Here is a 72,089-nt window from a genome sequence, read left to right on the forward strand (position 1 = left end):
ATAAAACCAAAGGCAGTAGCCTTTGGCCGATCCTCAGAAAAATGACAGAGAGAGAATCCAATTTCGGGTATGCCCAACTGTTACCCATGGAATAAGGTTTCCAAAGACTCCTGTACTGGTCAATTATCACGAGTAACGAAAAAGTTATAGTCTTTTTAAAAGTGTAAATAAATCCAAAGGCAGCTGCCTTTGGCCATTTCTCAGAAAAACGACAGAGAGAGAATCCAATTTTGAGAATGCCCAACTGTTACCCATGGAATAAGGTTTCCAAAGACTCCTGTAGTGGTCAATTATCACGAGTAACGAGAAAGTTATGGTCTTTTTAATATTCTAAATAAATCCAAAGGCAGTAGCCTTTGGCCGATCCTCAGAAATATGACAGAGAGAGAATCCAATTTCGAGAATGCCCAACTGTTACCCATGGAATAAGGTTTCTAAAGACTACTGTAGTGGTCAATTATCACGAGTAACGAGAAAGTTATGGGCTTTTTAATATTCTAAATAAATCCAAAAGTAGTAGCCTTTGGCCGATCCTCAGAAAAATGACAGAGATAGAATCCAATTTCGGGTATGCCCAACTGTTACCCATGGAATAAGGTTTCCAAAGAATCCTATAGTGGTCAATTATCACGAGTAACGAGAAAGTTATGGCCTTTTTAATATTCTAAATAAATCCAAAGGTAGTAGCCTTTGGCCGATCCTCAGAAAAATGATAGAGAAAGAATCCAATTTCGAGTATGCCCAACTGTTACCCATGGAATAAGGTTTCCAAAGACTTCTATAGTGGTTAATTATCACGAGTAACGAGAACGTTATGGCCTTTTTAATATTCTAAATAAATCCAATGGTAGTAGCCTTTGGCCGATCCTCAGAAAAATGACAGAGAGAGAATCCAATTTCGAGAATGCCCATATGTTACCCATGGACTAAGGTTTCCAAAGACTCTTGTACTGGTCAATTATCACGAGTAACGAAAAAGTTATAGTCTTTTTAAAAGTTTAAATAAATCCAAAGGCAGCTGCCTTTGGCCATTTCTCAGAAAAACGACAGAGAGAGAATCCAATTTTGAGAATGCCCAACTGTTACCCATGGAATAAGGTTTCCAAAGATTCCTGTAGTGGTCAATTATCACGAGTAACGAGAAAGTTATGGTCTTTTTAATATTCTAAATAAATCCAAAGGCAGTAGCCTTTGGCCGATCCTCAGAAATATGACAGAGAGGGAATCCAATTTCGAGAATGCCCAACTGTTACCCATGGAATAAGGTTTCTAAAGACTCCTGTAGTGGTCAATTATCACGAGTAACGAGAAAGTTATGGTCTTTTTAATATTCTAAATAAATCCAAAGGTAGTAGCCTTTGGCCGATCCTCAGAAAAATGACAGAGAGAGAATCCAATTTCGGGTATGCCCAACTGTTACCCATGGAATAAGGTTTCCAAAGACTCCTATAGTGGTCAATTATCACGAGTAACGAGAAAGTTATGGCCTTTTTAATATTCTAAATAAATCCAAAGGCAGTAGCCTTTGGCCGATCCTCAGAAAAATGACAGAGAGAGAATCCAATTTCGAGTATGCCCAACTGTTACCCATGGAATAAGGTTTCCAAAGACTCCTATAGTGGTTAATTATCACGAGTAACGAGAAAGTTATGGGCTTTTTAATATTCTAAATAAATCCAAAGGCAGTAGCCTTTGGCCGATTCTCAGAAATATGACAGAGAGAGAATCCAATTTCGAGAATGCCCAACTGTTACCCATGGAATAAGGTTTCTAAAGACTCCTGTAGTGGTCAATTATCACGAGTAACGAGAAAGTTATGGGCTTTTTAATATTCTAAATAAATCCAAAGGTAGTAGCCTTTGGCCGATCCTCAGAAAAATGACAGAGAGAGAATCCAATTTCGGGTATGCCCAACTGTTACCCATGGAATAAGGTTTCCAAAGAATCCTATAGTGGTCAATTATCACGAGTAACGAGAAATTTATGGCCTTTTTAATATTCTAAATAAATCCAAAGGTAGTAGCCTTTGGCCGATCCTCAGAAAAATGACAGAGAGAGAATCCAATTTCGGGTATGCCCAACTGTTACCCATGGAATAAGGTTTCCAAAGACTCCTATAGTGGTCAATTATCACGAGTAACGAGAAAGTTATGGCCTTTTTAATATTCTAAATAAATCCAAAGGTAGTAGCCTTTGGCCGATCCTCAGAAAAATGACAGAGAGAGAATCCAATTTCGAGTATGCGCAACTGTTACCCATGGAATAAGGTTTCCAAAGACTCCTATAGTGGTCAATTATCACTAGTAACGAGAAAGTTATGGACTTTTTAATATTCTAAATAAATCCAAAGGTAGTAGCCTTTGGCCGATCCTCAGAAAAATGACAGAGAGAGAATCCAATTTCGAGTATGCCCAACTGTTACCCATGGAATAAGGTTTCCAAAGACTCCTATAGTGGTCAATTATCACTAGTAACGAGAAAGTTATGGACTTTTTAATATTCTAAATAAATCCAAAGGTAGTAGCCTTTGGCCGATCCTCAGAAAAATGACAGAGAGAGAATCCAATTTCGAGTATGCCCAACTGTTACCCATGGAATAAGGTTTCCAAAGACTCCTATAGTGGTTAATTATCACGAGTAACGAGAAAGTTATGGCCTTTTTAATATTCTAAATAAATCCAAAGGTAGTAGCCTTTGGCCGATCCTCAGAAAAATGACAGAGAGAGAATCCAATTTCGAGTATGCCCAACTGTTACCCATGGAATAAGGTTTCCAAAGACTCCTATAGTGGTTAATTATCACGAGTAACGAGAAAGTTATGGCCTTTTTAATATTCTAAATAAATCCAAAGGTAGTAGCCTTTGGCCGATCCTCAGAAAAATGACAGAGAGAGAATCCAATTTCGAGAATGCCCATATGTTACCCATGGAATAAGGTTTCCAAAGACTCCTGTACTGGTCAATTATCACGAGTAACGAAAAAGTTATGGTCTTTTTAAAAGTTTAAATAAATCCAAAAGCAGCTGCCTTTGGCCATTTCTCAGAAAAACGACAGAGAGAGAATCCAATTTTGAGAATGCCCAACTGTTACCCATGGAATAAGGTTTCCAAAGACTCCTATAGTGGTCAATTATCACGAGTAACGAGAAAGTTATGGCCTTTTTAATATTCTAAATAAATCCAAAGGTAGTAGCCTTTGGCCGATCCTCAGAAAAATGACAGAGAGAGAATCCAATTTCGAGAATGCCCAACTGTTACCCATGGAATAAGGTTTCCAAAGACTCCTATAGTGGTCAATTATCACGAGTAACGAGAAAGTTATACCCTTTTTAATATTCTAAATAAAAAGCTTCTTTTTCAGAAATTCCATTATATCTATATGCTATTTTGGCCATACCCATTTCTTGCAGAGTATTAAGAATTTCATATTCAGATTTTCCGTCAATATTCCATTCTGTTATTGAATTTCCATCATAGCTAGATTTATGGAATTGAACTCTTTCTTCATACTGCAAATCTGCAGGTGAAGGTCTATTATAATAGCTTTTATTATTATTAAATTTTTTTCCTTTAAATATTTTATTAATTTTATAGGGATAATTTTGTTCTTCATCTTTGAAAACTTCGTCAAGTTGGTTTAAAACATTGTCTTCTTCAGAAGAGGAGCAACTGTTTTGGCTACTAATTGATTCTCTGATAACATTTGCATTAGAGGAGCTTGGTCCTCCAAGCTTATCAGATATTTTTGATAAAAGCTTTTCTGTTTTTGGGTTAAAGGTAACACTATTGTTTTTCAAGATATCATTGCTTTTGAAGAAAGGTTTCGAGGTGTCATTCAAAATACTTTGTTTGATGGTAGTGGAATTTTTACTAGAAATAGTGTCAAGTTGATTTGCAATAGTATTCAAAATCTGATTTGAGTAATTGTTTTGTTGGATAATCCTTTGCAAATCTTTATTTTCAGTGGTATCTTTATCCGTAGATTCTTTAGTCCTTTTGAAAGGGTCTGCTATGATTTCGCCTTTGTAGGATTGGATTTTTAAAGATTGAAGAGGGGGGTGGATAGCAGTGATAACTATATCATTACTAGATAAGCACCATTTTTTGCTTAAGTTTGTATTAACTTCAATAGTGGGTTTTCTAAAACAATCATACCATCCTTCAGAAGAGAGGAAGATGGCCACAAAATCATAGAAAAGAAAGTTTGATTTTATTTTCTTCATTTCTTTCATCCATTCATCTTTAATTTTGGTTCTAATTCTATTGTCTAATTTATTAAACCATTTTTCTTTTTCTTTGTAAAAAGGAGAACTTAATTCTTCATTCAAATAATCCATATCTGGTTCAAAATCTTCACCCGAAACTATAACCATGGTACTTCTAGTAGGGGAATATGAGTCTCCAATACCATCTTCAGTTGTTTGAGTCGGCTGCGGTATTGGCATTTTAAAAGTATATCTATTTTCGGAAGTACTTGGAATGTCTGAGCAAGAGGCTCTACGTTCATAGTATTGGCATCCCCTGTTATTTCGGAAATTCATGAAGGAATTTGTCCTATCAAATTTAATAGTGATTGTTCCATCTGGTTCTTCAACTATTTGTGAAGGTTCTCTTCTTTCAATATTTCTAGAAATCTGAGGTTCTTTAATTATGAATTGGTCCGGAATAGTCATCTCATTCCATTTAAGTCTTTTAGGGGTATAAGTAGTCGACTGCTCAGCATCTACTTGTAGAAGGATAGTTTCTCCTTTTGAGAAAGGGTTTTTACTAAATTTTGGGTTTAAATGTGAAGACATGAGTCTAAGATATATTCTGAACATGACAGCAAAATTTTTGCAGACGTGGAACTCGTCTCCCTGGATTTGAACATCTAAAACTAAAGATTCTAGAATCATGGGGTCAGTAAGGTCAACTGAAAAGTTTGGAGAACAATTGAAATAAATTGGTCCGTTGCATATATTGGTTTGAACCATGGCTAGAAGAGAAGTTTCATACCTTTTCAATCTTTTATCTCTTAAAGCTAAATATATAGGTGTATCAACTCCTATATGAACTAAAGGTTTCTAAAGACTCCTGTAATGGTCAATTATCACGAGTAACGAGAAAGTTATGGGCTTTTTAATATTCTAAATAAATCCAAAGGTAGTAGCCTTTGGCCGATCCTCAGAAAAATGACAGAGAGAGAATCCAATTTCGGGTATGCCCAACTGTTACCCATGGAATAAGGTTTCCAAAGACTCCTATAGTGGTCAATTATCACGAGTAACGAGAAAGTTATGGCCTTTTTAATATTCTAAATAAATCCAAAGGTAGTAGCCTTTGGCCGATCCTCAGAAAAATGATAGAGAGAGAATCCAATTTCGAGTATGCCCAACTGTTACCCATGGAATAAGGTTTCCAAAGACTCCTATAGTGGTTAATTATCACGAGTAACGAGAACGTTATGGCCTTTTTAATATTCTAAATTAATCCAAAGGTAGTAGCCTTTGGCCGATCCTCAGAAAAATGACAGAGAGAGAATCCAATTTCGAGAATGCCCAACTGTTACCCATGGAATAAGGTTTCTAAAGACTCCTGTAGTGGTCAATTATCACGAGTAACGAGAAAGTTATGGGCTTTTTAATATTCTAAATAAATCCAAAGGTAGTAGCCTTTGGCCGATCCTCAGAAAAATGACAGAGAGAGAATCCAATTTCGGGTATGCCCAACTGTTACCCATGGAATAAGGTTTCCAAAGACTCCTATAGTGGTCAATTATCACGAGTAACGAGAAAGTTATGGCCTTTTTAATATTCTAAATAAATCCAAAGGTAGTAGCCTTTGGCCGATTCTCAGAAATATGACAGAGAGAGAATCCAATTTCGAGAATGCCCAACTGTTACCCATGGAATAAGGTTTCTAAAGACTCCTGTAGTGGTCAATTATCACGAGTAACGAGAAAGTTATGGGCTTTTTAATATTCTAAATAAATCCAAAGGTAGTAGCCTTTGGCCGATCCTCAGAAAAATGACAGAGAGAGAATCCAATTTCGGGTATGCCCAACTGTTACCCATGGAATAAGGTTTCCAAAGACTCCTATAGTGGTCAATTATCACGAGTAACGAGAAAGTTATGGCCTTTTTAATATTCTAAATAAATCCAAAGGTAGTAGCCTTTGGCCGATCCTCAGAAAAATGATAGAGAGAGAATCCAATTTCGAGTATGCCCAACTGTTACCCATGGAATAAGGTTTCCAAAGACTCCTGTAGTGGTCAATTATCACGAGTAACGAGAAAAGTTATGGCCTTTTTAATATTCTAAATAAATCCAAAGGTAGTAGCCTTTGGCCGATCCTCAGAAATATGACAGAGAGAGAATCCAATTTCGAGTATGCCCAACTGTTACCCATGGAATAAGGTTTCTAAAGACTCCTGTAGTGGTCAATTATCACGAGTAACGAGAAAGTTATGGTCTTTTTAATATTCTAAATAAATCCAAAGGTAGTAGCCTTTGGCCGATCCTTAGAAAAATGACAGAGAGAGAATCCAATTTCGGGTATGCCCAATTGTTACCCATGGAATAAGGTTTCCAAAGACTCCTATAGTGGTCAATTATCACGAGTAACGAGAAAGTTATGGCCTTTTTAATATTCTAAATAAAACCAAAGGCAGTAGCCTTTGGCCGATCCTCAGAAAAATGACAGAGAGAGAATCCAATTTCGGGTATGCCCAACTGTTACCCATGGAATAAGGTTTCCAAAGACTCCTGTACTGGTCAATTATCACGAGTAACGAAAAAGTTATAGTCTTTTTAAAAGTGTAAATAAATCCAAAGGCAGCTGCCTTTGGCCATTTCTCAGAAAAACGACAGAGAGAGAATCCAATTTTGAGAATGCCCAACTGTTACCCATGGAATAAGGTTTCCAAAGACTCCTGTAGTGGTCAATTATCACGAGTAACGAGAAAGTTATGGTCTTTTTAATATTCTAAATAAATCCAAAGGCAGTAGCCTTTGGCCGATCCTCAGAAATATGACAGAGAGAGAATCCAATTTCGAGAATGCCCAACTGTTACCCATGGAATAAGGTTTCTAAAGACTACTGTAGTGGTCAATTATCACGAGTAACGAGAAAGTTATGGGCTTTTTAATATTCTAAATAAATCCAAAAGTAGTAGCCTTTGGCCGATCCTCAGAAAAATGACAGAGATAGAATCCAATTTCGGGTATGCCCAACTGTTACCCATGGAATAAGGTTTCCAAAGAATCCTATAGTGGTCAATTATCACGAGTAACGAGAAAGTTATGGCCTTTTTAATATTCTAAATAAATCCAAAGGTAGTAGCCTTTGGCCGATCCTCAGAAAAATGATAGAGAAAGAATCCAATTTCGAGTATGCCCAACTGTTACCCATGGAATAAGGTTTCCAAAGACTTCTATAGTGGTTAATTATCACGAGTAACGAGAACGTTATGGCCTTTTTAATATTCTAAATAAATCCAATGGTAGTAGCCTTTGGCCGATCCTCAGAAAAATGACAGAGAGAGAATCCAATTTCGAGAATGCCCATATGTTACCCATGGACTAAGGTTTCCAAAGACTCTTGTACTGGTCAATTATCACGAGTAACGAAAAAGTTATAGTCTTTTTAAAAGTTTAAATAAATCCAAAGGCAGCTGCCTTTGGCCATTTCTCAGAAAAACGACAGAGAGAGAATCCAATTTTGAGAATGCCCAACTGTTACCCATGGAATAAGGTTTCCAAAGATTCCTGTAGTGGTCAATTATCACGAGTAACGAGAAAGTTATGGTCTTTTTAATATTCTAAATAAATCCAAAGGCAGTAGCCTTTGGCCGATCCTCAGAAATATGACAGAGAGGGAATCCAATTTCGAGAATGCCCAACTGTTACCCATGGAATAAGGTTTCTAAAGACTCCTGTAGTGGTCAATTATCACGAGTAACGAGAAAGTTATGGTCTTTTTAATATTCTAAATAAATCCAAAGGTAGTAGCCTTTGGCCGATCCTCAGAAAAATGACAGAGAGAGAATCCAATTTCGGGTATGCCCAACTGTTACCCATGGAATAAGGTTTCCAAAGACTCCTATAGTGGTCAATTATCACGAGTAACGAGAAAGTTATGGCCTTTTTAATATTCTAAATAAATCCAAAGGCAGTAGCCTTTGGCCGATCCTCAGAAAAATGACAGAGAGAGAATCCAATTTCGAGTATGCCCAACTGTTACCCATGGAATAAGGTTTCCAAAGACTCCTATAGTGGTTAATTATCACGAGTAACGAGAAAGTTATGGGCTTTTTAATATTCTAAATAAATCCAAAGGCAGTAGCCTTTGGCCGATTCTCAGAAATATGACAGAGAGAGAATCCAATTTCGAGAATGCCCAACTGTTACCCATGGAATAAGGTTTCTAAAGACTCCTGTAGTGGTCAATTATCACGAGTAACGAGAAAGTTATGGGCTTTTTAATATTCTAAATAAATCCAAAGGTAGTAGCCTTTGGCCGATCCTCAGAAAAATGACAGAGAGAGAATCCAATTTCGGGTATGCCCAACTGTTACCCATGGAATAAGGTTTCCAAAGAATCCTATAGTGGTCAATTATCACGAGTAACGAGAAATTTATGGCCTTTTTAATATTCTAAATAAATCCAAAGGTAGTAGCCTTTGGCCGATCCTCAGAAAAATGACAGAGAGAGAATCCAATTTCGGGTATGCCCAACTGTTACCCATGGAATAAGGTTTCCAAAGACTCCTATAGTGGTCAATTATCACGAGTAACGAGAAAGTTATGGCCTTTTTAATATTCTAAATAAATCCAAAGGTAGTAGCCTTTGGCCGATCCTCAGAAAAATGACAGAGAGAGAATCCAATTTCGAGTATGCGCAACTGTTACCCATGGAATAAGGTTTCCAAAGACTCCTATAGTGGTCAATTATCACTAGTAACGAGAAAGTTATGGACTTTTTAATATTCTAAATAAATCCAAAGGTAGTAGCCTTTGGCCGATCCTCAGAAAAATGACAGAGAGAGAATCCAATTTCGAGTATGCCCAACTGTTACCCATGGAATAAGGTTTCCAAAGACTCCTATAGTGGTCAATTATCACTAGTAACGAGAAAGTTATGGACTTTTTAATATTCTAAATAAATCCAAAGGTAGTAGCCTTTGGCCGATCCTCAGAAAAATGACAGAGAGAGAATCCAATTTCGAGTATGCCCAACTGTTACCCATGGAATAAGGTTTCCAAAGACTCCTATAGTGGTTAATTATCACGAGTAACGAGAAAGTTATGGCCTTTTTAATATTCTAAATAAATCCAAAGGTAGTAGCCTTTGGCCGATCCTCAGAAAAATGACAGAGAGAGAATCCAATTTCGAGTATGCCCAACTGTTACCCATGGAATAAGGTTTCCAAAGACTCCTATAGTGGTTAATTATCACGAGTAACGAGAAAGTTATGGCCTTTTTAATATTCTAAATAAATCCAAAGGTAGTAGCCTTTGGCCGATCCTCAGAAAAATGACAGAGAGAGAATCCAATTTCGAGAATGCCCATATGTTACCCATGGAATAAGGTTTCCAAAGACTCCTGTACTGGTCAATTATCACGAGTAACGAAAAAGTTATGGTCTTTTTAAAAGTTTAAATAAATCCAAAAGCAGCTGCCTTTGGCCATTTCTCAGAAAAACGACAGAGAGAGAATCCAATTTTGAGAATGCCCAACTGTTACCCATGGAATAAGGTTTCCAAAGACTCCTATAGTGGTCAATTATCACGAGTAACGAGAAAGTTATGGCCTTTTTAATATTCTAAATAAATCCAAAGGTAGTAGCCTTTGGCCGATCCTCAGAAAAATGACAGAGAGAGAATCCAATTTCGAGAATGCCCAACTGTTACCCATGGAATAAGGTTTCCAAAGACTCCTATAGTGGTCAATTATCACGAGTAACGAGAAAGTTATACCCTTTTTAATATTCTAAATAAAAAGCTTCTTTTTCAGAAATTCCATTATATCTATATGCTATTTTGGCCATACCCATTTCTTGCAGAGTATTAAGAATTTCATATTCAGATTTTCCGTCAATATTCCATTCTGTTATTGAATTTCCATCATAGCTAGATTTATGGAATTGAACTCTTTCTTCATACTGCAAATCTGCAGGTGAAGGTCTATTATAATAGCTTTTATTATTATTAAATTTTTTTCCTTTAAATATTTTATTAATTTTATAGGGATAATTTTGTTCTTCATCTTTGAAAACTTCGTCAAGTTGGTTTAAAACATTGTCTTCTTCAGAAGAGGAGCAACTGTTTTGGCTACTAATTGATTCTCTGATAACATTTGCATTAGAGGAGCTTGGTCCTCCAAGCTTATCAGATATTTTTGATAAAAGCTTTTCTGTTTTTGGGTTAAAGGTAACACTATTGTTTTTCAAGATATCATTGCTTTTGAAGAAAGGTTTCGAGGTGTCATTCAAAATACTTTGTTTGATGGTAGTGGAATTTTTACTAGAAATAGTGTCAAGTTGATTTGCAATAGTATTCAAAATCTGATTTGAGTAATTGTTTTGTTGGATAATCCTTTGCAAATCTTTATTTTCAGTGGTATCTTTATCCGTAGATTCTTTAGTCCTTTTGAAAGGGTCTGCTATGATTTCGCCTTTGTAGGATTGGATTTTTAAAGATTGAAGAGGGGGGTGGATAGCAGTGATAACTATATCATTACTAGATAAGCACCATTTTTTGCTTAAGTTTGTATTAACTTCAATAGTGGGTTTTCTAAAACAATCATACCATCCTTCAGAAGAGAGGAAGATGGCCACAAAATCATAGAAAAGAAAGTTTGATTTTATTTTCTTCATTTCTTTCATCCATTCATCTTTAATTTTGGTTCTAATTCTATTGTCTAATTTATTAAACCATTTTTCTTTTTCTTTGTAAAAAGGAGAACTTAATTCTTCATTCAAATAATCCATATCTGGTTCAAAATCTTCACCCGAAACTATAACCATGGTACTTCTAGTAGGGGAATATGAGTCTCCAATACCATCTTCAGTTGTTTGAGTCGGCTGCGGTATTGGCATTTTAAAAGTATATCTATTTTCGGAAGTACTTGGAATGTCTGAGCAAGAGGCTCTACGTTCATAGTATTGGCATCCCCTGTTATTTCGGAAATTCATGAAGGAATTTGTCCTATCAAATTTAATAGTGATTGTTCCATCTGGTTCTTCAACTATTTGTGAAGGTTCTCTTCTTTCAATATTTCTAGAAATCTGAGGTTCTTTAATTATGAATTGGTCCGGAATAGTCATCTCATTCCATTTAAGTCTTTTAGGGGTATAAGTAGTCGACTGCTCAGCATCTACTTGTAGAAGGATAGTTTCTCCTTTTGAGAAAGGGTTTTTACTAAATTTTGGGTTTAAATGTGAAGACATGAGTCTAAGATATATTCTGAACATGACAGCAAAATTTTTGCAGACGTGGAACTCGTCTCCCTGGATTTGAACATCTAAAACTAAAGATTCTAGAATCATGGGGTCAGTAAGGTCAACTGAAAAGTTTGGAGAACAATTGAAATAAATTGGTCCGTTGCATATATTGGTTTGAACCATGGCTAGAAGAGAAGTTTCATACCTTTTCAATCTTTTATCTCTTAAAGCTAAATATATAGGTGTATCAACTCCTATATGAACTAAAGGTTTCTAAAGACTCCTGTAATGGTCAATTATCACGAGTAACGAGAAAGTTATGGGCTTTTTAATATTCTAAATAAATCCAAAGGTAGTAGCCTTTGGCCGATCCTCAGAAAAATGACAGAGAGAGAATCCAATTTCGGGTATGCCCAACTGTTACCCATGGAATAAGGTTTCCAAAGACTCCTATAGTGGTCAATTATCACGAGTAACGAGAAAGTTATGGCCTTTTTAATATTCTAAATAAATCCAAAGGTAGTAGCCTTTGGCCGATCCTCAGAAAAATGATAGAGAGAGAATCCAATTTCGAGTATGCCCAACTGTTACCCATGGAATAAGGTTTCCAAAGACTCCTATAGTGGTTAATTATCACGAGTAACGAGAACGTTATGGCCTTTTTAATATTCTAAATTAATCCAAAGGTAGTAGCCTTTGGCCGATCCTCAGAAAAATGACAGAGAGAGAATCCAATTTCGAGAATGCCCAACTGTTACCCATGGAATAAGGTTTCTAAAGACTCCTGTAGTGGTCAATTATCACGAGTAACGAGAAAGTTATGGGCTTTTTAATATTCTAAATAAATCCAAAGGTAGTAGCCTTTGGCCGATCCTCAGAAAAATGACAGAGAGAGAATCCAATTTCGGGTATGCCCAACTGTTACCCATGGAATAAGGTTTCCAAAGACTCCTATAGTGGTCAATTATCACGAGTAACGAGAAAGTTATGGCCTTTTTAATATTCTAAATAAATCCAAAGGTAGTAGCCTTTGGCCGATCCTCAGAAAAATGACAGAGAGAGAATCCAATTTCGAGAATGCCCATATGTTACCCATGGAATAAGGTTTCCAAAGACTCCTGTACTGGTTAATTATCACGAGTAACGAAAAAGTTATAGTCTTTTTAAAAGTTTAAATAATCCAAAGGCAGCTGCCTTTGGCCATTTCTCAGAAAAACGACAGAGAGAGAATCCAATTTTGAGAATGCCCAACTGTTACCCATGGAATAAGGTTTCCAAAGACTCCTGTAGTGGTCAATAATCACGAATAACGAGAAAGTTATGGTCTTTTTAATATTTTAAATAAATCCAAACGTAGTAGCCTTTGGCCGATCCTCAGAAAAATGACAGAGAGAGAATCCAATTTCGGGTATGCCCAACTGTTACCCATGGAATAAGGTTTCTAAAGACTCCTATAGTGGTCAATTATCACGAGTAACGAGAAATTTATGGCCTTTTTAATATTCTAAATAAATCCAAAGGTAGTAGCCTTTGGCCGATCCTCAGAAAAATGACAGAGAGAGAATCCAATTTCGAGTATGCCCAACTGTTACCCATGGAATAAGGTTTCCAAAGACTCCTATAGTGGTCAATTATCACGAGTAACGAGAAAGTTATGGCCTTTTTAATATTCTAAATAAATCCAAAGGTAGTAGCCTTTGGCCGATCCTCAGAAAAATGACAGAGAGAGAATCCAATTTCGGGTATGCCCAACTGTTACCCATGGAATAAGGTTTCCAAAGACTCCTATAGTGATCAATTATCACGAGTAACGAGAAAGTTATGCCCTTTTTAATATTCTAAATAAATCCAAAGGTAGTAGCCTTTGGCCGATCCTCAGAAAAATGACAGAGAGAGAATCCAATTTCGAGAATGCCCAACTGTTACCCATGGAATAAGGTTTCCAAAGACTCCTGTACTGGTCAATTATCACGAGTAACGAAAAAGTTATGGTCTTTTTAAAAGTTTAAATAAATCCAAAGGCAGCTGCCTTTGGCCATTTCTCAGAAAAACGACAGAGAGAGAATCCAATTTCGAGAATGCCCAACTGTTACCCACGGAATAAGATTTTGAAAGACTCCTGTAGTGGTCAATTATCACGAGTAACGAGAAAGTTATGGCCTTTTTAATATTCTAAATAAATCCAAAGGTAGTAGCCTTTGGCCGATCCTCAGAAAAATGACAGAGAGAGAATCCAATTTTGAGAATGCCCAACTGTTACCCATGGAATAAGGTTTCCAAAGACTCCTATAGTGATCAATTATCACGAGTAACGAGAAAGTTATGCCCTTTTTAATATTCTAAATAAATCCAAAGGTAGTAGCCTTTGGCCGATCCTCAGAAAAATGACAGAGAGAGAATCCAATTTCGAGAATGCCCATATGTTACCCATGGAATAAGGTTTCCAAAGACTCCTGTACTGGTCAATTATCACGAGTAACGAAAAAGTTATGGTCTTTTTAAAAGTTTAAATAAATCCAAAAGCAGTTGCCTTTGGCCATTTCTCAGAAAAACGACAGAGAGAGAATCCAATTTTGAGAATGCCCAACTGTTACCCATGGAATAAGGTTTCCAAAGACTCCTGTAGTGGTCAATTATCACGAGTAACGAGAAAGTTATGGTCTTTTTAATATTTTAAATAAATCCAAACGTAGTAGCCTTTGGCCGATCCTCAGAAAAATGACAGAGAGAGAATCCAATTTCGGGTATGCCCAACTGTTACCCATGGAATAAGGTTTCTAAAGACTCCTATAGTGGTCAATTATCACGAGTAACGAGAAATTTATGGCCTTTTTAATATTCTAAATAAATCCAAAGGTAGTAGCCTTTGGCCGATCATCAGAAAAATGACAGAGAGAGAATCCAATTTCGAGTATGCCCAACTGTTACCCATGGAATAAGGTTTCCAAAGACTCCTATAGTGGTCAATTATCACGAGTAACGAGAAAGTTATGGCCTTTTTAATATTCTAAATAAATCCAAAGGTAGTAGCCTTTGGCCGATCCTCAGAAAAATGACAGAGAGAGAATCCAATTTCGGGTATGCCCAACTGTTACCCATGGAATAAGGTTTCCAAAGACTCCTATAGTGATCAATTATCACGAGTAACGAGAAATTTATGGCCTTTTTAATATTCTAAATAAATCCAAAGGTAGTAGCCTTTGGCCGATCCTCAGAAAAATGACAGAGAGAGAATCCAATTTCGAGTATGCCCAACTGTTACCCATGGAATAAGGTTTCCAAAGACTCCTATAGTGATCAATTATCACGAGTAACGAGAAATTTATGGCCTTTTTAATATTCTAAATAAATCCAAAGGTAGTAGCCTTTGGCCGATCCTCAGAAAAATGACAGAGAGAGAATCCAATTTCGAGTATGCCCAACTGTTACCCATGGAATAAGGTTTCCAAAGACTCCTATAGTGATCAATTATCACGAGTAACGAGAAAGTTATGGCCTTTTTAATATTCTAAATAAATCCAAAGGTAGTAGCCTTTGGCCGATCCTCAGAAAAATGATAGAGAGAGAATCCAATTTCGAGTATGCCCAACTGTTACCCATGGAATAAGGTTTCCAAAGACTCCTATAGTGGTTAATTATCACGAGTAACGAGAAAGTTATGGCCTTTTTAATATTCTAAATAAATCCAAAGGTAGTAGCCTTTGGCCGATCCTCAGAAAAATGACAGAGAGAGAATCCAATTTCGAGAATGCCCATATGTTACCCATGGAATAAGGTTTCCAAAGACTCCTGTATTGGTCAATTATCACGAGTAACGAAAAAGTTATGGGCTTTTTAATATTCTAAATAAATCCAAAGATAGTAGCCTTTGGTCGATCCTCAGAAAAATGACAGAGAGAGAATCCAATTTCGGGTATGCCCAACTGTTACCCATGGAATAAGGTTTCCAAAGACTCCTGTAGTGGTCAATAATCACGAGTAACGAGAAAGTTATGGTCTTTTTAATATTTTAAATAAATCCAAAGATAGTAGCCTTTTGCCGATCCTCAGAAATATGACAGAGAGAGAATCCAATTTCGAGAATGCCCGACTGTTACCCATGGAATAAGGTTTCTAAAGACTCCTGTAGTGGTCAATTATCACGAGTAACGAGAAAGTTATGGGCTTTTTAATATTCTAAATAAATCCAAAGATAGTAGCCTTTTGCCGATCCTCAGAAAAATGACAGAGAGAGAATCCAATTTCGGGTATGCCCAACTGTTACCCATGGAATAAGGTTTCCAAAGACTCCTATAGTGATCAATTATCACGAGTAACGAGAAATTTATGGCCTTTTTAATATTCTAAATAAATCCAAAGGTAGTAGCCTTTGGCCGATCCTCAGAAAAATGACAGAGAGAGAATCCAATTTCGAGTATGCCCAACTGTTACCCATGGAATAAGGTTTCCAAAGACTCCTATAGTGGTCAATTATCACGAGTAACGAGAAAGTTATGGCCTTTTTAATATTCTAAATAAATCCAAAGGTAGTAGCCTTTGGCCGATCCTCAGAAAAATGATAGAGAGAGAATCCAATTTCGAGTATGCCCAACTGTTACCCATGGAATAAGGTTTCCAAAGACTCCTATAGTGGTTAATTATCACGAGTAACGAGAAAGTTATGGCCTTTTTAATATTCTAAATAAATCCAAAGGTAGTAGCCTTTGGCCGATCCTCAGAAAAATGACAGAGAGAGAATCCAATTTCGAGAATGCCCATATGTTACCCATGGAATAAGGTTTCCAAAGACTCCTGTATTGGTCAATTATCACGAGTAACGAAAAAGTTATGGGCTTTTTAATATTCTAAATAAATCCAAAGATAGTAGCCTTTGGCCGATCCTCAGAAAAATGACAGAGAGAGAATCCAATTTCGGGTATGCCCAACTGTTACCCACGGAATAAGGTTTCCAAAGACTCCTGTAGTGGTCAATTATCACGAGTAACGAGAAAGTTATGGTCTTTTTAATATTCTAAATAAATCCACAGGCAGTAGCCTTTGGCCGATCCTCAGAAATATGACAGAGAGAGAATCCAATTTCGAGAATGCCCAACTGTTACCCATGGAATAAGGTTTCTAAAGACTCCTGTAGTGGTCAATTATCACGAGTAACGAGAAAGTTATGGTCTTTTTAATATTCTAAATAAATCCAAAGGTAGTAGCCTTTGGCCGATCCTCAGAAAAATGACAGAGAGAGAATCCAATTTCGGGTATGCCCAACTGTTACCCATGGAATAAGGTTTCCAAAGACTCCTATAGTGGTCAATTATCACGAGTAACGAGAAATTTATGGCCTTTTTAATATTCTAAATAAATCCAAAGGTAGTAGCCTTTGGCCGATCCTCAGAAAAATGACAGAGAGAGAATCCAATTTCGAGAATGCCCATATGTTACCCATGGAATAAGGTTTCCAAAGACTCTTGTATTGGTCAATTATCACGAGTAACGAAAAAGTTATGGGCTTTTTAATATTCTAAATAAATCCAAAGATAGTAGCCTTTGGCCGATCCTCAGAAAAATGACAGAGAGAGAATCCAATTTCGGGTATGCCCAACTGTTACCCATGGAATAAGGTTTCCAAAGACTCCTGTAGTGGTCAATAATCACGAGTAACGAGAAAGTTATGGTCTTTTTATTATTTTAAATAAATCCAAAGATAGTAGCCTTTGGCCGATCCTCAGAAATATGACAGAGAGAGAATCCAATTTCGAGAATGCCCGACTGTTACCCATGGAATAAGGTTTCTAAAGACTTCTGTAGTGGTCAATTATCACGAGTAACGAGAAAGTTATGGGCTTTTTAATATTCTAAATAAATCCAAAGATAGTAGCCTTTGGCCGATCCTCAGAAAAATGACAGAGAGAGAATCCAATTTCGGGTATGCCCAACTGTTACCCATGGAATAAGGTTTCCAAAGACTCCTATAGTGATCAATTATCACGTGTAACGAGAAATTTATGGCCTTTTTAATATTCTAAATAAATCCAAAGGTAGTAGCCTTTGGCCGATCCTCAGAAAAATGACAGAGAGAGAATCCAATTTCGAGTATGCCCAACTGTTACCCATGGAATAAGGTTTCCAAAGACTCCTATAGTGGTCAATTATCATGAGTAACGAGAAAGTTATGGCCTTTTTAATATTCTAAATAAATCCAAAGGTAGTAGCCTTTGGCCGATCCTCAGAAAAATGATAGAGAGAGAATCCAATTTCGAGTATGCCCAACTGTTACCCATGGAATAAGGTTTCCAAAGACTCCTATAGTGGTTAATTATCACGAGTAACGAGAAAGTTATGGCCTTTTTAATATTCTAAATAAATCCAAAGGTAGTAGCCTTTGGCCGATCCTCAGAAAAATGACAGAGAGAGAATCCAATTTCGAGAATGCCCATATGTTACCCATGGAATAAGGTTTCCAAAGACTCCTGTATTGGTCAATTATCACAAGTAACGAAAAAGTTATGGGCTTTTTAATATTCTAAATAAATCCAAAGATAGTAGCCTTTGGCCGATCCTCAGAAAAATGACAGAGAGAGAATCCAATTTCGGGTATGCCCAACTGTTACCCATGGAATAAGGTTTCCAAAGACTCCTGTAGTGGTCAATTATCACGAGTAACGAGAAAGTTATGGTCTTTTTAATATTCTAAATAAATCCAAAGGCAGTAGCCTTTGGCCGATCCTCAGAAATATGACAGAGAGAGAATCCAATTTCGAGAATGCCCAACTGTTACCCATGGAATAAGGTTTCTAAAGACTCCTGTAGTGGTCAATTATCACGAGTAACGAGAAAGTTATGGTCTTTTTAATATTCTAAATAAATCCAAAGGTAGTAGCCTTTGGCCGATCCTCAGAAAAATGACAGAGAGAGAATCCAATTTCGGGTATGCCCAACTGTTACCCATGGAATAAGGTTTCCAAAGACTCCTATAGTGGTCAATTATCACGAGTAACGAGAAAGTTATGGCCTTTTTAATATTCTAAATAAATCCAAAGGCAGTAGCCTTTGGCCGATCCTCAGAAAAATGACAGAGAGAGAATCCAATTTCGAGTATGCCCAACTGTTACCCATGGAATAAGGTTTCCAAAGACTCCTATAGTGGTTAATTATCACGAGTAACGAGAAAGTTATGGGCTTTTTAATATTCTAAATAAATCCAAAGATAGTAGCCTTTGGCCGATCCTCAGAAAAATGAAAGAGAGAGAATCCAATTTCGGGTATGCCCAACTGTTACCCATGGAATAAGGTTTCCAAAGACTCCTATAGTGGTCAATTATCACGAGTAACGAGAAATTTATGGCCTTTTTAATATTCTAAATAAATCCAAAGGTAGTAGCCTTTGGCCGATCCTCAGAAAAATGACAGAGAGAGAATCCAATTTCGAGTATGCGCAACTGTTACCCATGGAATAAGGTTTCCAAAGACTCCTATAGTGGTCAATTATCACTAGTAACGAGAAAGTTATGGACTTTTTAATATTCTAAATAAATCCAAAGGTAGTAGCCTTTGGCCGATCCTCATAAAAATGACAGAGAGAGAATCCAATTTCGAGTATGCCCAACTGTTACCCATGGAATAAGGTTTCCAAAGACTCCTATAGTGGTCAATTATCACGAGTAACGAGAAAGTTATGGCCTTTTTAATATTCTAAATAAATCCAAAGGCAGTAGCCTTTGGCCGATCCTCAGAAAAATGACAGAGAGAGAATCCAATTTCGAGTATGCCCAACTGTTACCCATGGAATAAGGTTTCCAAAGACTCCTATAGTGGTTAATTATCACGAGTAACGAGAAAGTTATGGTCTTTTTAATATTCTAAATAAATCCAAAGGTAGTAGCCTTTGGCCGATCCTCAGAAAAATGACAGAGAGAGAATCCAATTTCGGGTATGCCCAACTGTTACCCATGGAATAAGGTTTCCAAAGACTCCTATAGTGGTCAATTATCACGAGTAACGAGAAAGTTATGGCCTTTTTAATATTCTAAATAAATCCAAAGGCAGTAGCCTTTGGCCGATCCTCAGAAAAATGACAGAGAGAGAATCCAATTTCGAGTATGCCCAACTGTTACCCATGGAATAAGGTTTCCAAAGACTCCTATAGTGGTTAATTATCACGAGTAACGAGAAAGTTATGGGCTTTTTAATATTCTAAATAAATCCAAAGATAGTAGCCTTTGGCCGATCCTCAGAAAAATGAAAGAGAGAGAATCCAATTTCGGGTATGCCCAACTGTTACCCATGGAATAAGGTTTCCAAAGACTCCTATAGTGGTCAATTATCACGAGTAACGAGAAATTTATGGCCTTTTTAATATTCTAAATAAATCCAAAGGTAGTAGCCTTTGGCCGATCCTCAGAAAAATGACAGAGAGAGAATCCAATTTCGAGTATGCGCAACTGTTACCCATGGAATAAGGTTTCCAAAGACTCCTATAGTGGTCAATTATCACTAGTAACGAGAAAGTTATGGACTTTTTAATATTCTAAATAAATCCAAAGGTAGTAGCCTTTGGCCGATCCTCATAAAAATGACAGAGAGAGAATCCAATTTCGAGTATGCCCAACTGTTACCCATGGAATAAGGTTTCCAAAGACTCCTATAGTGGTCAATTATCACGAGTAACGAGAAAGTTATGGCCTTTTTAATATTCTAAATAAATCCAAAGGTAGTAGCCTTTGGCCGATCCTCAGATAAATGACAGAGAGAGAATCCAATTTCGAGTATGCCCAACTGTTACCCATGGAATAAGGTTTCCAAAGACTCCTATAGTGGTCAATTATCACGAGTAACGAGAAAGTTATGGCCTTTTTAATATTCTAAATAAATCCAAAGGTAGTAGCCTTTGGCCGATCCTCAGAAAAATGACAGAGAGAGAATCCAATTTCGAGTATGCCCAACTGTTACCCATGGAATAAGGTTTCCAAAGACTCCTATAGTGGTCAATTATCACGAGTAACGGGAAAGTTATGGCCTTTTTAATATTCTAAATAAATCCAAAGGTAGTAGCCTTTGGCCGATCCTCAGAAAAATGACAGAGAGAGAATCCAATTTCGAGTATGCCCAACTGTTACCCATGGAATAAGGTTTCCAAAGACTCCTATAGTGGTCAATTATCACGAGTAACGAGAAAGTTATAGCCTTTTTAATATACTAAATAAATCCAAAGGTAGTAGCCTTTGGCCGATCCTCAGAAAAATGACAGAGAGAGAATCCAATTTCGAGTATGCCCAACTGTTACCCATGGAATAAGGTTTCCAAAGACTCCTATAGTGGTCAATTATCACGAGTAACGAGAAAGTTATGGCCTTTTTAATATTCTAAATAAATCCAAAGGTAGTAGCCTTTGGCCGATCCTCAGAAAAATGACAGAGAGAGAATCCAATTTCGAGAATGCCCATATGTTACCCATGGAATAAGGTTTCCAAAGACTCCAGTACTGGTCAATTATCATTAGTAACGAGAAAGTTATGGACTTTTTAATATTCTAAATAAATCCAAAGGTAGTAGCCTTTGGTCGATCCTCAGAAAAATGACAGAGAGAGAATCCAATTTCGAGAATGCCCATATGTTACCCATGGAATAAGGTTTCCAAAGACTCCTGTATTGGTCAATTATCACGAGTAACGAAAAAGTTATGGGCTTTTTAATATTCTAAATAAATCCAAAGATAGTAGCCTTTGGCCGATCCTCAGAAAAATGACAGAGAGAGAATCCAATTTCGGGTATGCCCAACTGTTACCCATGGAATAAGGTTTCCAAAGACTCCTGTAGTGGTCAATTATCACGAGTAACGAGAAAGTTATGGTCTTTTTAATATTCTAAATAAATCCAAAGGCTACTGCCTTTGGCCGATCCTCAGAAATATGACAGAGAGAGAATCCAATTTCGAGAATGCCCAACTGTTACCCATGGAATAAGGTTTCTAAAGACTCCTGTAGTGGTCAATTATCACGAGTAACGAGAAAGTTATGGTCTTTTTAATATTCTAAATAAATCCAAAGGTAGTAGCCTTTGGCCCATCCTCAGAAAAATGACAGAGAGAGAATCCAATTTCGGGTATGCCCAACTGTTACCCATGGAATAAGGTTTCCAAAGACTCCTATAGTGGTCAATTATCACGAGTAACGAGAAAGTTATGGGCTTTTTAATATTCTAAATAAATCCAAAGATAGTAGCCTTTGGCCGATCCTCAGAAAAATGAAAGAGAGAGAATCCAATTTCGGGTATGCCCAACTGTTACCCATGGAATAAGGTTTCCAAAGACTCCTATAGTGGTCAATTATCACGAGTAACGAGAAATTTATGGCCTTTTTAATATTCTAAATAAATCCAAAGGTAGTAGCCTTTGGCTGATCCTCAGAAAAATGACAGAGAGAGAATCCAATTTCGAGTATGCGCAACTGTTACCCATGGAATAAGGTTTCCAAAGACTCCTATAGTGGTCAATTATCACTAGTAACGAGAAAGTTATGGACTTTTTAATATTCTAAATAAATCCAAAGGTAGTAGCCTTTGGCCGATCCTCAGAAAAATGACAGAGAGAGAATCCAATTTCGAGTATGCCCAACTGTTACCCATGGAATAAGGTTTCCAAAGACTCCTATAGTGGTCAATTATCACGAGTAACGAGAAAGTTATGGCCTTTTTAATATTCTAAATAAATCCAAAGGTAGTAGCCTTTGGCCGATCCTCAGAAAAATGACAGAGAGAGAATCCAATTTCGAGTATGCCCAACTGTTACCCATGGAATAAGGTTTCCAAAGACTCCTATAGTGGTCAATTATCACGAGTAACGAGAAAGTTATGGCCTTTTTAATATTCTAAATAAATCCAAAGGTAGTAGCCTTTGGCCGATCCTCAGAAAAATGACAGAGAGAGAATCCAATTTCGAGTATGCCCAACTGTTACCCATGGAATAAGGTTTCCAAAGACTCCTATAGTGGTCAATTATCACGAGTAACGAGAAAGTTATGGCCTTTTTAATATTCTAAATAAATCCAAAGGTAGTAGCCTTTGGCCGATCCTCAGAAAAATGACAGAGAGAGAATCCAATTTCGAGAATGCCCATATGTTACCCATGGAATAAGGTTTCCAAAGACTCCAGTACTGGTCAATTATCACTAGTAACGAGAAAGTTATGGACTTTTTAATATTCTAAATAAATCCAAAGGTAGTAGCCTTTGGCCGATCCTCAGAAAAATGACAGAGAGAGAATCCAATTTCGAGAATGCCCATATGTTACCCATGGAATAAGGTTTCCAAAGACTCCTGTATTGGTCAATTATCACGAGTAACGAAAAAGTTATGGGCTTTTTAATATTCTAAATAAATCCAAAGATAGTAGCCTTTGGCCGATCCTCAGAAAAATGACAGAGAGAGAATCCAATTTCGGGTATGCCCAACTGTTACCCATGGAATAAGGTTTCCAAAGACTCCTGTAGTGGTCAATTATCACGAGTAACGAGAAAGTTATGGTCTTTTTAATATTCTAAATAAATCCAAAGGCAGTAGCCTTTGGCCGATCCTCAGAAATATGACAGAGAGAGAATCCAATTTCGAGAATGCCCAACTGTTACCCATGGAATAAGGTTTCTAAAGACTCCTGTAGTGGTCAATTATCACGAGTAACGAGAAAGTTATGGTCTTTTTAATATTCTAAATAAATCCAAAGGTAGTAGCCTTTGGCCGATCCTCAGAAAAATGACAGAGAGAGAATCCAATTTCGGGTATGCCCAACTGTTACCCATGGAATAAGGTTTCCAAAGACTCCTATAGTGGTCAATTATCACGAGTAACGAGAAAGTTATGGCCTTTTTAATATTCTAAATAAATCCAAAGGCAGTAGCCTTTGGCCGATCCTCAGAAAAATGACAGAGAGAGAATCCAATTTCGAGTATGCCCAACTGTTACCCATGGAATAAGGTTTCCAAAGACTCCTATAGTGGTTAATTATCACGAGTAACGAGAAAGTTATGGGCTTTTTAATATTCTAAATAAATCCAAAGATAGTAGCCTTTGGCCGATCCTCAGAAAAATGAAAGAGAGAGAATCCAATTTCGGGTATGCCCAACTGTTACCCATGGAATAAGGTTTCCAAAGACTCCTATAGTGGTCAATTATCACGAGTAACGAGAAATTTATGGCCTTTTTAATATTCTAAATAAATCCAAAGGTAGTAGCCTTTGGCCGATCCTCAGAAAAATGACAGAGAGAGAATCCAATTTCGAGTATGCGCAACTGTTACCCATGGAATAAGGTTTCCAAAGACTCCTATAGTGGTCAATTATCACTAGTAACGAGAAAGTTATGGACTTTTTAATATTCTAAATAAATCCAAAGGTAGTAGCCTTTGGCCGATCCTCAGAAAAATGACAGAGAGAGAATCCAATTTCGAGTATGCCCAACTGTTACCCATGGAATAAGGTTTCCAAAGACTCCTATAGTGGTCAATTATCACGAGTAACGAGAAAGTTATGGCCTTTTTAATATTCTAAATAAATCCAAAGGTAGTAGCCTTTGGCCGATCCTCAGAAAAATGACAGAGAGAGAATCCAATTTCGAGTATGCCCAACTGTTACCCATGGAATAAGGTTTCCAAAGACTCCTATAGTGGTCAATTATCACGAGTAACGAGAAAGTTATGGCCTTTTTAATATTCTAAATAAATCCAAAGGTAGTAGCCTTTGGCCGATCCTCAGAAAAATGACAGAGAGAGAATCCAATTTCGAGTATGCCCAACTGTTACCCATGGAATAAGGTTTCCAAAGACTCCTATAGTGGTCAATTATCACGAGTAACGAGAAAGTTATGGCCTTTTTAATATTCTAAATAAATCCAAAGGTAGTAGCCTTTGGCCGATCCTCAGAAAAATGACAGAGAGAGAATCCAATTTCGAGTATGCCCAACTGTTACCCATGGAATAAGGTTTCCAAAGACTCCTATAGTGGTCAATTATCACGAGTAACGAGAAAGTTATAGCCTTTTTAATATACTAAATAAATCCAAAGGTAGTAGCCTTTGGCCGATCCTCAGAAAAATGACAGAGAGAGAATCCAATTTCGAGTATGCCCAACTGTTACCCATGGAATAAGGTTTCCAAAGACTCCTATAGTGGTCAATTATCACGAGTAACGAGAAAGTTATGGCCTTTTTAATATTCTAAATAAATCCAAAGGTAGTAGCCTTTGGCCGATCCTCAGAAAAATGACAGAGAGAGAATCCAATTTCGGGTATGCCCAACTGTTACCCATGGAATAAGGTTTCCAAAGACTCCTATAGTGGTCAATTATCACGAGTAACGAGAAAGTTATGGCCTTTTTAATATTCTAAATAAATCCAAAGGCAGTAGCCTTTGGCCGATCCTCAGAAAAATGACAGAGAGAGAATCCAATTTCGAGTATGCCCAACTGTTACCCATGGAATAAGGTTTCCAAAGACTCCTATAGTGGTTAATTATCACGAGTAACGAGAAAGTTATGGGCTTTTTAATATTCTAAATAAATCCAAAGATAGTAGCCTTTGGCCGATCCTCAGAAAAATGAAAGAGAGAGAATCCAATTTCGGGTATGCCCAACTGTTACCCATGGAATAAGGTTTCCAAAGACTCCTATAGTGGTCAATTATCACGAGTAACGAGAAATTTATGGCCTTTTTAATATTCTAAATAAATCCAAAGGTAGTAGCCTTTGGCCGATCCTCAGAAAAATGACAGAGAGAGAATCCAATTTCGAGTATGCGCAACTGTTACCCATGGAATAAGGTTTCCAAAGACTCCTATAGTGGTCAATTATCACTAGTAACGAGAAAGTTATGGACTTTTTAATATTCTAAATAAATCCAAAGGTAGTAGCCTTTGGCCGATCCTCATAAAAATGACAGAGAGAGAATCCAATTTCGAGTATGCCCAACTGTTACCCATGGAATAAGGTTTCCAAAGACTCCTATAGTGGTCAATTATCACGAGTAACGAGAAAGTTATGGCCTTTTTAATATTCTAAATAAATCCAAAGGTAGTAGCCTTTGGCCGATCCTCAGATAAATGACAGAGAGAGAATCCAATTTCGAGTATGCCCAACTGTTACCCATGGAATAAGGTTTCCAAAGACTCCTATAGTGGTCAATTATCACGAGTAACGAGAAAGTTATGGCCTTTTTAATATTCTAAATAAATCCAAAGGTAGTAGCCTTTGGCCGATCCTCAGAAAAATGACAGAGAGAGAATCCAATTTCGAGTATGCCCAACTGTTACCCATGGAATAAGGTTTCCAAAGACTCCTATAGTGGTCAATTATCACGAGTAACGGGAAAGTTATGGCCTTTTTAATATTCTAAATAAATCCAAAGGTAGTAGCCTTTGGCCGATCCTCAGAAAAATGACAGAGAGAGAATCCAATTTCGAGTATGCCCAACTGTTACCCATGGAATAAGGTTTCCAAAGACTCCTATAGTGGTCAATTATCACGAGTAACGAGAAAGTTATAGCCTTTTTAATATACTAAATAAATCCAAAGGTAGTAGCCTTTGGCCGATCCTCAGAAAAATGACAGAGAGAGAATCCAATTTCGAGTATGCCCAACTGTTACCCATGGAATAAGGTTTCCAAAGACTCCTATAGTGGTCAATTATCACGAGTAACGAGAAAGTTATGGCCTTTTTAATATTCTAAATAAATCCAAAGGTAGTAGCCTTTGGCCGATCCTCAGAAAAATGACAGAGAGAGAATCCAATTTCGAGAATGCCCATATGTTACCCATGGAATAAGGTTTCCAAAGACTCCAGTACTGGTCAATTATCATTAGTAACGAGAAAGTTATGGACTTTTTAATATTCTAAATAAATCCAAAGGTAGTAGCCTTTGGTCGATCCTCAGAAAAATGACAGAGAGAGAATCCAATTTCGAGAATGCCCATATGTTACCCATGGAATAAGGTTTCCAAAGACTCCTGTATTGGTCAATTATCACGAGTAACGAAAAAGTTATGGGCTTTTTAATATTCTAAATAAATCCAAAGATAGTAGCCTTTGGCCGATCCTCAGAAAAATGACAGAGAGAGAATCCAATTTCGGGTATGCCCAACTGTTACCCATGGAATAAGGTTTCCAAAGACTCCTGTAGTGGTCAATTATCACGAGTAACGAGAAAGTTATGGTCTTTTTAATATTCTAAATAAATCCAAAGGCTACTGCCTTTGGCCGATCCTCAGAAATATGACAGAGAGAGAATCCAATTTCGAGAATGCCCAACTGTTACCCATGGAATAAGGTTTCTAAAGACTCCTGTAGTGGTCAATTATCACGAGTAACGAGAAAGTTATGGTCTTTTTAATATTCTAAATAAATCCAAAGGTAGTAGCCTTTGGCCCATCCTCAGAAAAATGACAGAGAGAGAATCCAATTTCGGGTATGCCCAACTGTTACCCATGGAATAAGGTTTCCAAAGACTCCTATAGTGGTCAATTATCACGAGTAACGAGAAAGTTATGGGCTTTTTAATATTCTAAATAAATCCAAAGATAGTAGCCTTTGGCCGATCCTCAGAAAAATGAAAGAGAGAGAATCCAATTTCGGGTATGCCCAACTGTTACCCATGGAATAAGGTTTCCAAAGACTCCTATAGTGGTCAATTATCACGAGTAACGAGAAATTTATGGCCTTTTTAATATTCTAAATAAATCCAAAGGTAGTAGCCTTTGGCTGATCCTCAGAAAAATGACAGAGAGAGAATCCAATTTCGAGTATGCGCAACTGTTACCCATGGAATAAGGTTTCCAAAGACTCCTATAGTGGTCAATTATCACGAGTAACCAATTTCGAGAATGCCCAACTGTTACCCATGGAATAAGGTTTCCAAAGACTCCTATAGTGGTCAATTATCACGAGTAACGAGAAAGTTATGACCTTTTTAATATTCTAAATAAATCCAAAGGTAGTAGCCTTTGGCCGATCCTCAGAAAAATGACAGAGAGAGAATCCAATTTCGAGTATGCCCAACTGTTACCCATGGAATAAGGTTTCCAAAGACTCCTGTAGTGCTCAATTATCACTAGTAACGAGAAAGTTATGGACTTTTTAATATTCTAAATAAATCCAAAGGTAGTAGCCTTTGGCCGATCCTCAGAAAAATGACAGAGAGAGAATCCAATTTCGAGTATGCCCAACTGTTACCCATGGAATAAGGTTTCCAAAGACTCCTATAGTGGTCAATTATCACGAGTAACGAGAAAGTTATGGCCTTTTTAATATTCTAAATAAATCAAAAGGTAGTAGCCTTTGGCCGATCCTCAGAAAAATGACAGAGAGAGAATCCAATTTTGAAAATGCCCAACTGTTACATATGGAATAAGGTTTCCAAAGACTCCTATAGTGGTCAATTATCACGAGTAACGAGAAAGTTATGGCCTTTTTAATATTCTAAATAAATCAAAAGGTAGTAGCCTTTGGCCGATCCTCAGAAAAATGACAGAGAGAGAATCCAATTTCGAGTATGCCCAACTGTTACCCATGGAATAAGGTTTCCAAAGACTCCTATAGTGGTCAATTATCACTAGTAACGAGAAAGTTATGGACTTTTTAATATTCTAAATAAATCCAAAGGTAGTAGCCTTTGGCCGATCCTCAGAAAAATGACAGAGAGAGAATCCAATTTCGAGTATGCCCAACTGTTACCCATGGAATAAGGTTTCCAAAGACTCCTATAGTGGTCAATTATCACGAGTAACGAGAAAGTTATGGCCTTTTTAATATTCTAACTAAATCCAAAGGTAGTAGCCTTTGGCCGATCCTCAGAAAAATGACAGAGAGAGAATCCAATTTCGATAATGCTCATATGTTACCCATGGAATAAGGTTTCCAAAGACTCCTGTACTGGTCAATTATCACGAGTAACGAAAAAGTTATGGTCTTTTTAAAAGTTTAAATAAATCCAAAGGTGCCTTTGGCCGATCCTCAGAAAAATGACAGAGAGAGAATCCAATTTCGGGTATGCCCAACTGTTACCCATGGAATAAGGTTTCCAAAGACTCCTATAGTGGTCAATTATCACGAGTAACGAGATAGTTATGGCCTTTTTAATATTCTAAATAAATCCAAAGGTAGTAGCCTTTGGCCGATCCTCAGAAAAATGACAGAGAGAGAATCCAATTTCGAGAATGCCCATATGTTACCCATGGAATAAGGTTTCCAAAGACTCCTGTACTGGTCAATTATCACGAGTAACGAAAAAGTTATAGTCTTTTTAAAAGTTTAAATAAATCCAAAGGCAGATGCCTTTGGCCATTTCTCAGAAAAACGACAGAGAGAGAATCCAATTTTGAGAATGCCCAACTGTTACCCATGTAATAAGGTTTCCAAAGACTCCTGTAGTAGTCAATTATCACGTGTAACGAGAAAGTTATGGTCTTTTTAATATTCTAAATAAATCCAAAGGCAGTAGCCTTTGGCCGATCCTCAAACATATGACAGAGAGAGAATCCAATTTCGAGAATGCCCAACTGTTACCCATGGAATAAGGTTTCCAATGACTCCTGTAGTGGTCAATAATCACGAGTAACGAGAAAGTTATGGTCTTTTTAATTTTCTAAATAAATCCAAAGGCAGTAGCCTTTGGCCGATCCTCAGAAATATGACAGAGAGAGAATCCAATTTCGAGAATGCCCAACTGTTACCCATGTGATAAGGTTTCTAAAGACTCCTGTAGTGGTCAATTATCACGAGTAACGAGAAAGTTATGGGCTTTTTAATATTCTAAATAAATCCAAAGGTAGTAGCCTTTGGCCGATCCTCAAAAAATGACAGAGAGAGAATCCAATTTCGGGTATGCCCAACTGTTACCCATGGAATAAGGTTTCCAGAGACTCCTATAGTGGTCAATTATCACGAGTAACGAGAAAGTTATGACCTTTTTAATATTCTAAATAAATCCAAAGGTAGTAGCCTTTGGCCGATCCTCAGAAAAATGACAGAGAGAGAATCCAATTTCGAGTATGCCCAACTGTTACCCATGGAATAAGGTTTCCAAAGACTCCTGTAGTGCTCAATTATCACTAGTAACGAGAAAGTTATGGACTTTTTAATATTCTAAATAAATCCAAAGGTAGTAGCCTTTGACCGATCCTCAGAAAAATGACAGAGAGAGAATCCAATTTCGAGTATGCCCAACTGTTACCCATGGAATAAGGTTTCCAAAGACTCCTATAGTGGTCAATTATCACGAGTAACGAGAAAGTTATGGCCTTTTTAATATTCTAAATAAATCAAAAGGTAGTAGCCTTTGGCCGATCCTCAGAAAAATGACAGAGAGAGAATCCAATTTCGAGAATGCCCATATGTTACCCATGGAATAAGGTTTCCAAAGACTCCTGTACTGGTCAATTATCACGAGTAACGAAAAAGTTATAGTCTTTTTAAAAGTTTAAATAAATCCAAAGGCAGATGCCTTTGGCCATTTCTCAGAAAAACGACAGAGAGAGAATCCAATTTTGAGAATGCCCAACTGTTACCCATGTAATAAGGTTTCCAAAGACTCCTGTAGTGGTCAATTATCACGTGTAACGAGAAAGTTATGGTCTTTTTAATATTCTAAATAAATCCAAAGGCAGTAGCCTTTGGCCGATCCTCAAAAATATGACAGAGAGAGAATCCAATTTCGAGAATGCCCAACTGTTACCCATGGAATAAGGTTTCCAAAGACTCCTGTAGTGGTCAATAATCACGAGTAACGAGAAAGTTATGGTCTTTTTAATTTTCTAAATAAATCCAAAGGCAGTAGCCTTTGGCCGATCCTCAGAAATATGACAGAGAGAGAATCCAATTTCGAGTATGCCCAACTGTTACCCATGGAATAAGGTTTCCAAAGACTCCTATAGTGGTCAATTATCACTAGTAACGAGAAAGTTATGGACTTTTTAATATTTTAAATAAATCCAAAGGTAGTAGCCTTTGGCCGATCCTCAGAAAAATGACAGAGAGAGAATCCAATTTCGAGTATGCCCAACTGTTACCCATGGAATAAGGTTTCCAAAGACTCCTATAGTGGTCAATTATCACGAGTAACGAGAAAGTTATGGCCTTTTTAATATTCTAACTAAATCCAAAGGTAGTAGCCTTTGGCCGATCCTCAGAAAAATGACAAAGAGAGAATCCAATTTCGATAATGCCCATATGTTACCCATGGAATAAGGTTTCCAAAGACTCCTGTACTGGTCAATTATCACGAGTAACGAAAAAGTTATGGTCTTTTTAAAAGTTTAAATAAATCCAAAGGTGCCTTTGGCCGATCCTCAGAAAAATGACAGAGAGAGAATCCAATTTCGGGTATGCCCAACTGTTACCCATGGAATAAGGTTTCCAAAGACTCCTATAGTGGTCAATTATCACGAGTAACGAGATAGTTATGGCCTTTTTAATATTCTAAATAAATCCAAAGGTAGTAGCCTTTGGCCGATCCTCAGAAAAATGACAGAGAGAGAATCCAATTTTGAAAATGCCCAACTGTTACATATGGAATAAGGTTTCCAAAGACTCCTATAGTGGTCAATTATCACGAGTAACGAGAAAGTTATGGCCTTTTTAATATTCTAAATAAATCAAAAGGTAGTAGCCTTTGGCCGATCCTCAGAAAAATGACAGAGAGAGAATCCAATTTCGAGTATGTCCAACTGTTACCCATGGAATAAGGTTTCCAAAGACTCCTATAGTGGTCAATTATCACTAGTAACGAGAAAGTTATGGACTTTTTAATATTCTAAATAAATCCAAAGGTAGTAGCCTTTGGCCGATCCTCAGAAAAATGACAGAGAGAGAATCCAATTTCGAGTATGCCCAACTGTTACCTATGGAATAAGGTTTCCAAAGACTCCTATAGTGGTCAATTATCACGAGTAACGAGAAAGTTATGGCCTTTTTAATATTCTAACTAAATCCAAAGGTAGTAGCCTTTGGCCGATCCTCAGAAAAATGACAGAGAGAGAATCCAATTTCGATAATGCCCATATGTTACCCATGGAATAAGGTTTCCAAAGACTCCTGTACTGGTCAATTATCACGAGTAACGAAAAAGTTATGGTCTTTTTAAAAGTTTAAATAAATCCAAAGGTGCCTTTGGCCGATCCTCAGAAAAATGACAGAGAGAGAATCCAATTTCGGGTATGCCCAACTGTTACCCATGGAATAAGGTTTCCAAAGACTCCTATAGTGGTCAATTATCACGAGTAACGAGATAGTTATGGTCTTTTTAATTTTCTAAATAAATCCAAAGGCAGTAGCCTTTGGCCGATCCTCAGAAATATGACAGAGAGAGAATCCAATTTCGAGAATGCCCAACTGTTACCCATGTGATAAGGTTTCTAAAGACTCCTGTAGTGGTCAATTATCACGAGTAACGAGAAAGTTATGGGCTTTTTAATATTCTAAATAAATCCAAAGGTAGTAGCCTTTGGCCGATCCTCAAAAAATGACAGAGAGAGAATCCAATTTCGGGTATGCCCAACTGTTACCCATGGAATAAGGTTTCCAGAGACTCCTATAGTGGTCAATTATCACGAGTAACGAGAAAGTTATGACCTTTTTAATATTCTAAATAAATCCAAAGGTAGTAGCCTTTGGCCGATCCTCAGAAAAATGACAGAGAGAGAATCCAATTTCGAGTATGCCCAACTGTTACCCATGGAATAAGGTTTCCAAAGACTCCTGTAGTGCTCAATTATCACTAGTAACGAGAAAGTTATGGACTTTTTAATATTCTAAATAAATCCAAAGGTAGTAGCCTTTGACCGATCCTCAGAAAAATGACAGAGAGAGAATCCAATTTCGAGTATGCCCAACTGTTACCCATGGAATAAGGTTTCCAAAGACTCCTATAGTGGTCAATTATCACGAGTAACGAGAAAGTTATGGCCTTTTTAATATTCTAAATAAATCAAAAGGTAGTAGCCTTTGGCCGATCCTCAGAAAAATGACAGAGAGAGAATCCAATTTCGAGAATGCCCATATGTTACCCATGGAATAAGGTTTCCAAAGACTCCTGTACTGGTCAATTATCACGAGTAACGAAAAAGTTATAGTCTTTTTAAAAGTTTAAATAAATCCAAAGGCAGATGCCTTTGGCCATTTCTCAGAAAAACGACAGAGAGAGAATCCAATTTTGAGAATGCCCAACTGTTACCCATGTAATAAGGTTTCCAAAGACTCCTGTAGTGGTCAATTATCACGTGTAACGAGAAAGTTATGGTCTTTTTAATATTCTAAATAAATCCAAAGGCAGTAGCCTTTGGCCGATCCTCAAAAATATGACAGAGAGAGAATCCAATTTCGAGAATGCCCAACTGTTACCCATGGAATAAGGTTTCCAAAGACTCCTGTAGTGGTCAATAATCACGAGTAACGAGAAAGTTATGGTCTTTTTAATTTTCTAAATAAATCCAAAGGCAGTAGCCTTTGGCCGATCCTCAGAAATATGACAGAGAGAGAATCCAATTTCGAGTATGCCCAACTGTTACCCATGGAATAAGGTTTCCAAAGACTCCTATAGTGGTCAATTATCACTAGTAACGAGAAAGTTATGGACTTTTTAATATTTTAAATAAATCCAAAGGTAGTAGCCTTTGGCCGATCCTCAGAAAAATGACAGAGAGAGAATCCAATTTCGAGTATGCCCAACTGTTACCCATGGAATAAGGTTTCCAAAGACTCCTATAGTGGTCAATTATCACGAGTAACGAGAAAGTTATGGCCTTTTTAATATTCTAACTAAATCCAAAGGTAGTAGCCTTTGGCCGATCCTCAGAAAAATGACAAAGAGAGAATCCAATTTCGATAATGCCCATATGTTACCCATGGAATAAGGTTTCCAAAGACTCCTGTACTGGTCAATTATCACGAGTAACGAAAAAGTTATGGTCTTTTTAAAAGTTTAAATAAATCCAAAGGTGCCTTTGGCCGATCCTCAGAAAAATGACAGAGAGAGAATCCAATTTCGGGTATGCCCAACTGTTACCCATGGAATAAGGTTTCCAAAGACTCCTATAGTGGTCAATTATCACGAGTAACGAGATAGTTATGGCCTTTTTAATATTCTAAATAAATCCAAAGGTAGTAGCCTTTGGCCGATCCTCAGAAAAATGACAGAGAGAGAATCCAATTTTGAAAATGCCCAACTGTTACATATGGAATAAGGTTTCCAAAGACTCCTATAGTGGTCAATTATCACGAGTAACGAGAAAGTTATGGCCTTTTTAATATTCTAAATAAATCAAAAGGTAGTAGCCTTTGGCCGATCCTCAGAAAAATGACAGAGAGAGAATCCAATTTCGAGTATGTCCAACTGTTACCCATGGAATAAGGTTTCCAAAGACTCCTATAGTGGTCAATTATCACTAGTAACGAGAAAGTTATGGACTTTTTAATATTCTAAATAAATCCAAAGGTAGTAGCCTTTGGCCGATCCTCAGAAAAATGACAGAGAGAGAATCCAATTTCGAGTATGCCCAACTGTTACCTATGGAATAAGGTTTCCAAAGACTCCTATAGTGGTCAATTATCACGAGTAACGAGAAAGTTATGGCCTTTTTAATATTCTAACTAAATCCAAAGGTAGTAGCCTTTGGCCGATCCTCAGAAAAATGACAGAGAGAGAATCCAATTTCGATAATGCCCATATGTTACCCATGGAATAAGGTTTCCAAAGACTCCTGTACTGGTCAATTATCACGAGTAACGAAAAAGTTATGGTCTTTTTAAAAGTTTAAATAAATCCAAAGGTGCCTTTGGCCGATCCTCAGAAAAATGACAGAGAGAGAATCCAATTTCGGGTATGCCCAACTGTTACCCATGGAATAAGGTTTCCAAAGACTCCTATAGTGGTCAATTATCACGAGTAACGAGATAGTTATGGCCTTTTTAATATTCTAAATAAATCCAAAGGTAGTAGCCTTTGGCCGATCCTCAGAAAAATGACAGAGAGAGAATCCAATTTTGAGAATGCCCAACTGTTACCCATGGAATAAGGTTTCCAAAGACTCCTATAGTGGTCAATTATCACGAGTAACGAGAAAGTTATGGCCTTTTTAATATTCTAAATAAATCAAAAGGTAGTAGCCTTTGGCCGATCCTCAGAAAAATGACAGAGAGAGAATCCAATTTCGAGAATGCCCATATGTTACCCATGGAATAAGGTTTCCAAAGACTCCTGTACTGGTCAATTATCACGAGTAACGAAAAAGTTATAGTCTTTTTAAAAGTTTAAATAAATCCAAAGGCAGATGCCTTTGGCCATTTCTCAGAAAAACGACAGAGAGAGAATCCAATTTTGAGAATGCCCAACTGTTACCCATGTAATAAGGTTTCCAAAGACTCCTGTAGTGGTCAATTATCATGTGTAACGAGAAAGTTATGGTCTTTTTAATATTCTAAATAAATCCAAAGGCAGTAGCCTTTGGCCGATCCTCAAAAATATGACAGAGAGAGAATCCAATTTCGAGAATGCCCAACTGTTACCCATGGAATAAGGTTTCCAATGACTCCTGTAGTGGTCAATAATCACGAGTAACGAGAAAGTTATGGTCTTTTTAATTTTCTAAATAAATCCAAAGGCAGTAGCCTTTGGCCGATCCTCAGAAATATGACAGAGAGAGAATCCAATTTCGAGAATGCCCAACTGTTACCCATGGAATAAGGTTTCTAAAGACTCCTGTAGTGGTCAATTATCACGAGTAACGAGAAAGTTATGGGCTTTTTAATATTCTAAATAAATCCAAAGGTAGTAGCCTTTGGCCGATCCTCAAAAAATGACAGAGAGAGAATCCAATTTCGGGTATGCCCAACTGTTACCCATGGAATAAGGTTTCCAAAGACTCCTATAGTGGTCAATTATCACGAGTAACGAGAAAGTTATGACCTTTTTAATATTCTAAAGAAATCCAAAGGTAGTAGCCTTTGGCCGATCCTCAGAAAAATGACAGAGAGAGAATCCAATTTCGAGTATGCCCAACTGTTACCCATGGAATAAGGTTTCCAAAGACTCCTGTAGTGCTCAATTATCACTAGTAACGAGAAAGTTATGGACTTTTTAATATTCTAAATAAATCCAAAGGTAGTAGCCTTTGGCCGATCCTCAGAAAAATGACAGAGAGAGAATCCAATTTCGAGTATGCCCAACTGTTACCCATGGAATAAGGTTTCCAAAGACTCCTATAGTGGTCAATTATCACGAGTAACGAGAAAGTTATGGCCTTTTTAATATTCTAAATAAATCAAAAGGTAGTAGCCTTTGGCCGATCCTCAGAAAAATGACAGAGAGAGAATCCAATTTCGAGAATGCCCATATGTTACCCATGGAATAAGGTTTCCAAAGACTCCTGTACTGGTCAATTATCACGAGTAACGAAAAAGTTATAGTCTTTTTAAAAGTTTAAATAAATCCAAAGGCAGATGCCTTTGGCCATTTCTCAGAAAAACGACAGAGAGAGAATCCAATTTCGAGAATGCCCAACTGTTACCCATGGAATAAGGTTTCTAAAGACTCCTGTAGTGGTCAATTATCACGAGTAACGAGAAAGTTATGGACTTTTTAATATTCTAAATAAATCCAAAGGCAGTAGCCTTTGGCCGATCCTCAAAAATATGACAGAGAGAGAATCCAATTTCGAGAATGCCCAACTGTTACCCATGGAATAAGGTTTCCAAAGACTCCTGTAGTGGTCAATAATCACGAGTAACGAGAAAGTTATGGTCTTTTTAATTTTCTAACTAAATCCAAAGGCAGTAGCCTTTGGCCGATCCTCAGAAATATGACAGAGAGAGAATCCAATTTCGAGTATGCCCAACTGTTACCCATGGAATAAGGTTTCTAAAGACTCCTGTAGTGGTCAATTATCACGAGTAACGAGAAAGTTATGGGCTTTTTAATATTCTAAATAAATCCAAAGGTAGTAGCCTTTAGCCGATCCTCAAAAAATGACAGAGAGAGAATCCAATTTCGTGTATGCCCAACTGTTACCCATGGAATAAGGTTTCCAAAGACTCCTATAGTGGTCAATTATCACGAGTAACGAGAAAGTTATGACCTTTTTAATATTCTAAATAAATCCAAAGGTAGTAGCCTTTGGCCGATCCTCAGAAAAATGACAGAGAGAGAATCCAATTTCGAGTATGCCCAACTGTTATCCATGGAATAAGGTTTCCAAAGACTCCTGTAGTGGTCAATTATCACGAGTAACGAGAAAGTTATGGTCTTTTTAATATTCTAAATAAATCCAAAGGCAGTAGCCTTTGGCCGATCCTCAGAAAAATGACAGAGAGAGAATCCAATTTCGAGTATGCCCAACTGTTACCCATGGAATAAGGTTTCCAAAGACTCCTATAGTGGTCAATTATCACGAGTAACGAGAAAGTTATGGCCTTTTTAATATTCTAAATAAATCCAAAGGTAGTAGCCTTTGGCCGATCCTCAGAAAAATGACAGAGAGAGAATCCAATTTCGATAATGCCCATATGTTACCCATAGAATAAGGTTTCCAAAGACTCCTGTACTGGTCAATTATCACGAGTAACGAAAAAGTTATGGTCTTTTTAAAAGTTTAAATAAATCCAAAGGTGCCTTTGGCCGATCCTCAGAAAAATGACAGAGAGAGAATCCAATTTCGGGTATGCCCAACTGTTACCCATGGAATAAGGTTTCCAAAGACTCCTATAGTGGTCAATTATCACGAGTAACGAGATAGTTATGGCCTTTTTAATATTCTAAATAAATCCAAAGGTAGTAGCCTTTGGCCGATCCTCAGAAAAATGACAGAGAGAGAATCCAATTTCGAGTATGCCCAACTGTTACCCATGGAATAAGGTTTCCAAAGACTCCTGTAGTGCTCAATTATCACTAGTAACGAGAAAGTTATGGACTTTTTAATATTCTAAATAAATCCAAAGGTAGTAGCCTTTGGCCGATCCTCAGAAAAATGACAGAGAGAGAATCCAATTTCGAGTATGCCCAACTGTTACCCATGGAATAAGGTTTCCAAAGACTCCTATAGTGGTCAATTATCACGAGTAACGAGAAAGTTATGGCCTTTTTAATATTCTAAATAAATCCAAAGGTAGTAGCCTTTGGCCGATCCTCAGAAAAATGACAGAGAGAGAATCCAATTTCGAGTATGCCCAACTGTTACCCATGGAATAAGGTTTCCGAAGACTCCTATAGTGGTCAATTATCACTAGTAACGAGAAATTATGGACTTTTTAATATTCTAAATAAATCCAAAGGTAGTAGCCTTTGGCCGATCCTCAGAAAAATGACAGAGAGAGAATCCAATTTCGAGTATGCCCAACTGTTATCCATGGAATAAGGTTTCCAAAGACTCCTATAGTGGTCAATTATCACGAGTAACGAGAAAGTTATGGCCTTTTTAATATTCTAATAAATCCAAAGGTAGTAGCCTTTGGCCGATCCTCAGAAAAATAACAGAGAGAGAATCCAATTTCGAGAATGCCCATATGTTACCCATGGAATAAGGTTTCCAAAGACTCCTGTACTGGTCAATTATCACGAGTAACGAAAAAGTTATGGTCTTTTTAAAAGTTTAAATAAATCCAAAGGCAGCTGCCTTTGGCCATTTCTCAGAAAAACGACAGAGAGAGAATCCAATTTTGAGAATGCCCAACTGTTACCCATGGAATAAGGTTTCCAAAGACTCCTGTAGTGGTCAATTATCACGAGTAACGAGAAAGTTATGGTCTTTTTAATATTCTAAATAAATCCAAAGGCAGTAGCCTTTGGCCGATCCTCAGAAAAATGACAGAGAGAGAATCCAATTTCGAGTATGCCCAACTGTTACCCATGGAATAAGGTTTCCAAAGACTCCTATAGTGGTCAATTATCACGAGTAACGAGAAAGTTATGGCCTTTTTAATATTCTAAATAAATCCAAAGGTAGTAGCCTTTGGCCGATCCTCAGAAAAATGACAGAGAGAGAATCCAATTTCGATAATGCCCATATGTTACCCATAGAATAAGGTTTCCAAAGACTCCTGTACTGGTCAATTATCACGAGTAACGAAAAAGTTATGGTCTTTTTAAAAGTTTAAATAAATCCAAAGGTGCCTTTGGCCGATCCTCAGAAAAATGACAGAGAGAGAATCCAATTTCGGGTATGCCCAACTGTTACCCATGGAATAAGGTTTCCAAAGACTCCTATAGTGGTCAATTATCACGAGTAACGAGATAGTTATGGCCTTTTTAATATTCTAAATAAATCCAAAGGTAGTAGCCTTTGGCCGATCCTCAGAAAAATGACAGAGAGAGAATCCAATTTCGAGTATGCCCAACTGTTACCCATGGAATAAGGTTTCCAAAGACTCCTGTAGTGCTCAATTATCACTAGTAACGAGAAAGTTATGGACTTTTTAATATTCTAAATAAATCCAAAGGTAGTAGCCTTTGGCCGATCCTCAGAAAAATGACAGAGAGAGAATCCAATTTCGAGTATGCCCAACTGTTACCCATGGAATAAGGTTTCCAAAGACTCCTATAGTGGTCAATTATCACGAGTAACGAGAAAGTTATGGCCTTTTTAATATTCTAAATAAATCCAAAGGTAGTAGCCTTTGGCCGATCCTCAGAAAAATGACAGAGAGAGAATCCAATTTCGAGTATGCCCAACTGTTACCCATGGAATAAGGTTTCCGAAGACTCCTATAGTGGTCAATTATCACTAGTAACGAGAAATTATGGACTTTTTAATATTCTAAATAAATCCAAAGGTAGTAGCCTTTGGCCGATCCTCAGAAAAATGACAGAGAGAGAATCCAATTTCGAGTATGCCCAACTGTTATCCATGGAATAAGGTTTCCAAAGACTCCTATAGTGGTCAATTATCACGAGTAACGAGAAAGTTATGGCCTTTTTAATATTCTAATAAATCCAAAGGTAGTAGCCTTTGGCCGATCCTCAGAAAAATAACAGAGAGAGAATCCAATTTCGAGAATGCCCATATGTTACCCATGGAATAAGGTTTCCAAAGACTCCTGTACTGGTCAATTATCACGAGTAACGAAAAAGTTATGGTCTTTTTAAAAGTTTAAATAAATCCAAAGGCAGCTGCCTTTGGCCATTTCTCAGAAAAACGACAGAGAGAGAATCCAATTTTGAGAATGCCCAACTGTTACCCATGGAATAAGGTTTCCAAAGACTCCTGTAGTGGTCAATTATCACGAGTAACGAAAAAGTTATGGTCTTTTTAAAAGTTTAAATAAATCCAAAGGCTTCTCAGAAAAATGACAGAGAGAGAATCCAATTTCGAGAATGCCAACTGTTACCCACGGAATAAGATTTCGAAAGACTCCTGTAGTGGTCAATTATCACGAGTAACGAGAAAGTTATGGCCTTTTTAATATTCTAAATAAATCCAATGGTAGTAGCCTTTGGCCGATCCTCAGAAAAATGACAGAGAGAGAATCCAATTTCGAGAATGCCCATATGTTACCCATGGAATAAGGTTTCCAAAGACTCCTATAGTGGTCAATTATCACGAGTAACGAGAAAGTTATGGCCTTTTTAATATTCTAAATAAATCCAAAGGTAGTAGCCTTTGGCCGATCCTCAGAAAAATGACAGAGAGAGAATCCAATTTCGAGTATGCCCAACTGTTACCCATGGAATAAGGTTTCCAAAGACTCCTGTACTGGTAAATTATCACGAGTAACGAAATGGTTATGGTCTTTTTAAAAGTTTAAATAAATCCAAAGGCAGCTGCCTTTGGCCATTTCTCAGAAAAACGACAGAGAGAGAATCCAATTTAGAGAATGCCCATATGTTACCCATGGAATAAGGTTTCCAATGACTCCTATAGTGGTCAATTATCACGAGTAACGAGAAAGTTATGGCCTTTTTAATATTCTAAATAAATCCAAAGGTAGTAGCCTTTGGCCGATCCTCAGAAAAATGACAGAGAGAGAATCCAATTTCGAGAATGCCCATATGTTACCCATGGAATAAGGTTTCCAAAGACTCCTGTACTGGTCAATTATCACGAGTAACGAAAAAGTTATGGTCTTTTTAAAAGTTTAAATAAATCCAAAGGTGCCTTTGGCCGATCCTCAGAAAAATGACAGAGAGAGAATCCAATTTCGGGTATGCCCAACTGTTACCCATGGAATAAGGTTTCCAAAGACTCCTATAGTGGTCAATTATCACGAGTAACGAGATAGTTATGGCCTTTTTAATATTCTAAATAAATCCAAAGGTAGTAGCCTTTGGCCGATCCTCAGAAAAATGACAGAGAGAGAATCCAATTTCGAGTATGCCCAACTGTTACCCATGGAATAAGGTTTCCAAAGACTCCTGTAGTGCTCAATTATCACTAGTAACGAGAAAGTTATGGACTTTTTAATATTCTAAATAAATCAAAAGGTAGTAGCCTTTGGCCGATCCTCAGAAAAATGACAGAGAGAGAATCCAATTTCGATAATGCCCATATGTTACCCATAGAATAAGGTTTCCAAAGACTCCTGTACTGGTCAATTATCACGAGTAACGAAAAAGTTATGGTCTTTTTAAAAGTTTAAATAAATCCAAAGGTGCCTTTGGCCGATCCTCAGAAAAATGACAGAGAGAGAATCCAATTTCGGGTATGCCCAACTGTTACCCATGGAATAAGGTTTCCAAAGACTCCTATAGTGGTCAATTATCACGAGTAACGAGATAGTTATGGCCTTTTTAATATTCTAAATAAATCCAAAGGTAGTAGCCTTTGGCCGATCCTCAGAAAAATGACAGAGAGAGAATCCAATTTCGAGTATGCCCAACTGTTACCCATGGAATAAGGTTTCCAAAGACTCCTGTAGTGCTCAATTATCACTAGTAACGAGAAAGTTATGGACTTTTTAATATTCTAAATAAATCCAAAGGTAGTAGCCTTTGGCCGATCCTCAGAAAAATGACAGAGAGAGAATCCAATTTCGAGTATGCCCAACTGTTACCCATGGAATAAGGTTTCCAAAGACTCCTATAGTGGTCAATTATCACGAGTAACGAGAAAGTTATGGCCTTTTTAATATTCTAAATAAATCCAAAGGTAGTAGCCTTTGGCCGATCCTCAGAAAAATGACAGAGAGAGAATCCAATTTCGAGTATGCCCAACTGTTACCCATGGAATAAGGTTTCCGAAGACTCCTATAGTGGTCAATTATCACTAGTAACGAGAAATTATGGACTTTTTAATATTCTAAATAAATCCAAAGGTAGTAGCCTTTGGCCGATCCTCAGAAAAATGACAGAGAGAGAATCCAATTTCGAGTATGCCCAACTGTTATCCATGGAATAAGGTTTCCAAAGACTCCTATAGTGGTCAATTATCACGAGTAACGAGAAAGTTATGGCCTTTTTAATATTCTAATAAATCCAAAGGTAGTAGCCTTTGGCCGATCCTCAGAAAAATGACAGAGAGAGAATCCAATTTCGAGAATGCCCATATGTTACCCATGGAATAAGGTTTCCAAAGACTCCTGTACTGGTCAATTATCACGAGTAACGAAAAAGTTATGGTCTTTTTAAAAGTTTAAATAAATCCAAAGGCAGCTGCCTTTGGCCATTTCTCAGAAAAACGACAGAGAGAGAATCCAATTTCGAGAATGCCCAACTGTTACCCACGGAATAAGATTTCGAAAGACTCCTGTAGTGGTCAATTATCACGAGTAACGAGAAAGTTATGGCCTTTTTAATATTCTAAATAAATCCAAAGGTAGTAGCCTTTGGCCGATCCTCAGAAAAATGACAGAGAGAGAATCCAATTTCGAGTATGCCCAACTGTTACCCATGGAATAAGGTTTCCAAAGACTCCTATAGTGGTTAATTATCACGATTAACGAGAAAGTTATGGCCTTTTTAATATTCTAAATAAATCCAAAGGTAGTAGCCTTTGGCCGATCCTCAGAAAAATGACAGAGAGAGAATCCAATTTCGAGAATGCCCATATGTTACCCATGGAATAAGGTTTCCAAAGACTCCTGTACTGGTCAATTATCACGAGTAACGAAAAAGTTATGGTCTTTTTAAAAGTTTAAATAAATCCAAAGGCAGCTGCCTTTGGCCATTTCTCAGAAAAACGACAGAGAGAGAATCCAATTTTGAGAATGCCCAACTGTTACCCATGGAATAAGGTTTCCAAAGACTCCTGTAGTGGTCAATTATCACGAGTAACGAAAAAGTTATGGTCTTTTTAAAAGTTTAAATAAATCCAAAGGCTTCTCAGAAAAATGACAGAGAGAGAATCCAATTTCGAGAATGCCAACTGTTACCCACGGAATAAGATTTCGAAAGACTCCTGTAGTGGTCAATTATCACGAGTAACGAGAAAGTTATGGCCTTTTTAATATTCTAAATAAATCCAATGGTAGTAGCCTTTGGCCGATCCTCAGAAAAATGACAGAGAGAGAATCCAATTTCGAGAATGCCCATATGTTACCCATGGAATAAGGTTTCCAAAGACTCCTATAGTGGTCAATTATCACGAGTAACGAGAAAGTTATGGCCTTTTTAATATTCTAAATAAATCCAAAGGTAGTAGCCTTTGGCCGATCCTCAGAAAAATGACAGAGAGAGAATCCAATTTCGAGTATGCCCAACTGTTACCCATGGAATAAGGTTTCCAAAGACTCCTGTACTGGTAAATTATCACGAGTAACGAAATGGTTATGGTCTTTTTAAAAGTTTAAATAAATCCAAAGGCAGCTGCCTTTGGCCATTTCTCAGAAAAACGACAGAGAGAGAATCCAATTTAGAGAATGCCCATATGTTACCCATGGAATAAGGTTTCCAATGACTCCTATAGTGGTCAATTATCACGAGTAACGAGAAAGTTATGGCCTTTTTAATATTCTAAATAAATCCAAAGGTAGTAGCCTTTGGCCGATCCTCAGAAAAATGACAGAGAGAGAATCCAATTTCGAGAATGCCCATATGTTACCCATGGAATAAGGTTTCCAAAGACTCCTGTAGTGGTCAATTATCACGAGTAACGAGAAAGTTATGGTCTTTTTAATATTCTAAATAAATCCAAAGGTAGTAGCCTTTGGCCGATCCTCAGAAATATGACAGAGAGAGAATCCAATTTCGAGAATGCCCAACTGTTACCCATGGAATAAGGTTTCTAAAGACTCCTGTAGTGGTCAATTATCACGAGTAACGAAAAAGTTATGGTCTTTTTAAAAGTCTAAATAAATCCAAAGGTAGTAGCCTTTGGCCGATCCTCAGAAAAATGACAGAGAGAGAATCCAATTTCGAGAATGCCCATATGTTACCCATGGAATAAGGTTTCCAAAGACTCCTGTACTGGTCAATTATCACGAGTAACGAAAAAGTTATGGTCTTTTTAAAAGTTTAAATAAATCCAAAGGCAGCTGCCTTTGGCCATTTCTCAGAAAAACGACAGAGAGAGAATCCAATTTCGAGAATGCCCAACTGTTATCCACGGAATAAGGTTTCGAAAGACTCCTGTAGTGGTCAATTATCACGAGTAACGAGAAAGTTATGGCCTTTTTAATATTCTAAATAAATCCAAAGGTAGTAGCCTTTGGCCGATCCTCAGAAAAATGACAGAGAGAGAATCCAATTTCGAGAATGCCCAACTGTTACCCATGGAATAAGGTTTCCAAAGACTCCTGTAGTGGTCAATTATCACGAGTAACGAGAAAGTTATGGTCTTTTTGATATTCTAAATAAATCCAAAGGCAGTAGCCTTTCGCCGATCCTCAGAAATATGACAGAGAGAGAATCTAATTTTGAGAATGCCCAACTGTTACCCATGGAATAAGGTTTCCAAAGACTCCTGTAGTGGTCAATTATCACGAGTAAGGAGAAAGTTATGGTCTTTTTAATATTCTAAATAAATCCAAAGGCAGTAGCCTTTGGCCGATCCTCAGAAATATGACAGGGAGAGAATCCAATTTCGAGAATGCCCAACTGTTACCCATGGAATAAGGTTTCTAAAGACTCCTGTAGTGGTCAATTATCACGAGTAACGAGAAAGTTATGGTCTTTTTAATATTCTTAATAAATCCAAAGGCAGTAGCCTTTGGCCGATCCTCAGAAATATGACAGAGAGAGAATCCAATTTCGAGTATGCCCAACTGTTACCCATGGAATAAGGTTTCCAAAGATTCCTATAGTGGTCAATTATCACTAGTAACGAGAAAGTTATGGACTTTTTAATATTCTAAATAAATCCAAAGGTAGTAGCCTTTGGCCGATCCTCAGAAAAATGACAGAGAGAGAATCCAATTTAGAGAATGCCCATATGTTACCCATGGAATGAGGTTTCCAAAGACTCCTGTACTGGTCAATTATCACGAGTAACGAAAAAGTTATGGTCTTTTTAAAAGTTTAAATAAATCCAAAGGCAGCTGCCTTTGGCCATTTCGCAGAAAAACGACAGAGAGAGAATCCAATTTCGAGAATGCCCCACTGTTACCCATGGAATAAGGTTTCGAAAGACTCCTGTAGTGGTCAATTATCACGAGTAACGAGAAAGTTATGGCCTTTTTAATATTCTAAATAAATCCAAAGGTAGTAGCCTTTGGCCGATCCTCAGAAAAATGACAGAGAGAGAATCCAATTTTGAGAATGCCCAACTGTTACCCATGGAATAAGGTTTCCAAAGACTCCTGTAGTGGTCAATTATCACGAGTAACGAGAAAGTTATGGCCTTTTTAATATTCTAAATAAATCCAAAGGTAGTAGTCTTTGGCCGATACTCAGAAAAATGACAGAGAGAGAATCCAATTTCGAGAATGCCCATATGTTACCCATGGAATTAGGTTTCCAAAGACTCCTGTACTAGTCAATTATCACGAGTAACGAAAAAGTTATGGTCTTTTTAAAAGTTTAAATAAATCCAAAGGCAGCTGCCTTTGGCCATTTCTCAGAAAAACGACAGAGAGAGAATCCAATTTCGAGAATGCCCAACTGTTACCCATGGAATAAGGTTTCGAAAGACTCCTCTAGTGGTCAATTATCACGAGTAACGAGACAGTTATGGCCTTTTTAATATTCTATATAAATCCAAAGGTAATAGCCTTTGCCCGATCCTCAGAAAAATGACACAGAGAGAATCCAATTTTGAGAATGCCCAACTGTTACCCATGGAATAAGGTTTCCAAAGACTCATGTAGTGGTCAATTATCACGAGTAACGAGAAAGTTATGGTCTTTTTAATATTCTAAATAAATCCAAAGGTAGTAGCCTTTGGCCGATCCTCAGAAAAATGACAGAGAGAGAATCCAATTTTGAGAATGCCCAACTGTTACCCATGGAATAAGGTTTCCAAAGACTCCTGTAGTGGTCAATTATCACGAGTAACGAGAAAGTTATGGCCTTTTTAATATTCTAAATAAATCCAAAGGTAGTAGCCTTTGGCCGATCCTCAGAAAAATGACAGAGAGAGAATCCAATTTCGAGAATGCCCATATGTTACCCATGGAATAAGGTTTCCAAAGACTCCTGTACTAGTCAATTATCACGAGTAACGAAAAAGTTATGGTCTTTTTAAAAGTTTAAATAAATCCAAAGGCAGCTGCCTTTGGCCATTTCGCAGAAAAACGACAGAGAGAGAATCCAATTTCGAGAATGCCCCATTGTTACCCATGGAATAAGGTTTCGAAAGACTCCTGTAGTGGTCAATTATCACGAGTAACGAGAAAGTTATGGCCTTTTTAATATTCTAAATAAATCCAAAGGTAGTAGCCTTTGGCCGATCCTCAGAAAAATGACAGAGAGAGAATCCAATTTCGAGAATGCCCAACTGTTACCCATGGAATAAAGTTTCGAAAGACTCCTGTAGTGGTCAATTATCACGAGTAACGAGACAGTTATGGCCTTTTTAATATTCTATATAAATCCAAAGGTAGTAGCCTTTGCCCGATCCTCAGAAAAATGACACAGAGAGAATCCAATTTCGAGAATGCCCAACTGTTACCCATGGAATAAGGTTTCCAAAGACTCCTGTAGTGGTCAATTATCACGAGTAACGAGAAAGTTATGGTCTTTTTGATATTCTAAATAAATCCAAAGGCAGTAGCCTTTGGCCGATCCTCAGAAATATGACAGAGAGAGAATCTAATTTTGAGAATGCCCAACTGTTACCCATGGAATAAGGTTTCCAAAGACTCCTGTAGTGGTCAATTATCACGAGTAACGAGAAAGTTATGGTCTTTTTAATATTCTAAATAAATCCAAAGGCAGTAGCCTTTGGCCGATCCTCAGAAATATGACAGGGAGAGAATCCAATTTCGAGAATGCCCAACTGTTACCCATGGAATAAGGTTTCTAAAGACTCCTGTAGTGGTCAATTATCACGAGTAACGAGAAAGTTATGGTCTTTTTAATATTCTTAATAAATCCAAAGGCAGTAGCCTTTGGCCGATCCTCAGAAATATGACAGAGAGAGAATCCAATTTCGAGTATGCCCAACTGTTACCCATGGAATAAGGTTTCCAAAGATTCCTATAGTGGTCAATTATCACTAGTAACGAGAAAGTTATGGACTTTTTAATATTCTAAATAAATCCAAAGGTAGTAGCCTTTGGCCGATCCTCAGAAAAATGACAGAGAGAGAATCCAATTTAGAGAATGCCCATATGTTACCCATGGAATGAGGTTTCCAAAGACTCCTGTACTGGTCAATTATCACGAGTAACGAAAAAGTTATGGTCTTTTTAAAAGTTTAAATATATCCAAAGGCAGCTGCCTTTGGCCATTTCGCAGAAAAACGACAGAGAGAGAATCCAATTTCGAGAATGCCCCACTGTTACCCATGGAATAAGGTTTCGAAAGACTCCTGTAGTGGTCAATTATCACGAGTAACGAGAAAGTTATGGCCTTTTTAATATTCTAAATAAATCCAAAGGTAGTAGCCTTTGGCCGATCCTCAGAAAAATGACAGAGAGAGAATCCAATTTTGAGAATGCCCAACTGTTACCCATGGAATAAGGTTTCCAAAGACTCCTGTAGTGGTCAATTATCACGAGTAACGAGAAAGTTATGGCCTTTTTAATATTCTAAATAAATCCAAAGGTAGTAGTCTTTGGCCGATACTCAGAAAAATGACAGAGAGAGAATCCAATTTCGAGAATGCCCATATGTTACCCATGGAATAAGGTTTCCAAAGACTCCTGTACTAATCAATTATCACGAGTAACGAAAAAGTTATGGTCTTTTTAAAAGTTTAAATAAATCCAAAGGCAGCTGCCTTTGGCCATTTCTCAGAAAAACGACAGAGAGAGAATCCAATTTCGAGAATGCCCAACTGTTACCCATGGAATAAGGTTTCGAAAGACTCCTGTAGTGGTCAATTATCACGAGTAACGAGACAGTTATGGCCTTTTTAATATTCTATATAAATCCAAAGGTAGTAGCCTTTGCCCGATCCTCAGAAAAATGACACAGAGAGAATCCAATTTTGAGAATGCCCAACTGTTACCCATGGAATAAGGTTTCCAATGACTCATGTAGTGGTCAATTATCACGAGTAACGAGAAAGTTATGGTCTTTTTAATATTCTAAATAAATCCAAAGGTAGTAGCCTTTGGCCGATCCTCAGAAAAATGACAGAGAGACAATCCAATTTCGAGAATGCCCATATGTTACCCATGGAATAAGGTTTCCAAAGACTCCTGTACTGGTCAATTATCACGAGTAACGAAAAAGTTATGGTCTTTTTAAAAGTTTAAATAAATCCAAAGGCAGCTGCCTTTGGCCATTTCGCAGAAAAACGACAGAGAGAGAATCCAATTTCGAGAATGCCCCACTGTTACCCATGGAATAAGGTTTCGAAAGACTCCTGTAGTGGTCAATTATCACGAGTAACGAGAAAGTTATGGCCTTTTTAATATTCTAAATAAATCCAAAGGTAGTAGCCTTTGGCCGATCCTCAGAAAAATGACAGAGAGAGAATCCAATTTCGAGAATGCCCAACTGTTACCCATGGAATAAGGTTTCGAAAGACTCCTGTAGTGGTCAATTATCACGAGTAACGAGACAGTTATGGCCTTTTTAATATTCTATATAAATCCAAAGGTAGTAGCCTTTGCCCGATCCTCAGAAAAATGACACAGAGAGAATCCAATTTTGAGAATGCCCAACTGTTACCCATGGAATAAGGTTTCCAAAGACTCCTGTAGTGGTCAATTATCACGAGTAACGAGAAAGTTATGGTCTTTTTAATATTCTAAATAAATCCAAAGGTAGTAGCCTTTGGCCGATCCTCAGAAAAATGACAGAGAGAGAATCCAATTTTGAGAATGCCCAACTGTTACCCATGGAATAAGGTTTCCAAAGACTCCTGTAGTGGTCAATTATCACGAGTAACGAGAAAGTTATGGTCTTTTTAATATTCTAAATAAATCCAAAGGTAGTAGCCTTTGGCCATTTCTCAGAAAAACGACAGAGAGAGAATCCAATTTTGAGAATGCCCAACTGTTACCCATGGAATAAGGTTTCCAAAGACTCCTGTAGTGGTCAATTATCACGAGTAACGAAAAAGTTATGGTCTTTTTAAAAGTTTAAATAAATCCAAAGGCTTCTCAGAAAAATGACAGAGAGAGAATCCAATTTCGAGAATGCCAACTGTTACCCACGGAATAAGATTTCGAAAGACTCCTGTAGTGGTCAATTATCACGAGTAACGAGAAAGTTATGGCCTTTTTAATATTCTAAATAAATCCAATGGTAGTAGCCTTTGGCCGATCCTCAGAAAAATGACAGAGAGAGAATCCAATTTCGAGAATGCCCATATGTTACCCATGGAATAAGGTTTCCAAAGACTCCTATAGTGGTCAATTATCACGAGTAACGAGAAAGTTATGGCCTTTTTAATATTCTAAATAAATCCAAAGGTAGTAGCCTTTGGCCGATCCTCAGAAAAATGACAGAGAGAGAATCCAATTTCGAGTATGCCCAACTGTTACCCATGGAATAAGGTTTCCAAAGACTCCTGTACTGGTAAATTATCACGAGTAACGAAATGGTTATGGTCTTTTTAAAAGTTTAAATAAATCCAAAGGCAGCTGCCTTTGGCCATTTCTCAGAAAAACGACAGAGAGAGAATCCAATTTAGAGAATGCCCATATGTTACCCATGGAATAAGGTTTCCAATGACTCCTATAGTGGTCAATTATCACGAGTAACGAGAAAGTTATGGCCTTTTTAATATTCTAAATAAATCCAAAGGTAGTAGCCTTTGGCCGATCCTCAGAAAAATGACAGAGAGAGAATCCAATTTCGAGAATGCCCATATGTTACCCATGGAATAAGGTTTCCAAAGACTCCTGTAGTGGTCAATTATCACGAGTAACGAGAAAGTTATGGTCTTTTTAATATTCTAAATAAATCCAAAGGTAGTAGCCTTTGGCCGATCCTCAGAAATATGACAGAGAGAGAATCCAATTTCGAGAATGCCCAACTGTTACCCATGGAATAAGGTTTCTAAAGACTCCTGTAGTGGTCAATTATCACGAGTAACGAAAAAGTTATGGTCTTTTTAAAAGTCTAAATAAATCCAAAGGTAGTAGCCTTTGGCCGATCCTCAGAAAAATGACAGAGAGAGAATCCAATTTCGAGAATGCCCATATGTTACCCATGGAATAAGGTTTCCAAAGACTCCTGTACTGGTCAATTATCACGAGTAACGAAAAAGTTATGGTCTTTTTAAAAGTTTAAATAAATCCAAAGGCAGCTGCCTTTGGCCATTTCTCAGAAAAACGACAGAGAGAGAATCCAATTTCGAGAATGCCCAACTGTTATCCACGGAATAAGGTTTCGAAAGACTCCTGTAGTGGTCAATTATCACGAGTAACGAGAAAGTTATGGCCTTTTTAATATTCTAAATAAATCCAAAGGTAGTAGCCTTTGGCCGATCCTCAGAAAAATGACAGAGAGAGAATCCAATTTCGAGAATGCCCAACTGTTACCCATGGAATAAGGTTTCCAAAGACTCCTGTAGTGGTCAATTATCACGAGTAACGAGAAAGTTATGGTCTTTTTGATATTCTAAATAAATCCAAAGGCAGTAGCCTTTCGCCGATCCTCAGAAATATGACAGAGAGAGAATCTAATTTTGAGAATGCCCAACTGTTACCCATGGAATAAGGTTTCCAAAGACTCCTGTAGTGGTCAATTATCACGAGTAAGGAGAAAGTTATGGTCTTTTTAATATTCTAAATAAATCCAAAGGCAGTAGCCTTTGGCCGATCCTCAGAAATATGACAGGGAGAGAATCCAATTTCGAGAATGCCCAACTGTTACCCATGGAATAAGGTTTCTAAAGACTCCTGTAGTGGTCAATTATCACGAGTAACGAGAAAGTTATGGTCTTTTTAATATTCTTAATAAATCCAAAGGCAGTAGCCTTTGGCCGATCCTCAGAAATATGACAGAGAGAGAATCCAATTTCGAGTATGCCCAACTGTTACCCATGGAATAAGGTTTCCAAAGATTCCTATAGTGGTCAATTATCACTAGTAACGAGAAAGTTATGGACTTTTTAATATTCTAAATAAATCCAAAGGTAGTAGCCTTTGGCCGATCCTCAGAAAAATGACAGAGAGAGAATCCAATTTAGAGAATGCCCATATGTTACCCATGGAATGAGGTTTCCAAAGACTCCTGTACTGGTCAATTATCACGAGTAACGAAAAAGTTATGGTCTTTTTAAAAGTTTAAATAAATCCAAAGGCAGCTGCCTTTGGCCATTTCGCAGAAAAACGACAGAGAGAGAATCCAATTTCGAGAATGCCCCACTGTTACCCATGGAATAAGGTTTCGAAAGACTCCTGTAGTGGTCAATTATCACGAGTAACGAGAAAGTTATGGCCTTTTTAATATTCTAAATAAATCCAAAGGTAGTAGCCTTTGGCCGATCCTCAGAAAAATGACAGAGAGAGAATCCAATTTTGAGAATGCCCAACTGTTACCCATGGAATAAGGTTTCCAAAGACTCCTGTAGTGGTCAATTATCACGAGTAACGAGAAAGTTATGGCCTTTTTAATATTCTAAATAAATCCAAAGGTAGTAGTCTTTGGCCGATACTCAGAAAAATGACAGAGAGAGAATCCAATTTCGAGAATGCCCATATGTTACCCATGGAATTAGGTTTCCAAAGACTCCTGTACTAGTCAATTATCACGAGTAACGAAAAAGTTATGGTCTTTTTAAAAGTTTAAATAAATCCAAAGGCAGCTGCCTTTGGCCATTTCTCAGAAAAACGACAGAGAGAGAATCCAATTTCGAGAATGCCCAACTGTTACCCATGGAATAAGGTTTCGAAAGACTCCTCTAGTGGTCAATTATCACGAGTAACGAGACAGTTATGGCCTTTTTAATATTCTATATAAATCCAAAGGTAATAGCCTTTGCCCGATCCTCAGAAAAATGACACAGAGAGAATCCAATTTTGAGAATGCCCAACTGTTACCCATGGAATAAGGTTTCCAAAGACTCATGTAGTGGTCAATTATCACGAGTAACGAGAAAGTTATGGTCTTTTTAATATTCTAAATAAATCCAAAGGTAGTAGCCTTTGGCCGATCCTCAGAAAAATGACAGAGAGAGAATCCAATTTTGAGAATGCCCAACTGTTACCCATGGAATAAGGTTTCCAAAGACTCCTGTAGTGGTCAATTATCACGAGTAACGAGAAAGTTATGGCCTTTTTAATATTCTAAATAAATCCAAAGGTAGTAGCCTTTGGCCGATCCTCAGAAAAATGACAGAGAGAGAATCCAATTTCGAGAATGCCCATATGTTACCCATGGAATAAGGTTTCCAAAGACTCCTGTACTAGTCAATTATCACGAGTAACGAAAAAGTTATGGTCTTTTTAAAAGTTTAAATAAATCCAAAGGCAGCTGCCTTTGGCCATTTCGCAGAAAAACGACAGAGAGAGAATCCAATTTCGAGAATGCCCCATTGTTACCCATGGAATAAGGTTTCGAAAGACTCCTGTAGTGGTCAATTATCACGAGTAACGAGAAAGTTATGGCCTTTTTAATATTCTAAATAAATCCAAAGGTAGTAGCCTTTGGCCGATCCTCAGAAAAATGACAGAGAGAGAATCCAATTTCGAGAATGCCCAACTGTTACCCATGGAATAAAGTTTCGAAAGACTCCTGTAGTGGTCAATTATCACGAGTAACGAGACAGTTATGGCCTTTTTAATATTCTATATAAATCCAAAGGTAGTAGCCTTTGCCCGATCCTCAGAAAAATGACACAGAGAGAATCCAATTTCGAGAATGCCCAACTGTTACCCATGGAATAAGGTTTCCAAAGACTCCTGTAGTGGTCAATTATCACGAGTAACGAGAAAGTTATGGTCTTTTTGATATTCTAAATAAATCCAAAGGCAGTAGCCTTTGGCCGATCCTCAGAAATATGACAGAGAGAGAATCTAATTTTGAGAATGCCCAACTGTTACCCATGGAATAAGGTTTCCAAAGACTCCTGTAGTGGTCAATTATCACGAGTAACGAGAAAGTTATGGTCTTTTTAATATTCTAAATAAATCCAAAGGCAGTAGCCTTTGGCCGATCCTCAGAAATATGACAGGGAGAGAATCCAATTTCGAGAATGCCCAACTGTTACCCATGGAATAAGGTTTCTAAAGACTCCTGTAGTGGTCAATTATCACGAGTAACGAGAAAGTTATGGTCTTTTTAATATTCTTAATAAATCCAAAGGCAGTAGCCTTTGGCCGATCCTCAGAAATATGACAGAGAGAGAATCCAATTTCGAGTATGCCCAACTGTTACCCATGGAATAAGGTTTCCAAAGATTCCTATAGTGGTCAATTATCACTAGTAACGAGAAAGTTATGGACTTTTTAATATTCTAAATAAATCCAAAGGTAGTAGCCTTTGGCCGATCCTCAGAAAAATGACAGAGAGAGAATCCAATTTAGAGAATGCCCATATGTTACCCATGGAATGAGGTTTCCAAAGACTCCTGTACTGGTCAATTATCACGAGTAACGAAAAAGTTATGGTCTTTTTAAAAGTTTAAATATATCCAAAGGCAGCTGCCTTTGGCCATTTCGCAGAAAAACGACAGAGAGAGAATCCAATTTCGAGAATGCCCCACTGTTACCCATGGAATAAGGTTTCGAAAGACTCCTGTAGTGGTCAATTATCACGAGTAACGAGAAAGTTATGGCCTTTTTAATATTCTAAATAAATCCAAAGGTAGTAGCCTTTGGCCGATCCTCAGAAAAATGACAGAGAGAGAATCCAATTTTGAGAATGCCCAACTGTTACCCATGGAATAAGGTTTCCAAAGACTCCTGTAGTGGTCAATTATCACGAGTAACGAGAAAGTTATGGCCTTTTTAATATTCTAAATAAATCCAAAGGTAGTAGTCTTTGGCCGATACTCAGAAAAATGACAGAGAGAGAATCCAATTTCGAGAATGCCCATATGTTACCCATGGAATAAGGTTTCCAAAGACTCCTGTACTAATCAATTATCACGAGTAACGAAAAAGTTATGGTCTTTTTAAAAGTTTAAATAAATCCAAAGGCAGCTGCCTTTGGCCATTTCTCAGAAAAACGACAGAGAGAGAATCCAATTTCGAGAATGCCCAACTGTTACCCATGGAATAAGGTTTCGAAAGACTCCTGTAGTGGTCAATTATCACGAGTAACGAGACAGTTATGGCCTTTTTAATATTCTATATAAATCCAAAGGTAGTAGCCTTTGCCCGATCCTCAGAAAAATGACACAGAGAGAATCCAATTTTGAGAATGCCCAACTGTTACCCATGGAATAAGGTTTCCAATGACTCATGTAGTGGTCAATTATCACGAGTAACGAGAAAGTTATGGTCTTTTTAATATTCTAAATAAATCCAAAGGTAGTAGCCTTTGGCCGATCCTCAGAAAAATGACAGAGAGACAATCCAATTTCGAGAATGCCCATATGTTACCCATGGAATAAGGTTTCCAAAGACTCCTGTACTGGTCAATTATCACGAGTAACGAAAAAGTTATGGTCTTTTTAAAAGTTTAAATAAATCCAAAGGCAGCTGCCTTTGGCCATTTCGCAGAAAAACGACAGAGAGAGAATCCAATTTCGAGAATGCCCCACTGTTACCCATGGAATAAGGTTTCGAAAGACTCCTGTAGTGGTCAATTATCACGAGTAACGAGAAAGTTATGGCCTTTTTAATATTCTAAATAAATCCAAAGGTAGTAGCCTTTGGCCGATCCTCAGAAAAATGACAGAGAGAGAATCCAATTTCGAGAATGCCCAACTGTTACCCATGGAATAAGGTTTCGAAAGACTCCTGTAGTGGTCAATTATCACGAGTAACGAGACAGTTATGGCCTTTTTAATATTCTATATAAATCCAAAGGTAGTAGCCTTTGCCCGATCCTCAGAAAAATGACACAGAGAGAATCCAATTTTGAGAATGCCCAACTGTTACCCATGGAATAAGGTTTCCAAAGACTCCTGTAGTGGTCAATTATCACGAGTAACGAGAAAGTTATGGTCTTTTTAATATTCTAAATAAATCCAAAGGTAGTAGCCTTTGGCCGATCCTCAGAAAAATGACAGAGAGAGAATCCAATTTTGAGAATGCCCAACTGTTACCCATGGAATAAGGTTTCCAAAGACTCCTGTAGTGGTCAATTATCACGAGTAACGAGAAAGTTATGGCCTTTTTAATATTCTAAATAAATCCAAAGGTAGTAGCCTTTGGCCGATCCTCAGAAAAATGACAGAGAGAGAATCCAATTTCGAGAATGCCCATATGTTACCCATGGAATAAGGTTTCCAAAGACTCCTGTACTGGTCAATTATCACGAGTAACGAAAAAGTTATGGTCTTTTTAAAAGTTTAAATAAATCCAAAGGCAACTGCCTTTGGCCATTTCGCAGAAAAACGACAGAGAGAGAATCCAATTTCGAGAATGCCCCACTGTTACCCATGGAATAAGGTTTCGAAAGACTCCTGTAGTGGTCAATTATCACGAGTAACGAGAAAGTTATGGCCTTTTTAATATTCTAAATAAATCCAAAGGTAGTAGCCTTTGGCCGATCCTCAGAAAAATGACAGAGAGAGAATCCAATTTCGAGAATGCCCAACTGTTACCCATGGAATAAGGTTTCAAAAGACTCCTGTAGTGGTCAATTATCACGAGTAACGAGAAAGTTATGGTCTTTTTAATATTCTAAATATATCCAAAGGCAGTAGCCTTTGGCCGATCCTCAGAAATATGACAGAGAGAGAATCCAATTTCGAGAATGCCCATATGTTACCCATGGAATAAGGTTTCCCAAGACTCCCGTACTGGTCAATTATCACGAGTAACGAAAAAGTTATGGTCTTTTTATAAGTTTAAATAAATCCAAAGGTAGCTGCCTTTGGCCATTTCTCAGAAAAACGACAGAGAGAGAATCCAATTTCGAGAATGCCCAACTGTTATCCACGGAATAAGGTTTCGAAAGACTCCTGTAGTGGTCAATTATCACGAGTAACGAGAAAGTTATGGCCTTTTTAATATTCTAAATAAATCCAAAGGGAGTAGCCTTTGGCCGATCCTCAGAAAAATGACAGAGAGAGAATCCAATTTCGAAAATGCCCAACTGTTACCCATGGAATAAGGTTTCCAAAGACTCCTGTAGTGGTCAATTATCACGAGTAACTAGAAAGTTATGGTCTTTTTGATATTCTAAATAAATCCATAGACAGTAGCCTTTGGCCGATCCTCAGAAATATGACAGAGAGAGAATCTAATTTCGAGTATGCCCAACTGTTACCCATGGAATAAGGTTTCCAAAGACTCCTGTAGTGGTCAATTATCACGAGTAACGAGAAAGTTATGGTCTTTTTAATATTCTAAATAAATCCAAAGGCAGTAGCCTTTGGCCGATCCTCAGAAATATGACAGATAGAGAATCCAATTTCGAGATTGCCCAACTGTTACCCATGGAATAAGGTTTCTAAAGAGTCCTGTAGTGGTCAATTATCACGAGTAACGAGAAAGTTATGGTCTTTTTAATATTCTAAATAAATCCAAAGGCAGTAGCCTTTGGCCGATTCTCAGAAATATGACAGAGAGAGAATCCAATTTCGAGTATGCCCAACTGTTAGCCATGGAATAAGGTTTCCAAAGATTCCTATAGTGGTCAATTATCACTAGTAACGAGAAAGTTATGGACTTTTTAATATTCTAAATAAATCCAAAGGTAGTAGCCTTTGGCCGATCCTCAGAAAAATGACAGAGAGAGAATCCAATTTCGAGAATGCCCATATGTTACCCATGGAATAAGGTTTCCAAAGACTCCTGTACTGGTCAATTATCACGAGTAACGAAAAAGTTATGGTCTTTTTAAAAGTTTAAATAAATCCAAAGGCAGCTGCCTTTGGCCATTTCTCAGAAAAACGACAGAGAGAGAATCCAATTTCGAGAATGCCCAACTGTTATCCATGGAATAAGGTTTCGAAAGACTCCTGTAGTGGTCAATTATCACGAGTAACGAGAAAGTTATGGCCTTTTTAATATTCTAAATAAATCCAAAGGTAGTAGCCTTTGGCCGATCCTCAGAAAAATGACAGAGAGAGAATCCAATTTCGAGAATGCCCAATTTTTACCCATGGAATAAGGTTTCCAAAGACTCCTGTACTGGTCAATTATCACGAGTAACGAAAAAGTTATGGTCTTTTTAAAAGTTTAAATAAATCCAAAGGCAGCTGCCTTTGGCCATTTCTCAGAAAAACGACAGAGAGAGAATCCAATTTCGAGAATGCCCAACTGTTATCTATGGAATAAGGTTTCGAAAGACTCCTGTAGTGGTCAATTATCACGAGTAACGAGAAAGTTATGGCCTTTTTAATATTCTAAATAAATCCAAAGGTAGTAGCCTTTGGCCGATCCTCAGAAAAATGACAGAGAGAGAATCCAATTTCGAGAATGCCCAATTGTTACCCATGGAATAAGGTTTCCAAAGACTCCTGTACTGGTCAATTATCACGAGTAACGAAAAAGTTATGGTCTTTTTAAAAGTTTAAATAAATCCAAAGGCAGCTGCCTTTGGCCATTTCTCAGAAAAACGACAGAGAGAGAATCCAATTTCGAGAATGCCCAACTGTTATCTATGGAATAAGGTTTCGAAAGACTCCTGTAGTGGTCAATTATCACGAGTAACGAGAAAGTTATGGTCTTTATAATATTCTAAATAAATCCAAAGGCAGTAGCCTTTGGTCGATCCTCAAAAATATGACAGAGAGAGAATCCAATTTCGAGAATGCCCAACTGTTACCCATGAAATAAGGTTTCTAAAGACTCCTGTAGTGGTCAATTATCACGAGTAACGAGAAAGTTATGGGCTTTTTAATATTCTAAACAAATCCAAAGGTAGTAGCCTTTGGCCGATCCTCAGAAAAATGACAGAGAGAGAATCCAATTTCGGGTATGCCCAACTGTTACCCATGGAATAAGGTTTCCAAAGACTCCTATAGTGGTCAATTATCACGAGTAACGCGAAAGTTATGGCCTTTTTAATATTCTAAATAAATCCAAAGGTAGTAGCCTTTGGCCGATCCTCAGAAAAATGACAGAGAGAGAATCCAATTTCGAGAATGCCCAATTGTTACCCATGGAATAAGGTTTCCAAAGACTCCTGTAGTGGTCAATTATCACGAGTAACGAGAAAGTTATGATCTTTTTGATATTCTAAATAAATCCATAGGCAGTAGCCTTTGGCCGATCCTCAGAAATATGACAGAGAGAGAATCTAATTTTGAGAATGCCCAACTGTTACCCATGGAATAAGGTTTCCAAAGACTCCTGTAGTGGTCAATTATCACGAGTAACGAGAAAGTTATGGTCTTTTTAATATTCTAAATAAATCCAAAGGCAGTAGCCTTTGGCCGATCCTCATAAATATGACAGATAGAGAATCCAATTTCGAGAATGCCCAACTGTTACCCATGGAATAAGGTTTCTAAAGACTCCTGTAGTGGTCAATTATCACGAGTAACGAGAAAGTTATGGTCTTTTTAATATTCTAAATAAATCCAAAGGCAGTAGCCTTTGGCCGATTCTCAGAAATATGACAGAGAGAGAATCCAATTTCGAGTATGCCCAACTGTTACCCATGGAATAAGGTTTCCAAAGATTCCTATAGTGGTCAATTATCACTAGTAACGAGAAAGTTATGGAGTTTTTAATATTCTAAATAAATCCAAAGGTAGTAGCCTTTGACCGATCCTCAGAAAAATGACAGAGAGAGAATCCAATTTCGAGAATAAGGATTCTCTCTCTGTCATATTTCTGAGAATCGGCCAAAGGCTACTGCCTTTGGATTTATTTGAAATATTAAAAAGGCCATAACTTTCTCGTTACTCGTGATAATTGACCACTACAGGAGTCTTTCGAAACCTTATTCCATGGATAACAGTTGGGCATTCTCGAAATTGGATTCTCTCTCTGTCGTTTTTTCTGAGAAATGGCCAAAGGCAGCTGCCTTTGGATTTATTTAAACTTTTAAAAAGACCATAACTTTTTCGTTACTCGTGATAATTGACCAGTACAGGAGTCTTTGGAAACCTTATTCCATGGGTAACATATGGGCATTCTCGAAATTGGATTCTCTCTCTGTCATATTTCTGAGGATCGGCCAAAGGCTACTGCCTTTGGATTTATTTAGAATATTAAAAAGACCATAACTTTCTCGTTACTCGTGATAATTGACCACTACAGGAGTCTTTGGAAACCTTATTCCATGGATAACAGTTGGGCATTCTCAAAATTGGATTCTCTCTCTGTCATTTTTCTGATGATCGGCCAAAGGCTACTATCTTTGGATTTATTTAGAATATTCAAAAGGCCATAACTTTCTCGTTACTCGTGATAATTGACCACTACAGGAGTCTTTCGAAACCTTATTCCATGGGTAACAGTTGGGCATTCTCGAAATTGGATTCTCTCTATGTCGTTTTTATGAGAAATGGCCAAAGGCAGCTGCCTTTGGATTTATTTAATCTTTTAAAAAGACCATAACTTTTTCGTTACTCGTGATAATTGACCAGTACAGGAGTCTTTGGAAACCTTATTCCATGGGTAACATATGGGCATTCTCAAAATTGGATTCTCTCTCTGTCATTTTTCTGAGGATCGGCCAAAGGCTACTACCTTTGGATTTATTTAGAATATTAAAAAGGCCATAACTTTCTCGTTACTCGTGATAATTGACCACTACAGGAGTCTTTGGAAACCTTATTCCATGGGTACAGTTGGGCATTCTCAAAATTGGATTCTCTCTCTGTCATTTTTCTGAGGATCGGCCAAAGGCTACTACCTTTGGATTTATTTAGAATATTAAAAAGGCCATAACTTTCTCGTTACTCGTGATAATTGACCACTACAGGAGTCTTTCGAAACCTTATTCCATGGGTAACAGTGGGGCATTCTCGAAATTGGATTCTCTCTCTGTCGTTTTTCTGAGAAATGGCCAAAGGCAGCTGCCTTTGGATTTATTTAAACTTTTAAAAAGACCATAACTTTTTCGTTACTCGTGATAATTGACCAGTACAGGAGTCTTTGGAAACCTTATTAATTGACGACTACAGGAGACTTTGAAAACCTCATTCCATGGGTAACAGTTGGGCATTCTCGAAATTGGATTATCTCTCTTTCGATTTTGTGAGAAACGGCCAAAGGCTACTACCTTTAGATTTATTAAGAATATTAAAAAGGTCATAGGTTTCTCGTTACTTGTGATAATTGACCACTACAGGAGGCTTTGGAAACCTTATTCAATGGGTAACTGTTCGGTATTCTCAAAATTGGATTATCTCTCTGCGGTTTTTCTGAAAAACGGTGAAAGGCTACTACCTTTGGATTTATTTAGAATATTAAAAAGGTCATAGCTTTCTCGTTACTCGTGATAATTGACCACTACAGGCGGCTTAGGAAACCTTATTCCTTGGATAACAGTTGGGCATTCTCGAAATTTGATTATCTCTCTGTCGGTTTTTTTGAGAAACGGTCAAAGGATACTTCCTTTGGATTTATTTAGAATATTAAAAAGGTCATAGCTTTCTCGTTACTCGTGATAATTGACCACTACTGGAGGCTTTTGAAACCTTATTCCATGGGTAACAGTTGGATATTCTCGAAATTAGATTATCTCTCTACTGTTTTTCTGAAAAACGGCCAAAGGCTACTACCTTTGGATTTATTTAGAATATTAAAAAGGCCATAGCTTTCTCGTTACTCGTGATAATTAACCACTACAGGAGGCTTAGGAAACCTTATTCCTTGGGTAACAGTTGGGTATTTTCGAAATTGGATTATCTCTCTGTCGTTTTTTTTAGAAACGGCCAAAGGCTACTGCCTTTGGATTTATTTAGAATATTAAAAAGGCCATAGCTTTCTCGTTACTCGTGATAATTGACCACTATAGGCGGCTTAGGAAACCTTATTCCTTGGATAACAGTTGGGTATTCTCGAAATTTGATTATCTCTCTGTCGTTTTTTTGAGAAACGGTCAAAGGATACTTCCTTTGGATTTATTTAGAATATTAAAAAGGTCATAGCTTTCTCGTTACTCGTGATAATTGACCACTACTGGAGGCTTTTGAACCCTTATTCCATGGGTAACAGTTGGTTATTCTCTAAATTGGATTATCTCTCTCCTGTTTTTCAGCCAAAGGCTACTACCTTTGGATTTATTTAGGATATTAAAAAGGTCATAACTTTCACGTTACTCGTGATAATTGACCACTACAGGAGGCTTTGGAAACCTTATTCCATGGGTAACAGTTGGGTATTCTCGAAATTGGATTATCTCTCTGTCGTTTTTCTGAAAAACAGCCAAAGGCACCTGCCTTTGGATTTATTTAGAATATTAAAAAGGCCATAACTTTCTCGTACTCGTGATAATTGACCACTGCAGGAGAATTTGAAAACCTCATTCCATGGGTAACAGTTGGGCATTCTGGAAATTGGATTATCTCTCTCTCGATATTGTGTGAAACGGCCAAAGGCTACTACCTTTATATTTATTTAGAATATTAAAAAGGCCATAGCTTTCTCGTTACTCGTGATAATTGACCATTAAAGCAGGCTTAGGAAACCTTATTCCTTGGGTAACAGTTGGGCATTCTCGAAATTTGATTATCTCTCTGTCGTTTTTCTGAGAAACGGCCAAAGTCTACTGCCTTTGGATTTATTTAGAATATTAAAAAGGCCATAACTTTCTCGTTACTCGTGATAATTGACCACTACAGGAGGCTTAGGAAACCTTATTCCGTGGGTAACAGTTGGGCATTCTCGTAATTTGATTATCTCTCTGTCGTTTTTCTGAAAAACGGCCAAAGGCACCTGTCTTTGGATTTATTTAGAATATTAAAAAGGCCATAGCTTTCTCGTTACTCGTGATAATTGACCACTACAGGAGGCTTAGGAAACCTTATTCCTTGGGTAACAGTTGGGTATTCTCGAAATTTGATTATCTCTCTGTCGTTTTTCTGAGAAACGGCCAAAGTCTACTGCCTTTAGATTTATTTAGAATATTAAAAAGGCCATAACTTTCTCGTTACTCGTGATAATTGACCACTAAAGGAGGCTTTGGAAACCTTATTCCATGGGTAACAGTTCGGTAGTCTCAAAATTGGATTATCTCTCTGCTATTTTTATGAAAAACGACCAAAGGCTACTATCTTTGGATTTATTTAGAATATTAAAAAGGCCATAGCTTTCTCGTTACTCGTGATAATTGACCACTACAGGAGGCTTAGGAAACCTTATTCCTTGGGTAACAGTTGGGTATTCTCGAAATTTGATTATCTCTCTGTCGTTTTTCTGAAAAACGGCCAAAGGCACCTGCCTTTGGATTTATTTAGAATATTAAAAAGGCCATAACTTTCTCGTTACTCGTGATAATTGACCACTAAAGGAGGCTTTGGAAACCTTATTCCATGGGTAACAGTTCGGTAGTCTCAAAATTGGATTATCTCTCTGCTATTTTTATGAAAAACGACCAAAGGCTACTATCTTTGGATTTATTTAGAATATTAAAAAGGCCATAGCTTTCTCGTTACTCGTGATAATTGACCACTACAGGAGGCTTAGGAAACCTTATTCCTTGGGTAACAGTTGGGTATTCTCGAAATTGGATTATCTCTCTGTCGTTTTTTTGAGAAACGGCCAAAGGCTACTGCCTTTGGATTTATTTAGAATATTAAAAAGGCCATATCTTTCTCGTTACTAATGATAATTGACCACTACAGGAGTATTAGGAAACCTTATTCCTTGGGTAACAGTTGGGCATTCTCGAAATTTGATTATCTCTCTGTCGTTTTTTTGAGAAACGGCCAAAGGCTACTGCCTTTGGATTTATTTAGAATATTAAAAAGGTCATAGCTTTCTCGTTACTCGTGATAATTGACCACTACAGGAGGCTTAGGAAACCTTATACCTTGGGTAACTGTTGGGTATTCTCGAAATTGGATTATCTCTCTGTCGTTTTTCTGAAAAACGGCCAAAGGCACCTGCCTTGGGATTTATTTAGAATATTAAAAAGGCCATAACTTTCTCGTACTCGTGATAATTGACCACTACAGGAGACTTTGAAAACCTCATTCCATGGGTAACAGTTGGGCATTCTCGAAATTGGATTATCTCTCTGTCGATTTTGTGAGAAACGGCCAAAGGCTACTACCTTTAGATTTATTAAGAATATTAAAAAGGTCATAGGTTTCTCGTTACTTGTGATAATTGACCACTACAGGAGGCTTTGGAAACCTTATTCAATGGGTAACTGTTCGGTATTCTCAAAATTGGATTATCTCTCTGTCGTTTTTCTGAGAAACGGCAAAAGGCTACTACCTTTGGATTTAGTTAAAATATTAAAAAGGCCATAGCTTTCTCGTTACTCGTGATAATTGACCACTACAGGAGGCTTTGGAAACCTTATTCCATGGGTAACAGTTTGGTATTCTCAAATTGGATTATCTCTTTGCTGTTTTTCTGAAAAACGGCCAAAAGCTACTACCTTTGGATTTATTTAGAATATTAAAAAGGCCATAACTTTCTCGTTACTCGTGATAATTGACCACTACAGGAGGCTTTTGAAACCTTATTCCATGGGTAACAGTTGGGTATTCTCGAAATTAGATTATCTCTCTGCTGTTTTTCTGAAAAACGGCCAAAGGCTACTACATTTGGATTTATTTAGAATATTAAAAAGGCCATAACTTTCTTGTACTCGTGATAATTGACCACTACAGGAGACTTTGAAAACCTTATTCCAAGGGTAACAGTTGGGCGTTCTCAAAATTGGATTATCTCTCTGTCGATTTTGTAAGAAACGGCCAAAGGCTACTACCTTTAGATTTATTTAGAATATTAAAAATGCCATAGCTTTCTCGTTACTCGTGATAATTGACCACTACAGGAGGCTTAGGAAACCTTATTCCTTGGGTAACAGTTGGGCATTCTCGAAATTTGATTATCTCTCAGTCGTTTTCTTGAGAAACGGTCAAAGGATATTGCCTTTGAATTTATTTAGAATATTAAAAAGGCCATAGCTTTCTCGTAACTCGTGATAATTGACCACTACAGGAGGCTTTTGAACCCTTATTCCATGGGTAACAGTTGTGTATTCTCAAAATTGGATTATCTCTCTGCTGTTTTTCTGAAAAACAGCCAAAGGCTACTACCTTTGGATTTATTTAGGATATTAAAAAGGTCATAACTTTCACGTTACTCGTGATAATTGACCACTACAGGAGGCTTTCGAAACCTTATTCCATGGGTAACAGTTTAGTATTCTCAAAATTGGATTATCTCTTTGCTGTTTTTCTGAAAAACGGCCAAAGGCTACTACCTTTGGATTTATTTAGAATATTAAAAAGGCCATAACTTTCTCGTTACTCGTGATAATTGACCACTACAGGAGGCTTTTGAAACCTTATTCCATGGGTAACAGTTGGGTATTCTCGGAATTGGATTATCTCTCTGTTGTTTTTCTAAAAAACGGCCAAAGGCTACTACCTTTGGATTTATTTAGAATATTAAAAAGGTCATAGCTTTCTCGTTACTCGTGATAATTGACCACTACAGGAGGCTTTGGAAACCTTATTCCATGGGTAACAGTTTAGTATTCTCAAAATTGGATTATCTCTTTGCTGTTTTTCTGAAAAACGGCCAAAGGCTACTACCTTTGGATTTATTTAGAATATTAAAAAGGCCATAACTTTCTCGTTACTCGTGATAATTGACCACTACAGGAGGCTTTTGAAACCTTATTTCAAGGGTAACAGTTGGGTATTCTCGGAATTGGATTATATCTTTGCTGTTTTTCTAAAAAACGGCCAAAGACTACTACCTTTGGATTTATTTAGAATATTAAAAATGCCATAACTTTCTCGTTACTCGTGATAATTGACCACTACAGGAGGCTTAGGAAACCTTATTCCGTGGGTAACAGTTGGGCTTTCTCGTAATTTGATTATCTCTCTGTCGTTTTTCTGAAAAACGGCCAAAGGCACCTGTCTTTGGATTTATTTAGAATATTAAAAAGGCCATAGCTTTCTCGTTACTCGTGATAATTGACCACTACAGGAGGCTTAGGAAACCTTATTCCGTGGGTAACAGTTGGGCATTCTCGTAATTTGATTATCTCTCTGTCGTTTTTCTGAAAAACGGCCAAAGGCACCTGTCTTTGGATTTATTTAGAATATTAAAAAGGCCATAGCTTTCTCGTTACTCGTGATAATTGACCACTACAGGAGGCTTAGGAAACCTTATTCCTTGGGCAACAGTTTGGTATTCTCGAAATTGGATTATCTCTCTGTCGTTTTTTTGAGAAACGGCCAAAGGCTACTGCCTTTGGATTTATTTAGAATATTAAAAAGGCCATATCTTTCTCGTTACTCATGATAATTGACCACTACAGGAGGATTAGGAAACCTTATTCCTTGGGTAACAGTTGGGCATTCTCGAAATTTGATTATCTCTCTGTCGTTTTTTTGAGAAACGGCCAAAGGCTACTGCCTTTGGATTTATTTAGAATATTAAAAAGGCCATAGCTTTCTCGTTACTCGTGATAATTGACCACTACAGGAGGCTTAGGAAACCTTATACCTTGGGTAACTATTGGGCATTCTCAAAATTGGATTCTCTCTCTGTCATTTTTCTGAGGATCGGCCAAAGGCTACTACCTTTGGATTTATTTAGAATATTAAAAAGGCCATAACTTTCTCGTTACTCGTGATAATTGACCACTACAGGAGTCTTTCGAAACCTTATTCCATGGGTAACAGTGGGGCATTCTCGAAATTGGATTCTCTCTCTGTCGTTTTTCTGAGAAATGGCCAAAGGCAGCTGCCTTTGGATTTATTTAAACTTTTAAAAAGACCATAACTTTTTCGTTACTCGTGATAATTGACCAGTACAGGAGTCTTTGGAAACCTTATTAATTGACGACTACAGGAGACTTTGAAAACCTCATTCCATGGGTAACAGTTGGGCATTCTCGAAATTGGATTATCTCTCTGTCGATTTTGTGAGAAACGGCCAAAGGCTACTACCTTTAGATTTATTAAGAATATTAAAAAGGTCATAGGTTTCTCTTTACTTGTGATAATTGATCACTACAGGAGGCTTTGGAAACCTTATTCAATGGGTAACTGTTCGGTATTCTCAAAATTGGATTATCTCTCTGTCGTTTTTCTGAGAAACGGCCAAAGGCTACTACCTTTGGATTTATTTAGAATATTAAAAAGGTCATAGCTTTCTCGTTACTCGTGATAATTGACCACTACAGGAGGCTTTGGAAACCTTATTCCATGGGTAACAGTTTAGTATTCTCAAAATTGGATTATCTCTTTGCTGTTTTTCTGAAAAACGGCCAAAGGCTACTACCTTTGGATTTATTTAGAATATTAAAAAGGCCATAACTTTCTCGTTACTCGTAATAATTGACCACTACAGGAGGCTTTTGAAACCTTATTCCATGGGTAACAGTTGGGTATTCTCGGAATTGGATTATCTCTCTGCTGTTTTTCTAAAAAACGGCCAAAGGCTACTACCTTTGGATTTATTTAGAATATTAAAAATGCCATAACTTTCTCGTTACTCGTGATAATTGACCACTACAGGTGGCTTTGGAAACCTTATTCCATGGGTAACAGTGGGGCATTCTCGAAATTGGATTCTCTCTCTGTCGTTTTTCTGAGAAATGGCCAAAGGCAGCTGCCTTTGGATTTATTTAAACTTTTAAAAAGACCATAACTTTTTCGTTACTCGTGATAATTGACCAGTACAGGAGTCTTTGGAAACCTTATTAATTGACGACTACAGGTGGCTTTGGAAACCTTATTCCATGGGTAACAGTGGGGCATTCTCGAAATTGGATTCTCTCTCTGTCGTTTTTCTGAGAAATGGCCAAAGGCAGCTGCCTTTGGATTTATTTAAACTTTTAAAAAGACCATAACTTTTTCGTTACTCGTGATAATTGACCAGTACAGGAGTCTTTGGAAACCTTATTAATTGACGACTACAGGAGACTTTGAAAACCTCATTCCATGGGTAACAGTTGGGCATTCTCGTAATTGGATTATCTCTCTGTCGATTTTGTGAGAAACGGCCAAAGGCTACTACCTTTAGATTTATTAAGAATATTAAAAAGGTCATAGGTTTCTCGTTACTTGTGATAATTGACCACTACAGGAGGCTTTGGAAACCTTATTCAATGGGTAACTGTTCGGTATTCTCATAATTGGATTATCTCTCTGCTGTTTTTCTGAAAAACGGTGAAAGGCTACTACCTTTGGATTTATTTAGAATATTAAAAAGGCCATAGCTTTCTCGTTACTCGTGATAATTGACCACTACAGGCGGCATAGGAAACCTTATTCCTTGGATAACAGTTGGGCATTCTCGAAATTTGATTATCTCTCTGTCGTTTTTTTTGAGAAACGGTCAAAGGATACTTCCTTTGGATTTATTTAGAATATTAAAAAGGTCATAGCTTTCTCGTTACTCGTGATAATTGACCACTACTGGAGGCTTTTGAACCCTTATTCCATGGGTAACAGTTGGTTATTCTCTAAATTGGATTATCTCTCTCCTGTTTTTCAGCCAAAGGCTACTACCTTTGGATTTATTTAGGATATTAAAAAGGTCATAACTTTCACGTTACTCGTGATAATTGACCACTACAGGAGGCTTTGGAAACCTTATTCCATGGGTAACAGTTGGGTATTCTCGAAATTGGATTATCTCTCTGTCGTTTTTCTGAAAAACAGCCAAAGGCACCTGCCTTTGGATTTATTTAGAATATTAAAAAGGCCATAACTTTCTCGTACTCGTGATAATTGACCACTGCAGGAGACTTTGAAAACCTCATTCCATGGGTAACAGTTGGGCATTCTGGAAATTGGATTATCTCTCTCTCGATATTGTGAGAAACGGCCAAAGGCTACTACCTTTATATTTATTTAGAATATTAAAAAGGCCATAGCTTTCCCGTTACTCGTGATAATTGACCACTACAGGAGGCTTAGGAAACCTTATTCCTTGGGTAACAGTTGGGCATTCTCGAAATTTGATTATCTCTCTGTCGTTTTTCTGAAAAACGGCCAAAGGCACCTGTCTTTGGATTTATTTAGAATATTAAAAAGGCTATAGCTTTCTCGTTACTAGTGATAATTGACCACTACAGGAGGCTTAGGAAACCTTATTCCTTGGGTAACAGTTGGGTATTCTCGAAATTGGATTATCTCTCTGTGGTTTTTTTGAGAAACGGCCAAAGGCTACTGCCTTTGGATTTATTTAGAATATTAAAAAGGCCATATCTTTCTCGTTACTCATGATAATTGACCACTACAGGAGGATTAGGAAACCTTATTCCTTGGGTAACAGTTGGGCATTCTCGAAATTTGATTATCTCTCTGTCGTTTTTTTGAGAAACGGCCAAAGGCTACTGCCTTTGGATTTATTTAGAATATTAAAAAGGGCATAGCTTTCTCGTTACTCGTGATAATTGACCACTACAGGAGACATTGAAAACCTTATTCCATGGGTAACAGTTGGGCATTCTCGAAATTGGATTATTTCTCTGTCGATTTTGTGAGAAACGGCCAAAGGCTACTACCTTTAGATTTATTTAGAATATTAAAAAGGTCATAGCTTTCTCGTTACTCGTGTTAATTGACCACTACAGGAGGCTTTTGAAACCTTATTCCATGGGTAACAGTTGGGTATTCTCAATATTGGATTATCTATCTGCTGTTTTTCTGAGAAACGGCCAAAGGCTACTACCTTTGGATTTATTTAGAATATTAAAAAGGCCATAACTTTCTCGTTACTCGTGATAATTGACCACTACAGAAGGCTTTGGAAACCTTATTCCATGGGTAACAGTGGGGCATTCTCGAAATTGGATTCTCTCTCTGTCGTTTTTCTGAGAAATGGCCAAAGGCAGCTGCCTTTGGATTTATTTAAACTTTTAAAAAGACCATAACTTTTTCGTTACTCGTGATAATTGACCAGTACAGGAGTCTTTGGAAACCTTATTAATTGACGACTACAGGAGACTTTGAAAACCTCATTCCATGGGTAACAGTTGGGCATTCTCGAAATTGGATTATCTCTCTGTCGATTTTGTGAGAAACGGCCAAAGGCTACTACCTTTAGATTTATTAAGAATATTAAAAAGGTCATAGGTTTCTCTTTACTTGTGATAATTGATCACTACAGGAGGCTTTGGAAACCTTATTCAATGGGTAACTGTTCGGTATTCTCAAAATTGGATTATCTCTCTGTCGTTTTTCTGAGAAACGGCCAAAGGCTACTACCTTTGGATTTATTTAGAATATTAAAAAGGTCATAGCTTTCTCGTTACTCGTGATAATTGACCACTACAGGAGGCTTTGGAAACCTTATTCCATGGGTAACAGTTTAGTATTCTCAAAATTGGATTATCTCTTTGCTGTTTTTCTGAAAAACGGCCAAAGGCTACTACCTTTGGATTTATTTAGAATATTAAAAAGGCCATAACTTTCTCGTTACTCGTAATAATTGACCACTACAGGAGGCTTTTGAAACCTTATTCCATGGGTAACAGTTGGGTATTCTCGGAATTGGATTATCTCTCTGCTGTTTTTCTAAAAAACGGCCAAAGGCTACTACCTTTGGATTTATTTAGAATATTAAAAATGCCATAACTTTCTCGTTACTCGTGATAATTGACCACTACAGGTGGCTTTGGAAACCTTATTCCATGGGTAACAGTGGGGCATTCTCGAAATTGGATTCTCTCTCTGTCGTTTTTCTGAGAAATGGCCAAAGGCAGCTGCCTTTGGATTTATTTAAACTTTTAAAAAGACCATAACTTTTTCGTTACTCGTGATAATTGACCAGTACAGGAGTCTTTGGAAACCTTATTAATTGACGACTACAGGTGGCTTTGGAAACCTTATTCCATGGGTAACAGTGGGGCATTCTCGAAATTGGATTCTCTCTCTGTCGTTTTTCTGAGAAATGGCCAAAGGCAGCTGCCTTTGGATTTATTTAAACTTTTAAAAAGACCATAACTTTTTCGTTACTCGTGATAATTGACCAGTACAGGAGTCTTTGGAAACCTTATTAATTGACGACTACAGGAGACTTTGAAAACCTCATTCCATGGGTAACAGTTGGGCATTCTCGTAATTGGATTATCTCTCTGTCGATTTTGTGAGAAACGGCCAAAGGCTACTACCTTTAGATTTATTAAGAATATTAAAAAGGTCATAGGTTTCTCGTTACTTGTGATAATTGACCACTACAGGAGGCTTTGGAAACCTTATTCAATGGGTAACTGTTCGGTATTCTCATAATTGGATTATCTCTCTGCTGTTTTTCTGAAAAACGGTGAAAGGCTACTACCTTTGGATTTATTTAGAATATTAAAAAGGCCATAGCTTTCTCGTTACTCGTGATAATTGACCACTACAGGCGGCATAGGAAACCTTATTCCTTGGATAACAGTTGGGCATTCTCGAAATTTGATTATCTCTCTGTCGTTTTTTTTGAGAAACGGTCAAAGGATACTTCCTTTGGATTTATTTAGAATATTAAAAAGGTCATAGCTTTCTCGTTACTCGTGATAATTGACCACTACTGGAGGCTTTTGAACCCTTATTCCATGGGTAACAGTTGGTTATTCTCTAAATTGGATTATCTCTCTCCTGTTTTTCAGCCAAAGGCTACTACCTTTGGATTTATTTAGGATATTAAAAAGGTCATAACTTTCACGTTACTCGTGATAATTGACCACTACAGGAGGCTTTGGAAACCTTATTCCATGGGTAACAGTTGGGTATTCTCGAAATTGGATTATCTCTCTGTCGTTTTTCTGAAAAACAGCCAAAGGCACCTGCCTTTGGATTTATTTAGAATATTAAAAAGGCCATAACTTTCTCGTACTCGTGATAATTGACCACTGCAGGAGACTTTGAAAACCTCATTCCATGGGTAACAGTTGGGCATTCTGGAAATTGGATTATCTCTCTCTCGATATTGTGAGAAACGGCCAAAGGCTACTACCTTTATATTTATTTAGAATATTAAAAAGGCCATAGCTTTCCCGTTACTCGTGATAATTGACCACTACAGGAGGCTTAGGAAACCTTATTCCTTGGGTAACAGTTGGGCATTCTCGAAATTTGATTATCTCTCTGTCGTTTTTCTGAAAAACGGCCAAAGGCACCTGTCTTTGGATTTATTTAGAATATTAAAAAGGCTATAGCTTTCTCGTTACTAGTGATAATTGACCACTACAGGAGGCTTAGGAAACCTTATTCCTTGGGTAACAGTTGGGTATTCTCGAAATTGGATTATCTCTCTGTGGTTTTTTTGAGAAACGGCCAAAGGCTACTGCCTTTGGATTTATTTAGAATATTAAAAAGGCCATATCTTTCTCGTTACTCATGATAATTGACCACTACAGGAGGATTAGGAAACCTTATTCCTTGGGTAACAGTTGGGCATTCTCGAAATTTGATTATCTCTCTGTCGTTTTTTTGAGAAACGGCCAAAGGCTACTGCCTTTGGATTTATTTAGAATATTAAAAAGGGCATAGCTTTCTCGTTACTCGTGATAATTGACCACTACAGGAGACATTGAAAACCTTATTCCATGGGTAACAGTTGGGCATTCTCGAAATTGGATTATTTCTCTGTCGATTTTGTGAGAAACGGCCAAAGGCTACTACCTTTAGATTTATTTAGAATATTAAAAAGGTCATAGCTTTCTCGTTACTCGTGTTAATTGACCACTACAGGAGGCTTTTGAAACCTTATTCCATGGGTAACAGTTGGGTATTCTCAATATTGGATTATCTATCTGCTGTTTTTCTGAGAAACGGCCAAAGGCTACTACCTTTGGATTTATTTAGAATATTAAAAAGGCCATAACTTTCTCGTTACTCGTGATAATTGACCACTACAGAAGGCTTTGGAAACCTTATTCCATGGGTAAAAGTTGGGTATTCTCGAAATTGGATTATCTCTCTGTCGTTTTTCTGAAAAACGGCCAAAGCCACCTACCTTTGGATTTATTTACAATATTAAAAAGTCCATAACTTTCTCGTTTCTCGTGATA

This window comes from Salvia hispanica, chromosome 3 (assembly GCF_029641045.1).
Source record: "Salvia hispanica isolate PSC_SH4W2 chromosome 3, Shi_PSC_v1, whole genome shotgun sequence".
Taxonomy (NCBI): Eukaryota; Viridiplantae; Streptophyta; class Magnoliopsida; order Lamiales; family Lamiaceae; genus Salvia; species Salvia hispanica.